Source organism: Prionailurus viverrinus, chromosome D2 (assembly GCF_022837055.1).
Source record: "Prionailurus viverrinus isolate Anna chromosome D2, UM_Priviv_1.0, whole genome shotgun sequence".
NCBI classification, from domain to species: domain Eukaryota; kingdom Metazoa; phylum Chordata; class Mammalia; order Carnivora; family Felidae; genus Prionailurus; species Prionailurus viverrinus.
The window spans coordinates 53345620-53402054 of NC_062571.1; the positions used below are offsets into that span (position 1 = coordinate 53345620).

The following is a 56435-nucleotide window of genomic DNA, read 5'->3' on the forward strand; positions in this document are numbered from 1 at the left end:
AGCACTCTTACATTCCGCTAATAATAATTATAATCGTGGCCAGCTTTCCTGATACTACATGTTCTAGTCTAAGGGATTTGCCCGCACTAGTTAATTAATTCTCACACTACCTTCTAAGGTGGTCGCTATTGTTTCCATTTTGAAGATTTGGAAATCTTGGTTTATAGAGACGTTATGTAACTTGGGCAAGGTCGCGTTAAAGGGTCACACTGTTTACTCGTGCGTCTCTCCCTCCGGACCACGAGTTCCAGAAGGGTACGGACAGACCAGCTTTTTACTTTCCCGCGGGCCACGCCCCAAGGGCGGGGCTCTGGTGACGACACCCCGTCCCATGGTGCCTTGCGCGCCCGCGCTGCTATTGGTTCGGCGTCTCGGCTCCTTTTTCAAATTGAGGCGCCGAGTCGTTGCCTGGTTTCCTAGGCTTCGGGCGGAGACGACATCGCTGTTTCCGAGGCTCCCGCTAGTGCTAGTGCGGGACAGACGCCTCGGGGAGTCAGAGCTCCTGGTGGAGAGCGGGGACGCCGAGCTACTTGCGTGGGTTCCCCGGGCCACGCCAGTACCGGGCGGGGGAGGTGGGCATCTGGCCCGCGCCGGTCGCAGGACCCTCCCGCGCTCCCACGGCGCTCGAGTACGCGACCAGGTCTTGACTTTCCCGCGGTGATCGTCATGGCGTCTCAGCCGAATTCCTCCGCGAAGAAGAAAGAGGAAAAGGGGAAGAACATCCAGGTGGTGGTGAGATGCAGGTAGGGCGAACCCGGCAGGATTCAGAGTGCCGGGCTTTGCTGCTGGGCTCCCTTCTGTGCTGTCCGGAGAGTGGAATTTTGATTGTAGTTTCTGGGCGGTGCAGACCTGCCTGTCTCATAGTTCCTCTAAATGCTGTTCCATAAAATGACACCAGATTGCTGTGAGGAGTAAATTAGTGTCTGTTTCGGAAGAAAGGATATTCGTATTGGAGGTTATAGTTTGATTTGCAATTCAGGAGAATTTGATCGCCGTTCTTCATGGAAAAGTATGTTGTTTTTAAAAAACTAATGACAGCAGAGATTTAGGTGTCACTTTTATATTCCACTTCTTGTAGTTTGTCAGTTTGGAAATAAGACTGTATACCTACTTTGCAGATGGTCCTGATGTTGAGATTACCCGCCTCTCCACCATCTCTCAAAACATAACCTATCACTTGTTCTCTTTATTTTTGATGCACTATTTTCTTCATCCCTACTAAATAAGGAAACACCACTGTATTTGAAATTTAAAGGTTGTTATAGAGTGAGTTTCTGTTTTTAAAAGGAGACAGCTTAAGCCAGTATAGCTTTCTGATTGTACTGCAGCTTGGTCTTCCCTAAACCAAAGAAGACAGTTTTTTCAGGGTGAGCGGGTGGAGGTGTTCAACTCTCCCCAGATTGATTTCCAAATAACTTCCCAATTTTGAAATTAGCCAGTAGAGAGAGAACATGCTTGTTATATAAACTGTTGCTTAGAGATTGATTTATTCAGCTTTTTAGAAGCCGTCCACAGTTTACTGTTGTATGTGTGTGTTTTGTGTGTCTGTTTTTGTTGCTGTTTTTAAAATTCTACCGTCAGCAACTTTTCTGTAAATCCAAAAGTATTCTAAATCTTTTTTTTTAAGGTGATTTTTTAAATGTATGCAACAAACTTTCTTAAGTTATTGCCTTCTCAGCTTTGGTGACTTGAATTGTAGAAGTCAACCGTAATAGCTGGCTTTCTAAACTAGGTGTCAGAGAGGAAATTTGGTGGTAACCTTAAGTCTGGCCAATTACCAGCTGTACTTGAGAGCTTCTCTTAATAGTTACTTGTTTTGAAGATTTGAAAAAAAAAATTAACAGCCCATAATAGAAACGCAAGTTTTTAGATTATGTTGATCGTTTATTAAGGCCCAACAGTAATGCTTTCTCTGCGTGGCTTTATTTTCTTTAATTTTCTTTTTTATTGTTAGTTACAAAATATGTCAGACCTATAAAAGTTATGGAGAATAAAGTAACAAACATCTGTGTATCCATCACCCATATTAGAAACAGACCAGTCATTACAGTTTGAGCCCCATTGTTTCCCTTTCCAGCCCCCTTCCTCAGTTCCAAGAATTAAACATTATTTATTATCCCCATTCATTTCAAGTCTTACCAAAAAGAGGTTTCTTTTACTTTGTCACTAACGAAAAGTGCTTTGGTTGTGACTATTTACAATAATTTTTGTATGAGGATGTTTTTCTTTTCATGCTTTCTTTTTCAAATATCTTTCCTAGTGCGGATATGTCCTTAAGCTTTAGTAAACAATTTACGAGGCCCTTGTCGTTGTTAAACCTTTTCTGTAAAGGGCTCAGATAGTGAATATTTTAGGCTTTGCAAACCACATGTAGTCTCTGGTCACATATTCTTCCCTGATTTTTTGTTTTGTTTTGTTTTTCAGTTTTACATTTTTAATTGGCATAGTTTATTGTAACCTAAGAGGTCAGCGAGATTTCAAGAGGTGGCTTATTACTTTATTACAATGAATATAACCTTTTATGATCTTTACTTGCTTTTTAAAAATTTTTTAATGTTTATTTTTGAGAGAGGGCTCACACGTGCATGTGCTCTTGTGTAAGGGGGGAGGGGTAGAGAGAGGGGACAGAGGATCCCAAGCAGGCTCTGTGCTGACAGCAGAGAGCCCAATGTGGGGGCTTGAACTCACCTGAGCCAAACGAATTCAGACACTTAACCCACTGAGCCACCCAGGCTCCCCAGTGATGTTCTTTACTTGTATTATAACTTTAGGAAGAAAATTTTTTAGTCGACCTATACACAGCTCAAGAGAAAGCTATAATTTCTGGAGTTGAGGAACTGATGGTTCATATATAGAGAAATTTTAATAAGGAAATAGGCTTTGGTATATGTATACACAAAGACACACAACACACATGCAAAACATTCTTTCCCCTTGTATAAGTGTACAGGTTAGCATAAATTCTATTAAGAACATAATAGAGGGGCCCTGGGTGGCTCAGTCAGTTAAGCGTCTGACTCGATTTTGGCTGAGGTCATAATCTCACAGTCGTGGGATTGAGCCCCCAAGGTGGGCTCTGCACTGACAGCGAGGAGCCTGCTTGGCATCCTCTCTCTCCCCATCTCTCTCTGCCTCTCCCCCGCTCACACTCTCGTCTCTCTCAAAATAAACTTAAAAAAAAAAAAAAAAAAAAGACTGTCATATAAAGGTTTTACGATTTAAGTCAGTCTTGCATTTTAATCTAGACAAGTGCTTTAGTGATTTAGATCTGAACCCATATGAATCATTCATATATATAAAAGTATATAATTATGTTTTTTTCTTAAAGTTTATCTTGAGAGAGAGAGAGAGAGAGCGAGAGCATGCACAAGCAGGGGAGGGGCAGAGAGAGAGGGAGAAAGAGAGAATCCCAAGCAGGCTTCACCCTATCAGTGTGGAGCCCGACATGGGACTCATCCCACAAACCATGAGATCATGACCTAAGTCAAAATCAAAAGTCACATACTCAACCAACTGAGCCACCCAGGTGCCCCCCACCTCTATATTTTTAAAATAACATCTATCCACCAAGCTCTACCTCAGGGACTTTGCAATTTCACTCTGCCTAGAAAGCTTTCCCATCAAAATAGCTGTAAGACTCCCTCACTTTCTAGATTCTGCTTAAGTATCATTAAATATCAGAGAAACCTTCCCTGACCATCCGAAAATAGTAATAGCAACTGCCTATTTCCCCCCATCATCACTTCCAATCCCATTTAGTTTGGTTTATTTATTTTCATTTCTAATTTATCAGTATCTATATTATCTATGTATAACACTAAGATAAAAGCTCCCTGAGAATAAGAACTTGAGTGTTTTGGGTTTTTTTAAAACTTGGTTTTGTTCACTTCTCTATCCTCAGTTTTATCATATAGTAAGTAGTTGATAAATATTTATGGAATGAACAAATAAATGTAATATAACTGTAGTGAGGCCAACAAATCGATGGGTTTGTTAGCATCACCAGCAGGAACCTAGCAATTTCTAGTTAGAGAGGTTTGGTTAGGAATATGGTGGCTTGGCAGTACTATTTATCATAGTACAAATAGTCCCTAAAGCTGCTCGGAGTTTTGATAACTTTTAGGAATGTGTGATATGTGTGAATATCTACTGCTCAGTTGTGACATCTCAATGGTATTCATTTGGTTAACTTAATTACACATCCAGGCAAAGAAATTAGTTGAGAGATGCTAGGAATGGTAGACATTGAAAGAGCTTTAACCACATGAGAGCAATTCATTCTAGTTGATACTCTTGGCCTACCAGAAAGTTGGTTTTGACCAAATTTTGTTGAACTGTTAATAATCCTGCATGCCATGGGTTATGTGCATTGTGTAGGTTTCATTACATTTGACAGTTGATAGCATCACTATATATTATCTGGGAGTTGCTGAGTTAAATTTCCCAAGATCACAAATTTGATCTTATGACCATCAAAAAATGCTAGGGATGGGGCATGCCAAAGGGTGTTGAGATATCCTTTTTAAAATAAATAGCAACGTAGTTTGTCTAGTGATGAAGGGAAAGATAATTTCCTATTTGGCATTTCCTTTCATAATATGTGATATTGAATGGGAAAAATGAACTCAGGTTAAGAGTACATCTCTCTCTTTGGTCCAGATGTGTGTTAAGTATATAAATATCTGATGGATGCCTCTGTATGTATTATGGTCTTTTCAGCTCTTCCATTATTCCCCTTAGGGTGACATTTATTAAGCTGTGTAGTTTAACAGATATTAGAATGCCAGCTATGTACCAAGCATTGTGGTAGCCACTGGGAAATGGTAAACTAAACAGGATTTATTTTCCTGTGCAGTGAGTTTGGTACTATTACTCAGCCCCATTTTTCAAATGGGAAATTTGTATACACTGTATACAAATCAAGATCAAGAATCCTTACTCTAAATGAATAAAGAAGATGTAGTATATATATATATATATATATACACACATACATACATACATACAGTGGAGTATTACTCAGCAATCAAAAAGAATGAAATCTTGCCATTTGCAAGTACGTGGATGGAACTAGAGGGTATTATACTAAGTGAAATTAGTCAGAGAAAGGCAAATATATGACGTCATTCATATGAGGACTTTAAGACACAGAACAGGTGACCATAAGGGAAGGGAAGCAAAAATAATATAAAAAGAGGGAGGGGGACAGGGGCACCTGGGTAGCTCCGTCGGTTGAGCATCCCACTTTGGCTCAGGTCATGATCTTGCGGTCCGTGAGTTCGAGCCCAGCATCGGGCTCTGTGCTGACAACTCAAAGCCTGGAGCCTGCTTCAGATTCTGTCTCCCTCTCTGCCCCTCCCCCACTCATGCGCGCGCATGTGCGCGCTCTCTCTCTCTCTCTCTCTCTCTCTCTCTCTCTCTCTCTCTCTGTCAAAATAAATAAGCTTTAAAAAAAAAACAGGGGACAAAACATAAGAGACTCTTAAATGTGGAGAACAAACAGAGGGTTAGTGGAGGGGTTGTGGGACGGGGGATGGGCTCAATGGGTAAAGGGCATTAAGGAATCTACACCTGAAATCATTGTTGCGCTACATGCTAACTAATTTGGATTTAAATTAAAAAAAAAAATGTAAAAAAAAAAAAAAAGAATCCTTACTCTATTGAAAGCCCAAGGAGGAATTTCACTTACGTTTCTTCCTCTGGGCGTCTTTCCTATCACTTATGTATGATTCCCCTACCCCTCCCTGTCCCAATCAAGACACTAAATTTTTGCTTTGTGTTCTGACAGCACCCTTTACATATTCTTTCTAAACATTACCTCTTTTATAACCATTTGTTTTGTTACTATTCCCCCTTGACCTCACAGTGTTGTGAGGACAAACTGAGTTAACACATGTGAACCATTTAGAATAGTGAGTACCAAGGCACCTGGGTGGCTCTGTTGGTTAAGCATCTGACTTAAGCATCTCTGCCCCTCCCCTGCTCATGCTCGCTCTCTCTCTCTCTCTCTCTCAAAAATAAACATTAAAAAAAGACAGAATAGTGAGTACCTGGCACATAGTAACTACTCAATGTATTAGTCATTATTATATTTTTAAAAATTTTTAATGTTTTTATCATTGAGAGACAGAGACAGATCTTGAGCAGGGGAGGGGCAGAGAGAGAGGGAGACACAGAATCTGAAGCAGGCTCCAGGCTTTGAGCTGTCAGCACAGAGCCCGACGTGGGGCTCAAACTCATATACTCCGAGATCATGACCTGAGCCGAAGTCGGATGCTTAACTGACTGAGCCACCCAGGCACCCCAGTCATTATTTTTATCTACTTTTTATCTTATGCCAGTTGTTCACTCTCAGGTTAGTATTTCAAACACAAATGTGGTTAGTAATTTGAACACAAATCTCTCTACTACATTATAACCTAGCTTTCTCAGATTCTAAGAATAGTAGAAATACAATTCTAAAAAATAAGTTTGGCATTTTTTACAAGTTAATTCTGTTAGCATCTACTCCAAAAACTGTCAGGATTATAATGTTTTACATAACTTTGAAAATTAAAAAAAATGATTTTTTATTTCTGGGGGTTAAGACTTAAAATTTTGCCGTCTGCTTTAGCTGTATCATTCAGTAGTACCCCATGTAATCCCTGTTACCAACAGTGTAGTCAAAAAACTTCAATTTGGGGGCGCCTGGGTGGCTCAGTTGGTTAGGCGGCTGACTTCAGCTCAGGTCATGATCTCGAGGTCCGTGAGTTCAAGCCCCGCGTCGGGCTCTGTGCTGACAGCTCAGAGCCTGGAGCCTGTTTCAGATTCTGTGTCTCCCTCTCTCTCTGACCCTCCCCCGTTCATGCTCTGTCTCTCCCTGTCTCAAAAATAAATAAAACGTTAAAAAAAAAAATAAAAAACAAAAAAAAAAACTTCACTTTGTTGTTGTCTAAGGTATTAATGACAATGTCATTTGTAACCAGAAAACTAAGAGTTTTTTCAGTAACTTTGTATATTTCTTTTTATAGACCATTTAATTTGGCAGAGCGGAAAGCTAGCGCCCATTCTGTAGTGGAATGTGATCACGTACGAAAAGAAGTTAGTGTACGAACTGGAGGATTGGCCGACAAGAGCTCAAGGAAAACATATACTTTTGATATGGTACCTACTTCTTTAAATGCTGTAACTCTTGTATTTACAATGTAAAATTATCCTCGTATACTATTTCCTCTAGGTTCTAGTATCAATTCCAAGTTTCAGTTACTCTTTGAGCTGTCAAATGGTTTCTAGTGGGCTGAATGAGTTAATCTATTAAAAACAAAATTCTTAAAGTGAGTAATTTTGACATATTTTTTTCCCTGAAGATTGCTCTGATTGTTTTTTTTTTTTTTTGGGATAGGTTTTTGGAGCGTCTACTAAACAAATTGATGTTTACCGAAGTGTTGTTTGTCCAATTCTGGATGAAGTTATTATGGGTTACAATTGCACTATTTTTGCGTGAGTGAAACACTATTTTTCAAATTGATGAAAAAGTTTAGATGCATGTATTTGTTTTTTGTGTTTTTTTTTTAACACTTGTAAAAATTTTGACAGATACGGCCAAACTGGCACTGGAAAAACCTTTACAATGGAAGGTGAGAGGTCACCTAATGAAGAGTACACTTGGGAGGAGGTATTTACTGTTCATACCAGGTTTCTATCTCTAAAATGGCTGAAATATAACTTAATATAACATGAGTGAAGACCTCTTTCTTGAAATAGAGAAGATCAGCGTACCATGTCAAACATGAATGTAGGATAAACTATATGGTATGGTTCTTGTTTAAGAAACATAGTCTCATTGGGAGAGAAAGAATCAATACATATGGCACAGTTAAGTGACAAGACAGAATAGTTGGAGCAGAATATTGTGGAGGGGCGCCTGGGTGGCTCAGTTGGTTGAGCATCCAACTTCAGCTTAGGTCATCATTTCACAGCTTGTGAGTTCAAGCCCTGCATCAGGCTCTGTGCTGACAGCTCAAAGCCTGGATCCTGCTTTGGATTCTGTGACTCCCTCTCTCTCTGCCCTTCCCCTGCTCATGTTGTGTCTCTCTCTCAAAACTAAATAAACATTAAAGAAAAAAATTTTTTAAATAAAAAAAGAATATTGTGGAAAAGCGGCATGTGAGTAGGGCTTGCAAGGGAAGACTGCAGTGTGGGAATGAGTCTCATCAAGATAGCATAGCAAGGGGCAGCATGGTACTTTAACAGTGATGACCTTGAGTGTTCAAGAAATTAAGATCACTGTATTCTTGGATACTGTAAAAAGCACATATTACATTTCACAAAGATATCCATCAAGTGTGTTTAAGTGAGGTTTTTTTTAATGTTTACTTATTTTTGAGAGAGAGCGAGAGAGCAGGGGAGGGGCAGAGGGAGAGAGGGACAGAGGATCCAAAGCAGGCTCCATGCTGACAGCAGAGAACCCAACATGGGCCTTGAACTCACAAACCGTGAGATCATGACCTAAGCTGAAGTTGGACGCTTAACCGACTAAACCACCCAGGCGCCCTTGTTTAAGTGCGTTTAATGACTAAGTTAAGTTTCCAAATTATTAACATTTAGGTTGATCCTTTTTTCTAGTGGTTACACTGTTGAGGCATTAACTTGGAGCATGGATAATGAAGTTATGAAATTGTAACCATAGGAAATAAGGAATAGGCTTAAAGTACAGTTTCAAAATTTAGAGATTCATAACAGTTTTATAAAAGATGCTTAAATATTTTAAAAACGTGTTTATGTTAGAGTTAGGGAATACACTGTTACACGGGCCACTTTTCTGTTAAGATGGTAGTATTATGTTCTCATGAGAAAAGTTAGAATTACTAAACTTGGTTTTATAAGTAGCTTAGTTTGGTTGGTTTCTATGGCATGAAGTGGCTGATAGGTAGGACAGATTTGTGGAAGGTATGAAGAAGAATAGTTACTGTTGAATAAATTCTTATAAATGACTTTGTTTCTCTAATACTCAGTTCATTTCTTTTTTAAACTTGTTTTAGTGGAATTTAGATTATACAACTAATGAACAATTTATAATAAAATTTGATGAAAGGGATTGACATAAAAAATATAAATAAACAAACTGGTTTTAGCATATTTGTGTTTAAATATATCATGAAGGAGGTCCTTACCATATGTGTTTTAACCGCCATAGTAAATGGATGGCATTCTTCCCTTATTTTAATCCTTATTAATATTATGGTTTCAGGATCCCTTGGCTGGTATAATTCCACGTACTCTGCATCAAATTTTTGAGAAACTTACTGATAATGGTACTGAATTTTCAGTCAAAGTGTCTCTGTTGGAAATCTATAATGAAGAACTTTTTGATCTCCTTAATCCATCTTCTGATGTTTCCGAGAGACTACAGATGTTTGATGATCCCCGTAACAAGGTAACTCAGTCTTTGAGAATGGAATGTATCCAGATTTTAATGTGTGATGCTTTGAGAAGCCAGAATATATATATATTTTACCAATCTGATGGATGCTCTTTTCATTTTTGGTCAGAGGGGGGTGATAATCAAAGGTTTAGAAGAAATTACAGTGCACAACAAGGATGAAGTCTATCAAATTTTGGAGAAGGGGGCAGCAAAAAGGACAACTGCAGCAACTTTGATGAATGCATACTCTAGGTAAGAAAACCATTGTCTTCCCCCCAGTGCTCCGTTTTCTTTTTCATGGGGGAAGTCAAATTGGGGTCAGTCATGGTATGTGAGTCACACAGCTAGATTATATGCTAGATTTCATGCTTTAGTAATTGACTTGAGATTTATAGGGGAACACCAATATTGGAAGAATGTTGAAAGGAGAACAAAGAGAAGTTGATATTAGAGCAGAAGTTTTAAACTTTTTAGATTATTTTTTCTCGAATGAAATCATACATGGGAGCCTTGATTAACTGCTGATAATATGGCTCCTGTAGTTGATGTGGGGGTGGATGCTTAGAGGCTTACCTCCTTAGCCTCATGAAGGTTTTCCCTGAGCACTTTTCTGGGGTCCCAGTGGATACCTAGAACAAAGTTTGAAAGCACCTGCTTTTTTTGTTGTTTGTTTGTTTGTGATTTTTAAATGTTTCTTTATTCTTGAGAGAGAGAGAAAGAGCATGAGCCAGGGGAGGGGCAGAGAAAGAGGGAGACACAGAGTCTGAAGCAGGGTCCAGGCTCTGAGCTGTCAGAACAGAGCCTGACGTGGGGCTTGAACTCACAAACCATGAGCTTATGACCTGAGTTGAAGTTGGATGCTTACCTGGCTGAGCCACCCAAGTGCCCCATGAAAGCACTTGGTTTAGATAAGGATTAGAAGAAAGATAATTTCATTTAATTTTCTCCCAGCTTTATTGCAGTATGATTGATAAAAATTATATATATTTAGATTGTGCAACATGATTTAAACTTTTTTCAGATGACTTCATTTTAATGTAGGAATATATGGTCACTAACGCTGGCTTTCTGGGGGTACAAAGGGGCATATTGATAGCACCCCTTATAGGATAAATCCCAAATTCTAGAAAAGCAGTTTACTGAGTCAGGTGATTTCTTTTTCTGCTGGTCTTTGAAGGAAGCATCAGAGTGTAATTACAGGAGCTATGGATTGGGAGTTAGATATTTGTGTTTAGGTCTAGTTCTGCAGTTAACCAAACATGTGACTTCAGGTAAATAAGTGAACTTATCTGACTATCACTTTCCCTGACCTACAAAATGATTATTAGAACTAGATCTCAGGGCACTTGGCTGGCTTAGTCAGGAGAATGTGCTGTGCTTGATCTTAGAGTCATGAGTTTGAGCCCCACGTTGGGTATAAAGATTACTTAAATAAATAAAACTTAAAAAAAAAACAAACAAACTAGATCTCTTATTTCTTTGCTCCCTTGTAATTAGAAATTTCTACAACTCTTACAAAAATGTATGTATTAGGGGTGCCTGGGTGGAGCAGTTGGTTGAGTTTTTGTCTTTGGCTCAGGTCACGATCTCATGGTTCAAGTTTCAGCCCTCCTCGCACATGCACTGTCTCTCAAGAAAAAAAGAAAAAAAAATGTTTAAGTAATCTCTCTACCACACATGGGGCTCGAACTTATAGCCCCAAGATCAAGAGTCACATGCTCTACTGACTGAGCTAGCCAGGTGTCCCTGATTTTATAATTTTAATTAAGTTTTCCTATAACAACTTTCCATTTAAAAAAATTATATAGAATTTGGAGGAATGAGTTTAAGACTAGGTAATATTTCTTTTCTCTAAATACCTTTCTTTGAAATAAATTCCTATTTTTCATAAATTTGTGTAATTTAGGACTCCTTTTTATGTATGTAGACTGGAGTAAAAATCTCTTTATGAATGTATGTGGTAAAGTGAAGGAAAACAATTCAGTTTTCTAGAATCAGGGTTGACTTCTATGCTTAATTGCATCAATTCCATACTCTTGGATTAGGAATGGGTAAATAATAGTAGAAAAATGTGAAATGTATATTGTAATTCAGATCTATAGCTTGCTTATTTTTTTCCATGTCCTTCCCCTTTTCTGTAATTTTAAATAATAAAATATGATACTTAAAAATTTTCCAAGTAGCATGCAAAGTACAAATAAGAAAATTGAAAATTACCATATTCCCTACCACCCATCAGTGACATAAACAAACATAATGATGTTCACCAAGTGGCGTTGATACAAGAAGGAAAGATGTCTAGGTTGTCTATATAACTTTTGTATCCTTCAGATATAAGCTGAATGTGAGTACATAGCATAAGATAGACACTGGAACAGTTTATGGTCTACTGATGATTATCTTGTAGTGTTTTGGTAATCACTGCTATTTACCATTTCTGCTTCTCAAGAGAGGGTGTTAACTATTTCTGATGGCAGTCTCAAAGCAGAGCAATGTATTTTTACAACCGGCAAGTAATTTAAAGCAAGTAATCTATGGCTTGTGTGGTGGTGTTTGAATTTATGGTAATGACATATTTCAAGACGTTCTTATAAATAGGAAGATTAATTGCAAGCCTTTTCCTCTGACGTCCCAGGCAAATATCTCAATCCTACTCCATATCCAGCTTTTAGAGGTCTGAGGATTCTAGTTCCCGAGTCTATTAGGGTGTTTACAGGTAGTCTCTTATTGGCGTCTCCTCTGCAGACAGCAGGTACAAGAAGGCAAAAACCGAAGCATTGTTTTATCTCCCTCCCCTCCATCTTCCAAAACCTTATTAATGTCTCCTGTCTGATACTATCTTTCTCTATCTTGTGGATTTTGGTCTTTCTTTGCTGTTTTCAGTATTTTATAGAAAGCAAATAATATTTTACATTATAATGATTGGGCAACCTGATCTTGTTTTCTAGTCGTTCCCACTCAGTTTTCTCTGTTACGATACATATGAAAGAAACTACAATTGATGGAGAGGAGCTTGTTAAAATTGGGAAGTTGAACTTGGTAAGCATCTACCTTAATACCACTGCTGTTTCTTTCTTTTCTTTTTTTCTCCAGCTTTGTTGAGGAATAATTGACAAATAAGATTATATATTTAAGTATACAATGTGATGATTTTATATATGTATGCTTTGTGAAATGATTACCATAATCAGGTTATCATATCCTTCATCTCACATACTTTTTTTTTTTTTTTTTTTTTGGTGGTGAGAATGCTTAGGTCTACTCTCAGTAAATTTCAGTATAGTATTATTATTATATTTAAATTGTATTTTAATGTTTATTTATTTTTGAGAGAGAGGGAGTGCAAGTGGGGGAGGGCAGAGAGAGAGGGAAGCACAGAATCCAAAGCAGGCTCCAGGCTCTGAGCTGTCTGCACAGAGCCTAATGTGGGGCTCGAACTCAAGAACTGGGAGATCATGACGTTAGCCAAAGTCGGATGCCTAACTGACTGAGCCACCCAGGTGCCCCAGTATAGTGTTATTAGCTGTAGTCATCGTAGTGTACATCATATCCCCAGAACTTGAATTCATCTTATGACTTAAGGCTTGTACCCTTTGACCAGCATCTCCTTCTCCCCCACTTTCTTGCTCTGGTAACCATCATTCTACTCTCTGTTTCAGTGAACTTTCTTTTTTTTCTCCCGGATTCTACATATAAATACGATCATGCAGTCTTTGTCCTTCCCTGGCTTATTTCACTTTGTATTATGTTCTCTAGGTTAATCCATGTTGTTGCACATGTTGCACATGTTGTTGCACAGTCTTTCTCATGACTGAATAATATATTCCATTGTGTGTGTGTATATATATATGTACACCATATCTTCTCTATTCATTCATCAATGGACGCTGATTATTTTCATATCTTGACTATTGTGAATAATGCATTGAACATGGGAGTGCAGATATCTCTTTGAGATACTGATTTCATTTCCTTTGGATAATATACATAGTAATGGCATTGCTGGATCATATGGTAGTTTTTTTCAACTGTTTCATTTTTGACTACCTCATAGAGCAGCTTGAAATTTTATATTTCTAGATAATATATTTGTAGTCACTAGGTTATTAGTTTTGTAGTGGGTTGCTAATTATAGAAAAAATATTTTGTTGGCTATTTAATATATATAAGAATGAAAGTCTTTGTGTCCAAATCCAATGGAACTGACAACTTACTTTTATTTTTGAAATTCAAGGTTGATCTTGCGGGAAGTGAGAACATTGGCCGTTCTGGAGCAGTTGACAAGAGAGCTCGGGAAGCTGGAAATATCAATCAGTCCCTGTTGACTTTGGGAAGGGTTATTACTGCTCTTGTAGAAAGAACACCTCATGTTCCTTATCGAGAATCTAAATTAACTAGAATCCTCCAGGATTCCCTTGGGGGGCGTACAAGAACATCTATAATTGCAACGATTTCTCCTGCATCCCTCAATCTTGAGGTAAGCCCTTTGAAAGGTATCTGTAAGTGTAGTAAGTGTAATTCTTATTTAGCTATCACATAGGTTAAAAGTTCATTAATTGGCTTCATTCATTCTATGCGAGAGTAAAAAGAATCTGGGTATCACACACGTGCACATAGAGGAGGATGCCACTGAAGAAACTGTCTTCCTCTTTTCTGGCATAGTTTCTTTTTTTTTTAATTTTTTTTTTTATGTTTATTTATTTTTGAGAGATAGAGAGACAGATCACACAGAGGGGAGGGGCAGAGAGAAAGGGAGACACACAATCTGAAGCAGGCTCTAGGCTCTGAACTGTCAGCACAGAGCCCAACACAGGGCTCAAACTCACGAACTGCGAGATCATGACCTAAGCCAAAGTCAGACACTTAACTGACTCAGCCACCCAGGTGCCCCTCCTGGCAGAGTTTTTAATCTTAAAAAAGAAAACAATTGCTTAATGGCGTTTCTCACACAGTCTTCAAAGAAATTGCTATGGTCATTAGCAGTAGATGGGTTACATGGGATATGGAGATTGAATTGAGGACTTAAAAGTGGGTTAAGTGAATGCTAGTGTTGTAGAAGCTACTTAAGAGGGCAGCAAAGATGGGGTTGGATGTGTGGGAATAGGTGGTAAAACCAAGAGAAGCAACAAAGATGGTGAAATCTCTTATTTTATATTGTGGCCACTTCCTTGGAATGGAGTTAGAAAAGCTTATAGAGGTCTCTAACTCCCCTTTCATTTTATTTATTTTTTATTTATTTATCTTAATATTGATTTACTTTTGAGAAAGAGGGCACAGAGAGAGGAGACAGAGGATCTGAAGCAGGCTCTGCGATGATGGCAGAGAGCCCGATGCAGTGCTTGAACCCACAAACTGTGAGATCATGACCTGAGCGGAAGTCAGACACTCAGCTGACTGAGCCACCCAGGTGCCCCTCCCTTTTCATTTAAAAATAAACCTCTTTACTGAGATAAAATTCACATACCATACAATTCACTCATTAAAAGTATATAGTTCAGTGACTTTAATATGTTTGCGGAACCCTGCAGTCATCACCACATTCCAATTTTAGAACATTTTTATTACCCCAGAAAGAATCTTTGTAATCCATTAGTAATCACTTCCCATTTGCTCTCACTCCCAGCCCTACCTCAGTACTAACCTACTTTTTTAATCTATAGATTTGCCTCGTCTGGACATTTCATTCCATTTAGGAATCATGCAATAAGTTTTCTTTTGTGACTGGCTTCTTATACTTAGCATAGTGTTTTCAGTGTTCATCCATGTGGGTAGCATGTATCAATGCTTCATTCCTTTTTGTAGATGAGTAATATTCCATTGTATGGATATAGGACATTTTGTTTATTCATCAGATGATGGAATTCATTGAGTGTGAAAACTAACATAAAAAATGAATAGGTCAGGGGTGCCTGGGTGGCTCTGTCAGTTAAGCATCCAACTTCAGCTCAGGTCATGATCTCACAGTTTGTGAGTTCAAGCCCCGCATTGGGTTCTGTGCTGACAGCTCAAAGCCTGGGACCTGCTTCAGATTCTGTGTCTCCCTCTCTCTCTGTCCCTCTCCTGCTCACACTCTGTCTCTCTCAAAAATAAATAAACATTAGAAAAAAATTAAAAAAAATTATTAGGTCAAATTATTTTAAAGTTGAAGACCCTGAAAATTGGAAAAAAGGGGAAAAAGGATGTTTTGAACAACTTCTTTGTAAAGATTGGGTATAGTGGTTCTAGTGGATAGATGTTTAGATTAGATATACCCATAAATTATTTCTTGTAAGTTATAGTACATTTTAGATAACAGAACTACATTATTCTCATAATATCTTTAGTAGTTGGTACTTTCTTTTCTTCACAGGAAACTCTGAGTACATTGGAATATGCTCATAGAGCAAAGAACATACTAAATAAGCCTGAAGTTAACCAGAAACTCACCAAAAGAGCTCTTATTAAGGTAATTGTGATTTTTGTGGAGTAATGTAATCTTATTTGGCAAATGTGAAAATAAGGACTTGAAATAGATGATTGTTAAAAGATTTGTTAAATTGCCTATGGTAAGGCTTTTCATCTAATGATTTTAATGAACTACCTAATATGTTTTTTCTAATGCTAATATATTGACTTTTCCACCTCTGTCAAGTCAGCAAAATTTGCAATTATGTACATTTATGAAATTTATTTATTTATAGCTTTAGGGTATAATCACCATACATTAATGTGATATAATTACCAGATATTGGGGTATAATTTTCCATAGTACTCCTCCATTGTAAGCCTACAATTCAGTGATTTTTAGTACATTTATAGAGTTGTGCAACATCACTACAATCTAGTTTTAGGAAATTTCTATCACTATAAATCCCCTTTGCCCCTTTGCAAACAGTCAACCACTGATCTACTTTTGTCTATAGATTTGCTCTTTCCAGACATTTTTCTAAATGGAATCATACAATATTTGGTCTTTTGTATCTGGCTTCTTTCACTTGCCATAACATTTGGGCTTTATCTGTGTTGTAGCGTGTGTCAATAGAGTCTTTCTACTGCTGAATAGTATTCCATTAAGTGGATAACAACACATTTTGTTTATCCATTCACCAGCCAGTGGACATTTGGATTATTTCCAGTAAAGCTGCTATGAACGTTAGTGTACAAGTCTTTGTGTTGATGTGTTTGCAGTCCTCTTAAGTAGATACCTAGCAGTTTAATTTCTGTGTTGCACAGTAAATTTATTTTTAACTCTTCCAAGAAACTGTTTTCCAAAGTGGCTGTACCACTTTCAATTTCCCCAGCAGCCAATCTATGAGGGTTGCAGTTTCTCCACATCCTCTCCAACACTTTGTTATAGTCCATCTTCTTAATGTTAGCCATTCTAATAACTGTATAATTGTACCTCAGTGTGGTTTTGATTAGCATTTCCCTAATGAATAATGATAATGAGTATCTTTTCACAACTTTATTATCCATCTGTATATCTTTTTTATGAAAAGTCTATCCATATTCTTTGCCCAATTTTTAGTTGGTGTTCTTCTTATTAAGTGGTAAAGAGAAGTTCATATCTTTTAGATACAAGCCCTTTTTGAGATGATTTTTAAATATTTCCTCCCACTTTGGCTTGTGTTCCTTTTCCTGGTAGTATGTACATATGTATTTGTTTATTATTTTTAAGTTTACTTCTTTATTTTTGAGGGGGAAAGGGGCGGAGAAAGAGAATCCCAAGCAGGCTCTGTGCTGTCACTGCAGAGCCCCACCTAGGGGCTCCAATTCCCAAATGGTGAGATCATGACCAAAATCAAGAGCTGGACACTTAATTGAGCCACCCAAGCGATCCAGTAGTGTTTTTTTTTTTTTTTTTTATTGAAGTTTTTATTCAGATAATTGAGAGAAATAATACAGAAAGAATAAATAATAAACATTTAAAAAGGAACATAAAAAGGCTAATTTCATGTTTTATTTGTATATATATAAATAAAACATGAAATATACATATATATATCCTCCCCAAACTGAATGAGAAAAGAGTTAGATGCTAAATTGACACCTACAACATTCTTCTTGTGTAGGAATATACGGAAGAGATAGAGCGTCTGAAACGAGATCTTGCTGCAGCCCGTGAGAAAAATGGGGTATACATTTCTGAAGAAAATTTTAGGTAAGGCCTTGGCTATAGAAATTAATTTCCAAGTGTAATAATTTTCTGGTAACAATGTGTTTGAAGTAAAATTCACTTATGGGACATTAACTAAAATCTTTAAATCTAGTGCCTCCTGTAAATGCTTCTTTTTCTATTGACATTAACAAGTAGTTATCAAATAAGTTTAAACATTTTTTTATATAACTTTAATTTTTAAATAATTATAGATTCACATGAAGTGGTAAGAAAAATACAGAGAGGTCCCATATATTTTTCACTGCGTTTCCCCCATTCAGTACCTCTTGCTTAACTTTAGTAAAATGTCAAAACTGGGAAATTGACATTGGTGCAAAGTACGTGTTTAATTCAATGCCATTTTGCTCATTTGTGGATTCATGTAGTTCTACAATTAAGATACGGCGTATCCCACCATTACAAAGATCTCCCTCTTGCTGCCTCTTTGTAGTCATACCCATCCTTTTTCCCCAGTAGTCCCTAACCTCTGGCAACCACTAATCTGTTCAGTTTTTAAAGCCCTGGAATAGTTCAAAGGAAATCTACTGAAACTTTATTTAGAAACAATAACAACAACAGGTTAAACAAGGAGCAGAAGGCAAGTGGGATGCTAAGAATTTTAAGTTGAAAATTCCTGATAGCTTGTACCTTGAAGGTGTTAAGGAGGGTGATTTTCACAGGGCATTGTTTTTTTTAAAGCTTTTTTTAATGTTTATTTATTTTAGAGAGAGAGAGAGAGAAACAAGCAGGGGAGGGGAGAGAGAGAGGGAGACACAGAATCTGAAGCAGGCTCCAGGCTGTGAGCTGTCAGCTCAGAGCCCGACGTGGGGCTTGAGTTTGTGAACCACAAGATCATGACTTGAGCAGAAGTTGGACGATTAACCAACTGAGCCACCCAGGTGCCTCTCACAGGGCATTTTTCAAAAATTAATGATAAAAGGTATTTAGGGCTAATTGATAATAATGCAAAGCATCTTGGTATAATCTTTTACACAACTTTTTTTTTTCAGGTAATACATGTATGGTTACATTATGTGATCATTGTGATAGCATATAAATCATTTAATTAAACTCATTTTCTTCCATAGTATTCTTAGTTGTCATAATGCACTATGCCTTCTTGATTGGCTCATTCATTACGAATACTCAAATTTGCATTGTATGGATATCACAGGCTATTAAACGGTATTCTTTTATTCTTTCTATGTTACCTTAGTTTTGTGTAGTTCTTTTTTTATTTTTAATTTTTAATTAAAAAACATTTTTTTAATGTTTATTTGTTGAGAGAGAGAGAGCGCACGTGCACGAGCCATGGAGGAGCAAAGAGAGAGGGAGACACAGAATCCAAAGCAGGCTCTATGCTTTGAGCTGTCAGCACAGACCCTGATGCAGAGCTCATATTCATGAGCCATGAGATCATGACCTGAGCCGAAGTCGGATGCTTAACTGACTGAGCCACCCAGATGCCCCATATTTGGTTCTTTCATATCCTATACCTACTTGGCAAAACATTTTTCCAAAAATCTTTTGCAAATTTACACTTAGTTCTTAAATTTGGTATTTTTTATTCTTTTTTTTTCCTGTTTATCTGGTTTTCAGGTATACTTCTCTATTGTATGTACCATAGTATTTTATTTTTCAATTGTTTACTTTATGTGTGTCTCTATTTCTACCACTTTATATTTTTTACATATTAGTTCTTATTCAGTAATCACTTTTTATATTTTAAAGTTGGCATCACAGTGCTTTTGGTAAGAAAGCCCAGCTTAAACTGTCTTAAAACAGCAAGGGGTAGAATGAGCTTCAAGGTTATTTAATCCAGTAGCTCAAGGATCCTTTCTGTCTGTCCTCACTCCTGTCCTAAGTGGTGGCTTTCTCCTAAGCCTGGCTCTTCATCAAGGATGATGGTCAGCAGAGCGGCTGCTGCTCTCATTTATGTCTTGTGTGGGTGAGAGGCTACCTGGCCTATAACCATCAAAACTGGAGGAACATCACTTATTGATTAGATTAGTTCTGAGTTGTATCCATATCTGAACCAACAGCTGTCAAAGGAGTTGAATTTCCCCGATTGTCTTGAGCCAGTCAGGCTTAGTCCTTGGATCTGGGAATGGAGTCACATTCCCTCCACACAGCTTGGGTGCTGCACAGTCAAGAGAGGGTCCTTTCCCAAAGGAAACGTGGATGCTAGAGATGGGTGCTTAGTCGGCAACCAGTGAATAAGTGGTTTTGTCATGATTTGCTCATGTAGGATCTTCCGCTGTTAGTGGTCAAACACTGGACATTATAGACTGTCTAATTTGCTTACCTTCTGTTGACCATCACTTTGATGTATTTTAGATTAAGAAATAACTTTAGTTATAAAATTATAAATAATAAATAAATTTTTAGTTTGTCAGTCCCATGATTAAAAAGATAGTATTTGCTCTCAATAAACATGAGGCATAATCTGAAACAATGTTCCTTCTGAAAATGCTTTTGGAATTACTACACTGTAAGTCAGAGGAGGATTATGAAAGCTGAAGCCAACATTTAAAATAGGATAATGCTTTATTTAATGGATCTTTTAACACTATGTCAAAACTATATCATCCATGAAATAATGTTGCATTACCTCATGTACATTCAGTATAAGGAAAGCATTTCACATATCTCATTCACATTAAAGAGCTATTTCCAATAAAGAACTAACATAGTTAATGGAAAGACTGTCAGAATTAACTCTCCTCTTATATGTCAGTTCTAGCTTTTTCTTTAATCACCAATATCGTTAGCTAATAATGTGAGGAAATTCACATTCACAAAAGTATCTTTGTCACTTAAGCACAGTGTGGAATAGAAAATTGTTGGTAGTTATGAAGGAACGAGGCTACAAAAGATAGCATTCACTTCCGAAACTTGCTAATGCTGAAGAAATCAGAGACCCATTAAAGTGAACCAGAATCATCTGATTCAAAATGTCAGTAGTGCTGAGGCGGGGGAACTGTGTTCTAGAGGATAACCCTTCCATCTCATGAAGATTTATGTGGTGGTGTGATGGTGGTGGGTGTTGGGGTGTATACTGGGGTTTGTGTGCAAGAGGCAAAAGGTATAATTGTTCTGTATATATACTTTAATTCACTTCTCCAGTTTTTGCCCCTTATCTCATCCCTTCCTCCGGTGACACCTGATGCCTTCAAGCCCCAAGCCTTTCTTGGATTCTGTGGGTCCTATTTATACGCCATATTCCTGATAGCAGCCACTTATGTTGTATCCCCCTGCCCCCACCTGTACTTTATGTGAGTTATAGTCCTTTGTCAGCTTTGTAGCATCTCAAATTTTATATATACACATGCTTTTTTCCCTCATAGGTAGGGATTCTCATTTTCAAAATGGAGATCACAAGAAGAACAGCCCTTTTATGAAACAAGGACAAGGAATCCATTTGTGTTTTGTAATTCATATTTATTGCTTATTGACACTTAGGCATCGTTATCATAATGATAAATGGTAGAGATGATGTAGAACTGCCACAATTGTGTTAAAATACATTTTAAAGGGATTAAGAAAAAATATTAATTACTAAACTTATATTAAACTTTATTTTAGAGCCATGAGTGGAAAACTAACTGTTCAAGAAGAACAGATTGTAGAATTGATTGAAAAAATTGGTGCCGTTGAGGAGGAGCTAAGTAGGGTAAGCATTTAAAACGGTATTGAATGTTACATGGGAAGCACATATTAAAATTTCAGAATGTGAAGGACCTGATATTTTTACTTTTTTCTTTCTTTTTTTAAGATTTTTTTTTGAAAGAGTGCATGTGTGCACAAGTAGGGGAGGGACAGAGGGGGAGGGAGAAAGAGAGGATCTCAAGCAGGCTCCATGCCCAGCACAGAGCCCAATGGGGGCTCAATCCCATGACCCTGGGATCGTGACCTGAGCCAAGATCAAGAGTCAAGAGTCAGATGTTCACCTGACTGAGCTACCCAGGTGCCCCAAGATTTTTTATTTTTACTTTTTTAGTGTTTACTTATTTATTTTTGAGTGAGAGAGTGCACGTGAGCGGAGGAGGGGCAGAGAGAGGGAGACAGAGAATCCCAAGTGGACTTCGTCCTGCTGAGGGGCTCAAACCCATGAACCATGAGACCATGACCTGAGCCAAAATCAAGAGGCAGATGCTTAACTGACTGAGACACCCCTCCCCCCCCCCCCGCCCCTGCCAAGGTTTTTTGTCTTTAAGTAATCTCTTCACCCAATGTGGGGCTTGAACTTAACAACCCTGAAACCCCAAGATCAAGAGTCACATGCTTTACTGACACAGCCAGCCAGATGCCCACTCCCCTTTTTTTCTTTACATTCTTTTAATTTGTACTGTCTTTGAAATCCTTTGTGTGCTTCATCTGTATATCTCAGTTGAGACAAGCCACATTTTTTCTTTCTTTTTTTTCTTTAACTAGTTAATTATTTTGAGAGAGAGAGAGAGAGAGAGAGAGAGAGAGAGGAGATGTGTGTGCAGTGGAGGGGCAGAGAGAAGGAGAGAGAGAATCCCAAACAGGCTCCACACTAAGTGATGTGGGCTCGATCCCATGACTGTGAGATTCATGACCTGAGCCAAAATCAGGAGTTGGATGCCTGACCAACAGCTACCCAGGTGCCCTCCTTCTTTTTTTTTTTTTTAAGTAGGCTACATGCCCAGTGTTGGGCTTGACCTCATGACCCTGAGATCAAGAGTCACATACCCTACCTGCTGAGCCAGCCAGGTACCCCCTCGTCTTTATTCTTTAAGATATTTTTTTTTCTTGCTGACTCTTTGTCAGTTGTATCGTCATTTTACTGTCATCAATGATGAAGAAGCTGTTTGCCACTTATGTTAATGCAGCATTATAAGAAATTAACTGAATTGTGAGGTTTTATTATAAGAGGTAAATAGTGAAGACGGAGACATTTTCATTACTGTGTTTATCAGATGAGGGATGCAGATACTAGAAGAAACTAGATGTTGAATAACTAAGGTGGACAGACCTGACCATTCTGTGCCACCCCTCACACTGTCAGTGCTGGAAGGAACCTGAAGAACTAACACCACTACACTAGACCTATTATTTCATCTCATGGTTTTTAATGACTTTACAGGCAGAAACAAGATATAAAATGTGTTAACCTACCTGTTAGCTTGTTACAACTTGTCACAACTTTGCATGGAAATAATTTGTTTAGTTCTTCTTACATTATATTACGAACTAGCCAGGTATCTCACCAGTTGAGCATTGTGTAATTCTTTTTTTTTTTAAATTTTTTTTTTTTTTTCCAACGTTTTTATTTATTTTTGGGACAGAGAGAGACAGAGCATGAACGGGGGAGGGGCAGAGAGAGAGGGAGACACAGAATCGGAAACAGGCTCCAGGCTCCGAGCCATCAGCCCAGAGCCTGACGCGGGGCTCGAACTCACGGACCGTGAGATCGTGACCTGGCTGAAGTCGGACGCTTAACCGACTGCGCCACCCAGGCGCCCCAAGCATTGTGTAATTCTTAAAAAAATGTTTAATATGTTCTTTTTTTTTTTTTTTAATGTTTATTTATTTTTGAGACAGAGAGAGACAGAGCATGAATGGGGGAGGGTCAGAGAGAGAGAGGGAGACACAGAATCTGAAACAAAAAAAATGTTTAATATGTTCTATTTAGGTTACAGAGTTGTTTATGGATAATAAAAATGAACTTGACCAGTGTAAATCTGACCTGCAAAATAAGACACAGGAACTTGAAACCACTCAAAAACATTTACAAGAAACGAAATTACAACTTGTTGAAGAAGAGTATATTACATCAGCTTTGGAAAGTACTGAGGAGAAACTTCATGATGCTGCCAGCAGGGTTTGTCCTTTGTTTTGATTTATACTTGTGTTCAAGAAATTAGAGAATGGGTAGAAGTGACTTTGTTTGCTTAAGCATTAATTATGAAGTTCTGTTTATTCACTCCAAGTGACATTTCTGTCAATTTAAAGAACACTGTTTTATTATTTCATCTGAATTTTCCTCACTAGAGTTGCTGACTTAACAAAAAACATTCCTGAAGTTTTGCAAATAGAGAATGATTTTAATATACTTTGAAGACATTTAGAATAATGAGGTGATACTTTTCCCTTTGGTCATGATTGAAACTAATCAGTCATAAAGAATTTAGCACCTTCTAATGATGGGAGATATTGAAAGTATTTAATTTTTTATTAGGTGCACGTTAGAGGAAATAGTAACACATAATAGAAGAAAAATTGTGAGGGAGCATAATTACTGTATTAGGTTGGCAAAATCCCTTTTCCTTGCCTAGGTTGCTAGGTGAGGGGAAATTCTTGGGCAACTGGATAAATTAGTGTGAATTGAAAATGTATTCTGATACAAATGTCTAAAACTTACTGAGTTCTTTTTTTTTTTAAAGTTTATTTATTTTGAGAGAGAGAGAGTACCAGCTGGGGAAGGGCAGAGAGAAAGAGAGAGAGAGAGAAAGAGAGAAAGAATCCCAAGCAGGCTCTTTGCTGTCAGTGTGGAGCCCGACACAGGTCTCGTTCCCACTAACCATGGGATCATGACCTGAGCTGAAATCAAGAGTTGGATGCTTAACTGACTGAGCCACCCACACGCCTCAAAATTTACTAGTTCTTGTCAGGAGAAATCCGTATGTAGCACAGATATTTTCATTAGTCTGCTTTTGTGATACCCATCTTAATCAACATTTATTTTTAAAAATCATATGTAGTTGCTTACCACAGTTGAAGAAACTACGAAAGATGTATCTGGTCTCCATTCAAAACTGGATCGTAAGAAGGCAATTGATCAGCACAATGCAGAAGCTCAGGATGTTTTTGGCAAAAACCTGAATGGTCTGTTTAACAGGATGGAAGAATTAATTAAGGATAGCAGCTCAAAACAAAAGGTCATGCTAGAAGTTCACAAGACTTTGTTTGGTAAGTTTAAGCATTTTTTTTTAAATGTTTTAAAAAAATGTTTATTTACTTTTGAGTAAATAAACTGAGTAAAACTGATCATTCACTATCATAAGAAACTGGGGCGACCATGTCAGTAGTCCCTCCAGTGCACACACTGGCTGCTCAAACTAGGGAACAGTGCTTTTCCCGCCTTTGAATTAAAACAAGTCTTAGTTGTTGTTTTTGTCTATTTTTTATAAAGTAAGTTTTAACCATACCCATTGTTGCTATCTTCATTTAGGAAAAAACTCCTAAGTATTAGTTTATTTTATATGAAAATATTATCTTCGCTATAGAAAATTCATGAGATACAGAAATGTAAAAATTTGTAAAAATCACTTAGATTCTAGTCACTCTAAGCCAACCACTCTAAGTTTGGCTTATTGATTTGTAGTTTCTCTTTCATAACCTCTTCCACTTACTGTAGTACTATGATTACCTATAGCTAGAGATCAGAATAATTCTTGGCTTACTGTGAACTATAGTGATGGCTCTGCTACACTGACAAGCATATCGAGTGCTTGCCGAGTACTGTAGAACATATATAATTTCTATTTGATTAGATTTCCTAGCTTAGGTAGTGAACCATTTATTTTAAGCTTATTTGCTATTACAAATTTCCACAGCAAGTATATAAGTTTAGAAACCTCTTTGAAGTGGTTCTAACTGTATAAATATATTTATGTCAAAGTTTGTATCTTTTTTCTTTTTGGTATAGGTAACCTGCTGTCTTCCAGTGTCTCTGCATTAGACACAATTACTACAACAGCACTGGGATCGCTCACATCTGTTCCAGAAAATGTGTCTACACGTGTCTCTCAGATTTCTAATATGATATTAAAAGAACAATCATTAGCAGCAGAAAGTAAAACTGTACTTCAAACATTGATTGTTAGTAAATCTCTTAAATTATTTTTGAAGGGTTGCTTTGCAAAGTCTTCAAAAACAATGTTAACTGCTCTTTCATTTTAAGCTTTATCAGAAATGGCGATAAACATAGCACTTTAAGAGTAGGTTTATATTTTTAAAGACAATATAAAGACCATTTTTTTTTTTTCTCCCAGGAAGATTAATTTCCAAATGCATATAACCAACCTTTAAGACTTTTTTCACTTATATCTTGTAACATTAAGAGCAGGAGTTAATATGCCCAATAACTAGAGAGGGCAGGTTTAGCACCCGATGAATTCAAGGGACCCATAGGTTGTTAGTTGGCTCAGAAATTGGTAAGTCATCCTTTCCTCAAGGGTTCTGCAGTGGTCGTGCTGATGTTACAACTGACCCAACCAGAGGGGATAGAAGATGGTTAATTTAAAACTACACTAATACAGAAAAGTGCAAGAAAAACAACCCCTAGAATTCTAGGAACATATATGACAATTTATGGGATCAGATCTGTGTGATCAAGCCCTTCTGGGCCTTAACTGTAAGACTCTTTTTTGTAGTTCTATAGAAGCCACTCATCTAATTACACTTAGTATTACCTCTTTCATAGCTGATTTGAATAATACTCTTTATTTTGTAATTGTATGATTTACGTATGAAGTTCTTGGCCATATCACTTGCTTGGTTTTCTTCTTGGTGCAGGCTCTCTGCCTCCCTTTTAGAGTCTAACCTTATTATTATTATTATTATTATTATTATTATCATCATCATTTTAAATCAGAGGAAATGCTTTAATCAACATCTTCCAAATTTAAGCAGTACTAAAAAGATTAAAGAAACATAAACGAAATTAAAATATGATATTCAAAAGGAAACCAGAATTAATCTACTCTTGACATTCTCCTTTTATTTCAGATGTGGGATGGAGAATGCAATTAATCTGCATTTCCAATTGCTGCCAATTAGTGAATTTCCTAGGTGTTTAAGCTACTAAATAAATCACCTAAGACTTATTATATAATTTACAATGTAGTGATGATAGCTTTCTCTTCATTATTAATTTATTAAATGGAGTCTAACCATATTTGTTGAACATTTTCCAAGTAAATAACTACAAATGTTAGCTGACACTCTGCCTAGATTCAGTGCTTATATGACACTATTTGATATATTTCTTCACTCACCCAATTTGACAAAGTTAATAGATGCTCAGTTGGTACTAACTTTTGGGAAATTGATTCATGAACTAAATGCTAAGACTGTGTATTGATGTCTTCCTACCACGTTATATATGACTTTGTAAGCATTGCTTGAGTCAACAGAGATGAGGGCTGCTCCTGCAGAATGAGTTGGAATGAGTGTCATAGCTTTTCTTTCCAAAAAAATACCAGTAGCCTTTTTTTTTTTTTTAAGTATTCACTAATTATTTCTATTATAGCTCCTCACCCTGCCCAAGTGAAGGGAACTTAGGTTCCTTTTTGTAAAAGGGGATTTTTTTTCCTTTTTGTAAAAATCCTCAGTCTATGGTATATTCTCAACTTTCCATATACCTTGACAAGAATAAGAACTTTAATGAGTTCTTCAGATATGATAGCATGTAAGTCACCAAGTCTTCAAAGTTAATTAAATACCTCCAGCTGAAAGCCTGCCTTTGAAGGCTACTTGGTCTCTGCTTTTTTGACTAGTAACCTAAGCTTATTTGAAATTTATTTTGTTAAAATGTATTTGCTTTTTAACAAAAAAAAATTCTTTATTTGCAATGCTGAAATCCTTAGAAAAGGATGATCATTTTCCCCTCTTCTGAATTCTTTGGACCTCTATTGCGTTAGACTTAAGAATCTATTGTATGCTACATGACTATTTTCTTAATTACTATAGGTAGGAATAAGTAACTTATGATGAATATAAACTCTAGAAACAAATAGGCTCCGTAGGCTATAAAGATTAGACAATGGAAAGTTAGAATTTTATTCTGCATGTGTTAACAAAGTATTTAAGATACTATATCATTAACCATTCAGGTTTATGAAAGTGAAAATATTTTTTTAAAAGACTTGTTTATTTTTAAAACCAGGATGTACTTAAGACTGACCTTCTAAGTTCACTGGAAACAACTTTATCCCCCACTGTGGTGTCTATACTGAAAATCAACAGTCAACTGAAGCATATTTTCAAGACTTCATTGACAGTGGCTAGTAAGGTAGCAAATGTTATGTTCTTAATTTCTCAAAATCAAATTGTTGTTTAAGAAAGAAATTCCATGTGTCTGTGGCCACACTTGTCTACAATGCAAAAGCCATGGGTTGTGAGTTGGAATCTGGAGGAGAGAAGAGATAGGATGCTCGCTGCCATTGATGTGATCAGCAGAATCATGGCTAAAAAAAATGAGAGAGAATGATCTTCAGGATAAGTATTTGTTTACATAGTAGCATGTATAGCATGCTATCATGGGTGGGTAAAGAAGACATGCATATTCATGTATACATGCCTATGCCTAAATATGCATAAATATCGCTGAAAGTGTTTAGCAGTCATCTCTTGGAGGTAAGAGTGGCATTGAGGTTCCAGGGGCTAGAGAGGAAAGACTTCTCTCTGCATACTGTTTTCTACCTTTTCTATTTCGAATGTGTTCCAAAAAAGACAAACTAAAACAAAAAAATTTTTAATTAAAAGAAACTAACTTTTTCCTTCAAAGATAGAAGATCAGAAAAAGGAAATGGATGGCTTTCTCAGTATGCTGTGTAACAGTCTACATGAACTACAAGAAAATACGATTTCATCCTTGGCTGAATCACAGAAGCTATGTGAAAACTTAACTGAAGACCTGAAGACAATAAAAAAAATCCATTCACAGGTATCTCATTTAGGTGATTTGGGGAGCATAAAAAGGAAGTTTTATAATCTTTAACTTGATAATCCTTGTTATGTAATCTGAATGCTGTAAAACTAATTTAAGAAATCTGAAAATACCATAGTTGCTCTTCCTTATAACAATAGTTAATACAAAATAATTAAGAATACTTTTCTTGATCAGTTAGTATTTCAGGATTTGCTACATTTAGAACCCTATACTAAAGCACAGTAAAACAAGATAATCCCTTTATCACACCAAAATGAAAGATGAAACTATAGAAACATACATTTGGGGGTACAATTAGAAGGAAATGGTTACAATATTTGCAGTGAACATGTATCTGTAGCAAACCTGATAAATTGTTTTTTTCTATGGTAACATGGATGGTTATTCTTTTTCATAAATTATGCTGTGCTGTATCTTGCTATTTCTGTCTCATTGATGTCAGACATTTGAATTGTAAATTAATACAGTTCTTACTTCTTATTGATTAATTATAAATATAATTCATGACTTAACCTTCTTCCATGTAAACTGTTCTTCAGTGCATGAGGTTTTAAACCAAAAGCAAACCTCCAAACCAAGGAAGTCATAATCTCTGAAGATGAGATACATGGAAAACAACTCCTGATATTCCTGAGGCCTGAGTAATGAGTGTGTAACGTTTTACTAAATGAGGCCAGTTATTACAAGACAGAACTCTTTGGTCAATAAAACTATTGATATGACTTAGTGAGTAGTAATGGTTTCCTTTTCTTTGGAAAGTGAGGGAGAGGAAATTCATATCCATGTCACCCAAAAGGAGAAAAGAAACACATCCAAGATTTTTAGGCAAGAGTTAAAGCAACTTCAAAGTAAGATTATTCGTTTCCCTGATTGATAAACATGAAACTTTTTGGAGAAAGGATTAACGTCAGAAATTAGTGAAAGTAATAGTTAACATTTATTGAGCCACTCACTATGTGTTTATTCAGTACAGATACAGGTTCTGTTATTAGCCTAGTTTTCTAATGAGGAAACCGAGGGCTTGAAAGCATGAAAAGTATTTAGGTCCTCTGATAGTGGTAGTGGTGATTGTAGTACCTGAAAGGCATCTACCTTTTTTTTTTTTCTTTTTTATGTTTATTTATTTTGACAGAACGTGAGTGGGTAGGGACGGAGAGAGAGTGGGAGAGAGAATCCCAAGCAGGCTCCACACTGTCAGAGCAGAACCCAACACCGGGCTCAAACGCATGAACTGTGAGATCATGACCTGAGCCAAAATCGAGTCAGCTGCTTAACCAGCTGAGCCACCCCTGAAAGGCATCCACTTTTGAGTGGCTCTTCTGTGTGTTTCTAGAACACAGTCTTGCAATTTGAAATTGTAGCAGTTTCTCATTATGTCTGCATCAACTTGTCTAACTTTTTAGGCTTATGTTCTAAGGTACATCAGCTTTTTATATATTAGCTGTTTTGAAATGTTTAAAATTAATATGCAATGGTTTAAACAGAAACAAAATACCTATGATCCAAAAAGTATTTTAGCATGAATGGTTTGACTTCTCTGGCTTTAAGGAAGTTAAATTTACTAAGTGAACTATTTCTCAGGTATTCTAGAACTTGAGGTTAGCACTAACAACAATTATGTAAAACTCTGAACACCTATTTACATGCAGATAATTCTGATATATCTGCATTTTCCTCTACTTTGAGACTAATACAAATACTGACAGACTTCATTCATAATCAGTATTGGGTATGTGCTGTCAGCTGATGTGTTATTTAGAGATGTTGGCCAACTAATGGACCGAACAGTGAATAAGATTGCTGGGCGCATGTTCAGCTCTTTCTGGGTCTTTAGTGTAGCTTCTTCATATTGTATATTTAAGTCCCTGTCATGTTGTGTGCCTTATAAGAGCTCGCTTTTAAAGATGTCAGGTATGAGAAAAGGTAAAATTACACTTTATGAATATGATCCAGCCAGATTCTGTAAAATATTTCAGCTTCAGTAATTAACACTATTTTTGGACTGCTTGACCCATTAGATGATCAGCATTACTTTTCACTTCTACTAGTGTTATCAGTTTAGAAGCAACTGGGTACTGTATATCTGTCAAAGTGCTTCTCATAACATAATGTGACATCTTGGTGTGTTTGCTTAGTTCTGAGGTACACTGAAGGTAACTTGCTACGAATTAATAGTTAAAATAGCAAAGTTTGCTAATTATTTACTTTTTGAAAAATCCCTTTAATATTATCCTTTTAATATCACTTCTGCTGTTTTCCTCTATGGGTGAGAGATGGAATTAAAGATCTCTTGTCAGGAATTTGTATAATTCTCATCTATGGGAAAAATACTTCCATGTAGTATGGAAGAAAAGTTCAGGTGTCGTAACTTCAACCTCTTCCTCTCCCACACCTTTCTTACAGGAACTTGACCAGCTAATCAGTCTTTGGGCAGAGAGATTCTGTGCCTTGGAGGAAAAGTGTGAAAACATCCAGAAACCACTCAGTAGTGTCCAAGAAAATACAGAACAGTAAGCAGTTTTTAATTCTCTTTATCTCTTCTCTGCCTAAAATTATTTCAGTATAGAAGGCTTGAAACAGTACAGATCTTATCAACCCAGTTTCTCATTTCTAACATTTTATTGTTTGCTTTCTCATTCGCATTCCCTCTCTCACTTCCCCACCTCCCTTTGATATTGTATATAGAGAGATCTTTTCTGAACTAGCTATGCATAGTTTGCAGCCATGATGCTCACTGTCTCCTAAATACTTCAGTCTGTATTCCTAAAAATAAGGACATTCTCTTACATAACCGTAACACAATTTTTTTAAGCAGAAAATTAATATCAGTAATTCCTATTACCTAATATACAGACCTAATTCAAATTCTGCCAATTGTCTCACTGATGTTCTTTGTAGGAAAAGAAAAAGATTTTCCTTCTGCTCCAGGATTTAATCTAGGATCACACATTGCATTTGATTGTCATATTTCCTTTAGTCTGAGTAGTTCCTTAGTCTTTGTCTATAACCTTTTTTCAACAGGGTAGAATACTTGTCTAGTACGGTGTGCCTCAGTTGAGATTGGCCTTCAGGACTAGTTGTAGGTGTCAAGAACAACACAGTTGTGATTTCCTCGTAGCTGTTTTCAAGATAGTTTTCCTTATCTTTAGTCTTTGGAAGTTTGATTATATATTTCTTTGAGTTTATCCTGTCTGGATTTTCTCAGCTTCTTAAATCTGTATACCCTTATGCCTTTCACCAATTGTGGAAATTTTTATCCTTTATTTGAACGTTTTCAGCTCCATATTCTTTCTCCTCTGCTTCTAGGAGTTTGGTGACACACATGTTAGATCTTTTATTATGGTCTCATAGGTCTCTGAGGCTATAGATATTTTCTTTGTTGTTCAGATTGAGTAAATTTTATGAACTGTCTTCATGTTCCTCTGTCATCTTTAACCTATTGTTGAACCCATTCAGTGAAGTGTTTTATTTCAGTTATTAGAGTTTTCAGTTTTAAAATTTTCATTTGCTTCTTTTTTAATTTCTTCTTTTCTTTGCCTAGATTTTAATTCTTTTTTTTTCTCCAAAAGTGTTTTAGTTGCTCATTGAAACATTTTTGTAAGGCTGCTGTAAAATCCTTAACAGATTATTCCAACATCTGAATTATCTCATATCTCAGTGTTGGCACCTGTTGTCTTTTCTCATTCAAGTTGTGATTTTCCAGAATGGTTTTGATTGTATCTTGAACATTTTTGGTTTATGTTAGGAGATTCAGAATCCTATTTAAGCCATCTTTTTTAGCAGGTATTTACTCTGTTTAGGTTTAGTGTGAAGGTCCTGGCCCATTTTTGTGAGCTCTGGTTCCAATGACAATTTTATTTTTGGAGTTCTTGCAGTGTTACTCTGATATGCTTCATTTGGTGCTACCCATACGAGAAAAATTTGTTCTGCTTTTTTTTAAAAAAATTTTTTTTTTCAACGTTTATTTATTTTTTTGGGACAGAGAGAGACAGAGCATGAACGGGGGAGGGGCAGAGAGAGAGGGAGACACAGAATTGGAAACAGGCTCCAGGCTCTGAGCCATCAGCCCAGAGCCTGACGCGGGGCTCGAACTCACAGACCGCGAGATCGTGACCTGGCTGAAGTCGGACGCTTAACCGACTGCGCCACCCAGGCGCCCCAAATTTGTTCTGCTTTTGATGGATGAAGTGTTCTATACAGGTCAGTTAGGTCAAGTTGATTGATAGTATTTTTTGAGTCATCTGTATCCTTACTGAGTTTCTGCCTATTCTATCAATTACTAAGAGAGGGTGTTGAAATCTGACTACAATTTTAGATTTGTCTATTTCTCATCAGTTTTATCAGTTTTTGCTGCACATATGTGATGTTCTGTTGTTAGTTGCATACACATTTAAGGTTGATATGTCTTGGAGAATTGACCACTTTATCATTATATAATATCCCCTTTTATCCCTGATCATCTTCCTTGTTCTGAAGTCTACTTTGTCTGAAACATATTAGTACTTAGCTTTCCTTTTATTGCTATTTGCATATAATGTATCTCTAATCCCTTTACTTTTGGGCTAAGTCTTTAGATTTAAAGTGGATTTCTTGGAGATAACGCATAATTGGGTATTGCTTTTTCATCACATTTAACAATGTATCACCTTTAACTGGTGTGTTTAGGCCATTCTCATTTGAAGTATTGATATAGTTGAATTAAAATCTGCCATATTGCTGGTTTCTTTTTGTTGCGTCATTTGTGCTTTGTTTCCTTTTATTCCTTTCCAAATTTAAGTTGAGGATTTTTACATTTTCATTGTATCTCTTCCATTGACTTATCATTTATACTTTTAAAATTACCTTTTTAATTAGTTTTTCTAAGATGAATAATACACATTTTTAAGTAATGTTAATCCATCTTCATGTAATTTACTGTTTCAGGTGTAATCAAAGGACCTTATAGGATACATTCCCAATTTCTCCTCATCTCATATTCATTGTTTTCATATATTTTGCTTCTGTATATGCTATATACACCCTGTACACTGTTATGCTGATTGCTTTATCTTTTTTTTTTTTTTTTTTTAAGTAGGCTATACACACAGCATGGAGCCCAGTGCAGGGCTTGAACTTACTACCCTGAGATCAAGACCCGAGCTGAGATCAAGAGTTGGTGCTTAACCAACTGAGCCACCTAGGCGTTCCCCAGTTCCCTATTTTCTTTTTTAATGTGGCAACATTATGCTACTTATGTGGCTCACATTATATTCTGTTGAACAGTGCTGCTCTAGAATTCTAGCTATCACCTATTTTACTACCTAACTCCTGTCATGTGTCTTCCAGTTCTGTTGATGATCCTATTCCTTATATCATGTCCCATTCTGAATTCTTCTTTCTAGATTCTAGATCTAGAAAGTTTCCCTACTTTTAATTCCTAGTCTCTAAACTTCAGGACTTCTGGCTTCTTCCATAGCTCTGAAGGGAATACTAGAGTAGGATTGAAATGGGAAGGAAACTATGATATACTCTTTAAGGCCTATGCAAGCCATTTTTCCTGTCTTCCTGACATTTATTCAAAATGTTTTTCAAAGTGTGGTCCAGGAACCATGTAAAAGAATCAGCCAGGAGTAGGGCCCAGGAATCTAGGTGAGGTTTATGTATCCTGAAGTTTGAGACCCACTCAGTGCCTTTGGTATTTATCATGGATTATGGTCACTTATGAATAAATTTCATCTTCCTACCAGGTTGTGATTGCTTGAAGGACTAGATTTGTGTTGATGGTGTCCAGCCTCTTACTTGAATTTCGTTTCCTTTTTCAATCATTTCCATTTAACCTATAGTTGAACTTTGGTTTTCAAAAGTTACTCCCTCATTTGGTTTCCTCACATGGTGTACCACCTAGTGGTAATAGAGGGTAACTTTCATTCACCAAAGTTTAACTCTGTAGTCCTGTAAGAGGACTTTAGTTTTACACCAAGGTTATGTTGCAGTGTACTTGTGTGTGCCAGGTGTATAGTTTGTCACATCCCCATATAATCTTCTTAATTATTAAAAGTCTTATCGTTGACTTTGTTTTGTAACATTTATAATTTTTATGATGTACTTAATGTCATAGGCAAGGCAAAACTGCTTAAGAACAGAGTGCTAGACTGATTGTGGACACTTTAGGGATTAGACTAGAGTCTGCAGGTGATGCCCTTAGGTAACATAATCTATTAGGAGGAATGAAACACATAGATTTTATTTTTAGTATAGTCATCACTCTAAGAGGTACAAAGTAAAACATTATATCTGGAGGAGAGCTGGGAAGGGTTTTATGAGAAAAGAGACATTTCCAAAGGTCACTTAATGGCAGATACATCAATCTGCTATGAAAAGACATCAGCTAAAGCATCCATTTTCAATATAGAAAATTAAGAACATGGGCTCTGGAGCCAGACCGCCTGGGTTCAGATATGCCATTTTTGAACTGTGTGATCTTGGGTAAGTAATATATCTTTTGAGTCTTAATTTTCCATTTTTAACAATGTCATTCTCTTTTTCTATAGGAAATCTAAGGATATAATCAGCAAAACAACCTCATATAATACACAATTTTGTGTTGATTGTGATGGCTTATCACAGGAACTCAGACATTTTAACCAAGAAGGTACAAAACTGGTTGAAGAGTCTGTGAAACACTGTGATAAACTTAATAGCAGCCTGGAACTAGTATCTCAAGAGACTGAACAGAGATGTGAGGCTCTGAACAAAAGCACACTTTCTTTTTCTGAACAGTGGGTATCTTGCTTAAATATAAGGGAAGAAGAACTTCAGAACTTACTGGAGGTAATAACTTTGTAATTGGAACTTACTTTGGAGAGAATAGTGATAATCAGGAAATTAAACACTCTTGGATAAAATTGGATTGAAAACAGATATTTTATTTTTATTTTTTTAAGGTTTATTTTGAGAGAGGGTGTGCACGGGGGAGGGACAGAGAGGGAGAGAGATAGAGAACCCGAAACAGTCCCTGCACCAGTAGTGCATAGCCCGATGTGGGGCTCAAGCCCACAAACTGTGAGATAATGACCTGAGTCAAAACCAAGAGTTGGGTATTTAACCAACTGAGCCACCCAGGCTCCCCCAGATGATATTTTAAAATAATGAATGGTTAGGGTGCCCGCGTGGCTCATAAGTTAAGAATCTGACTTCGGCTCAGGTCATGATCTCATGGTTTGTGAGTTCAAGCCCCACACTGGGCTCTCTGCTGTCAGCACAGAGCCGGCTTCGAATCTTCTCTCCCCGCCCCCTCTCTCTGCCCTTCCCCCCACTCCTCAAAAAATAAATAAAAACATTAAAAAAAATTAAAATAATGAATTAAAATTTTAAGCATAAATAGTTGGTATGCTTATACAAGATCTAGTATCATGTCCCCCAGAGCTTGAAATTATTTAACATGTATCTGATCTGTCTTGTATCTATCCTTGGTTTTTGACTTATTGGTTCCTTCAGTTAAGGGCACTCTATTTGGATATGTAATTCAAACCTGTTATTGCTTTAAGATACTGTTTTGATTGTCCAGAGGATACTAGATAGGTTTGTGTGTTTGCTTGATCCTAATACTTACATGAGCCCTTTGTGGCTTGGTTTTTCTTTCTGTGTCATAAAAGGATTTTACTAATATTCTCAGAAACTGGGTAAAAGGATGTAAGTATTTTAAGCTTTATAAGCTATTTTTACCAAGAGGAATCAGGGCTAATGGAGAAATAGGTGAGTTCAGATTTGAAACCAGAAATATACCAGATAAGCCTAGAGATCCTGTCATACTAGAAAATAAGAGAGCTATTCAAGATTAGTGGGGTTGTATCAAAAAGACATAGGAGTCTACCTGATGACACTTCTTTGTTTAAAGATGGTACAATTTGTGTATCAAAAAGAATAATTGCTATAATAGATTAAAATACATTAAATATATTAAGGCTTATGAATTCATACAAATTTCTTGGGTCTCCTTTGGATCATGCTAGGGAAGCAGTGCATTATTTTGAAAACTGGTAAATAAAGGGAAAGAGTTGAGCATCCATCTCTCTTTCCCAAAAGAATTCTATCTTGGTTTAGCAGGGTAGTGGATGAAGAAAAGGGTTTCATAGAAGAATCCCAGCTAATAAAATGCAGAAGAAATGACAGAATTGGAAAATCACCATTTTGTAATTCTAGTGAGATAACCCTTGTGGACATTAATGACTGCTTATACCTTTTGATGCAAACTGATGGAGAGGAGAACTTTATTTTTTTAATGTTTATTTTTGAGAGAGAGAGAGACAGAGCACAAGTCAGGAAGAGGCAGAGGGTGAGGGAGAGACAGAATCTAAAGCAGGCTCCAGGCTCTGAGCTTTCAGCACGGAGCCTGATGCAGAGCTTGAACCCACAAACTGCGAGATCATGACCTGAGCCGAAGTCGGACACTTAACCGACTGAGCCACCCAGGAGCCCCAGGAGAACTTTATAATTAATAGGGTGACCACATTCAAACTCACGGATAAATCTTTTTTTTTAACCAATTAATCTTTCTTTTTATGTTTATTTATTTATTTTTGAGAGAGAGAGAGAGAGAGATAGAGAGAACACAAGTAGGGGAGGGGCAGAAACAGAGGGAGACACAGAATCTGAAGCAGGCCCTAGACTCCAAGCTGTCAGCACAGAGCCCAGTGCAGGACTCAAACCCACGAACCATGAGATCTTGACCTGAGCCAAAGTCGGATGCTTAGCCAGCTGAGCCATCAAGGCACCCCTCGGTTAATCTTTTCTTAGAATTTATTTTTTTATTTTATTTTATTAAAAATTTTTTAAATTTTTATTTATTTATTTTTAATATTTTATTTATTTTTGAGACAGAGAGAGACAGAGCATGAGCAGGGGAGGGGCAGAGAGAGAGGGAGACACAGAATCTGAAGCAGGTTCTAGGCTCTGAGCTGTCAGCACATAGTCCGATGTGGGGCTTGAACTCGCAAACCACGAGATCATGACCTGAGCCAAAGTCAGACGCTCAACCGACTGAGCCACCCAGGCACCCCCCCCCCAAATTTTTTTTTTTACATTTACTTATTTTTGATAGAGACAGAACACAAGTGGGGGAGGGGCAGAGAGAGAAGGAGACACAGAATCCGAAGCAGGCTCCAGGGTCCGAGCTGTCAGCACAGAGCTCAGTGCAGGGCTCGAACTCACAAACTGCGAGATCATGACCTGAGCCGAAGTCGGACACTTAACCAACTGAGCCACCCAGGTGCCCCTAGAATTTATTTTTTTTAAGGTAACTCTACTCCCACTGTGGGGCTTGAATTCATGACCCCGAGATCAAGAGCCACATGTTCTACTACCTAAGCCAGCCAGGTACCTCAACTGATTAATCTTTCACATGAGAGACACAACTAGGCATTATGTGCTTTCAGCACCACCAACAAAATATTCTTGCCAAACAATTAAACCTGATTTACATCAAACCTTTGGATCTCACTACTTTGTAGAAAATACAGAGTATAGATAAACATATGAAAATACAGTGTAGAGATGGCAATTGACCAGATCCAGAATTTGAGATAGTAGAGCAAAGACCTAGTTTTTTGAAGAAGAAAAACTTTTCAAAGGGAAAAGTATGAAGAAAGATCTCCTATATCACAAGAGAATTAAGACTAAAAGATCTTAAGTCCTAGTTTGCCTGGAATAGTCCTTGTTGACATCAGTTGTTTGGATGTAATTATAACTAAGAGTAGCCCTTTTCACTCTGAAGAGCATCTCATGGGTGATAAATTAGATGTCACCTACTTAAAGGCATATCAACCAAATCTAATGATAAATTCTGATTCAAACAAATGAATTGTGCAAATCGTTTCAGACAATTTGTGAAATTTGCACGCTGACTAGACATTTGATATAAAAAAATCAATGTTAAATTTTTTAGATATGAGAATGGTCTTAAAAAACTCTGAACTCTTAGAGATGTATGCTGAAGTAAATGGATGAAATGATACAGGATTTGCTTTAGAATAATTCTATGGGAAGATGAAGAGGAAGTGGTTAATCTTGTTTGAGCTATACCCCATGTATGGATAAACACTGAGATTGGGTAGTCAATACAAGGGGGTTAATTATACTATTTTCTCTACTTTTGCATGTGTTTTTAAAACTTTACTGTGGAAAATTTCAAAGTAAGAGGAAATAATATATTGAATAAAATATTTGACAACTTCGATTTTAATAATGAAAGCTCATTTGTATCATTTACAGGTTGTAAACCAAGGTTGTGAGGCTTCAAGTTCAGAGATTACTGAAAAATTAAATGAACATAAAGCAGCTAATGAGAACCAGCGTAATATGTTTTTTGATCAGATAACTACTGATGAAGAAAAATTAATAGCACAAAGTCTAGAATTTAATGAAACCATAAAAATTGGTTTGACTAAGCTTAATTGCTTTCTACAACAGGATCTGAAATTGGATATCCCAACAGGTAATTTCAAAGGGAAATAGGATGGTTCAAAGTTTTAAAGTTGAAGTCAACCTTGTACTGTGCCAGATGTTCATAAGAAGCAGGTCCTGCTGTTGCCTGATAGGATTTTACCATCTCGCTGTAGTCAACTCAAATGGAAAAACTGGGACACTAAAATAGCTTTAATCAAGATTAGGTGTCACGATACAAGTGACATGTACTTGTAGAAATTTGGGCATCCCAATTCAATAAAATTTTACAAACATTTAGGGAACTGGCTTTGTTAAGAGAAGACATTTTAAAAGCAAATGAAAACCAGCAACCATCTATCTAGCACTGTTTTGTATCAGGGCATTTTAATACCAAAAATTGAGGAATGTAATTAAATAAATTTAGTTTAGTGGAAAAACCATACCACGTTGTGCATTTTCTTATGTGTAGCTCTTATTTTGTCATGGACTTTTGGCATTTAGGAATCACCATTTTGAGAGGTCAGATGGCAAAGATCAGTGTAGGCTATCATGATTTAGGGAAGAAAGTATAACAGACTATTTAATAGTATGAGAATTGAGTCATTATTTGCATTGCATTGAGGGTTGTGGACTCTGTCAATTTATTAAAAATCATTGAGTAGGTTTTATGGTATGAAATTATACTTCAAAGCTATATGCATAACATACTTTGAAGTATTATATACATGTATACATACACATACACACACACACCCACACGGCCATCCCATGTAGGGTAGTGGCTATATCTTTGGAAGACAAGACTCATTTGGAAGTATACATTTTAGCATTAAAAAAATCTTCTTCAAATCCCACACTTCAATTCTTTTCCCGTTTATATAATCCGCTAAAGGTACGACACCACAGAGGAAAAATTACTTATACCCATCAACCCTGGTGAGAACTGAACCACGTGAACAGCTCCTTGATCAGTTGAAAAGGAAGCAACCTGAGCTGTTAATGATGCTAAACTGTTCAGAAAACAACAAGGAAGAGATCAGTCAGGTAAAATTTAAAGCATTCCTAATATTAGATCTCTCGCATAAACTCCTTTTGTCATCAACTTCATGTGAAGAATTTTATTCTTTGCCCTTAAATCCTACCCTGTCTCATTAATGGTAGTCGTCTGACCCTTCAGTCTGTTTCTTTTAATCTGGGCATTTTAAAATTATTAAAGTCAGGGGCGCCTGGGTGGCGCAGTCGGTTAAGCGTCCGACTTCAGCCAGGTCACGATCTCGCGGTCCGTGAGTTCGAGCCCCGCGTCAGGCTCTGGGCTGATGGCTCGGAGCCTGGAGCCTGTTTCCGATTCTGTGTCTCCCTCTCTCTCTGCCCCTCCCCCGTTCATGCTCTGTCTCTCTCTGTCCCAAAAATAAATAAAAACGTTGGAAAAAAAAAATTTAAAAAAAAAAAATTATTAAAGTCATAATAATAATAACAACCAATATTTGTGCTTATTATGTGACAGCCTGTTCTAAGCACTTTACATAAATATATATACTCAGTTAATTCTCTAAGTAGTCCATTGAAGTAGATGCTAGTACTATCCACATTTTATAGGTGAGGGAACTTAAGAAATATCTTGTCCTATGTCAGTGTGGAGTTGGAATTAGAACCTAGAAGAGCTCCACAATCTGTGCTCTTAACTCTAGTAATTATTGTTATTAATTTTTTTTTTGAGAGAGAGCATGCTCGTGAGTGAGCAGGGGAGGGACAGAGGGAGAAGGAGAGAGAGAATCTTAAGCAGGCTCCGTGCTCAAGGGGTGCCTGGGTGGGTCAAGTTGGTTAAGCATCTGATTCTTGGTGTCAGCTGAGGTCATGATCTCAGGGCCCATGGGTTGGAGCCCTGCATCGGGCTCTGTGCTGAGGGTGCAGATCCTGCTTGAGATTCTCTCTCTCTTTCCCCCCTGTCTCTGCCTTCTCCTACTTGTACAGTCTCTCTCAAATAAATAAATAGCTTAAAAAAAAAAAAAAAAAAGAGTTGGACGCTTAACCCACTGAGCCACCTAGGCACCCCTTAACTATAGTAATTATAGACAAGTTGGGAAGTCATAAAGTAACATAAAAACTAACAATTAAACTGTAATCCCATTATTCTGAGATTACTACTTTTAACACTATTATAAGTACTTCTCTGTGAGAAATTTGGGATTATTTTCATTATTTTTTAGACTTTCTATGAATTTTGTTGAGGTTTAACTTTTATGCAATGGATGTTGTGTTATTTTCAAAGAAGAAAACTGCATTTAGTTTTGTGAAGATTCTTAAGTCCTTGGACTTAATCATTAATCTACCTTCTTATTTTAGGACTTGGATGAAGAAAAGTCAGTTCTAGGGCACTCAATAGAAGAACCTCCAAGTCAAGAGCCATCTATAGATGCTAGTGTGGATTGTTCATCAAGTGGTGGGATTCCTTTTTTCCAGGTACCTGATTATATCCTGTCAGATAATCCTTCACATCTGATATAAGTCAGTGGCTACACAGTGTGAAGGAAAGTGCTACTCTTGGTGGGTGAAACTGAAAAATATTTTGTCATTCCTTTGGGATAGCTTGTTAACTTTTCTGATTTAAATTATTTACACAAATCTGATAATTGGTCAGGGTTTTTCTATGGGATAAATGAAGGCAAAGTTTGACTTCATTCCATCCCCAGATAGTACTCTTTAGCTATTGTATTTATCCCCTTTCCACTTCCTACATTCTCAGATGGATATGAAGAGCAGTCATTTCTCTCTTGCCTCCACCTTTGACATGGACGTCCTGGAGCCTATCTCTGCCCATACTCAGACTCTGAAGGCCAAGAGGTTTAAGAGACTGAGAGACTAAAGGCCTCTCACGTTATTTTAGTTCTCCTACCTGAGGCTTTTCTCTTGTTAAGGATTCCCGCATGTTTTCTGAGTCCCTCACCTGCCTTGATCTTGCTCACTTAAGTCCTGTAACCTTTCCTAACCCCTTTTCAACCCTGTTGGGAGCATGGCACTATAAACTGCCCCGTACCTTTCCCTTTGTTTTGAAGACATGAGCCTAGACGCAGTCTGTAAAGGAGGGATTTTCCCACATAAGACATTGATGTCTACATTTTACAGTTGAAATGCTGCTTGTGATAAATGTATCTGCTTGTATCTAATAGACTTGCAGGGGTCTTCCCACCAAGGTCTAAAAATTCTCCATCCCCCATGTAAGCTGGTTAAAACTTCTAGCTTAGATTCTGTTCAGTTCCTCTATGTCTGCCTCAAGGTAATTTTATCCCCAAATCCTTCCTACCTTTTGCTTTATTGTTAGAGAACTCTAAATATATTTCTTTCCATTTTTCAGCCCTCTCTTCTGTCTTATAAAGTTAAGGAAAGAAGGAAACTTAAGAAAAGAGAACCTTAGTGACTACTTAATCTCTGGTTGGAAATCCTTTCATTACTACCGTTCATGGCATTTTGAAGGCGAGGCTCAGTGGTTCAGCTGTGGTAGGGAAGTCCCTACAGTACCAGAAAAGATTTGGGGTTGGATTTTAGACCTTCAGCTGAAGTCTGAAAATTATGTTTTCCCTGATAGCAGTCTCATGTGGGGAAATTTTCTGGGTTTGAAATTCTAAAGTTGATGTATGATTTGTCTCAGCATGGATGACTGGGTCTGCAATGGATGTCATTGGTCTCTTAAAGCTCTCTATGGGCAAGCATGAGAATTCCAATGAAATACAATTCCCAAGTGAGAAATATGAAATGTTTAAAAGAAAAGGTAAAATACAGCTTAAAAAAAACACCTCAAGGTAGCCATATATCAGATTCTCTGCTTAAAATAGAATTGCCTGTTGTTGCATGATATCAAATCTTCATTTTCCTAGAGCAGGATTTATCAGTAGCAGCTCTGTTGACATTTTGAGCTGGATAATCCTTTGTCGTGGTGGACTGTCTTGTTATTACAGGACGTTTCACAGCATCCCTGGCTTCTCCGCACTAGAAGCCAGTAGCACCTTACGGTTTTAACAACCAGAAATGTCTCCAGATATTACTAAATGTACTCTGGGGAGTCAAATTGCTCCCCGATGAGAACCACTGCCCTATAGTAAAATCTATAATTTTGTCTTGGAAAATCATGCAGAAAATTAATATTTCTTTCACCTCACTCCTTCCATTGATGATAAGATGAAGAAGGCATTCGCTTCTACTTGACAAATTGTTGGCTCCAATTTGTGCTGAGTCTTTTCCACACTTAATTTCTAGCCTATAACCCAGAGAACTTTGAAAACAGAGTGTAACTAATATGTATTATGTCATGTAATAACACATATCTGTAATATGTAAAGTAAAATGCTACTTTATTGACTTAATTTCTTCCCTTAATATTCACAGCATAAAAAATCACATGGAAAAGACAAAGAAAACAGGGGCATTAATTCAGTGGAGAGGTCTAAAGTGGAAGAAACTACAGAGCATTCTGTTACAAGGAGCAGATTACCTCTACGAGCCCAGATAAATCTTTAGTTAACTTGAGGATTGCTAATTTTATTTTTAAGAAAAATGAAAAATAGAACCTATAACTCCAGAACTTGAGCCTTATGTATAGATGAAAAACAAATGGAAAATATCAAGGCAATACTGTAAATTTAGTTGACTTTAATATGTCTGCCCATTTTTCTGTCATTCTTGTAGTTCACTGTACATTAAGTTGGGTTTTATTTGAGACTTGCATTCAGTAAATGTGTATTTTTAGCTTTTGATATAAAATAGCTCTTTCTGGTATATCACTAGGCAGCACATATATAAAAGTTGCGTGTTCTTCTAGGCTTGAATTTATGTAGGTGAATACCGCCAACTTGGTCTTGGGAAGGACCATCTCCGTTCTTTTCTTGATACGATTGAATTATGTCTGTATCTGCTTGCTTCCTTCCCTAGACTTTTCCAGTCTGCATTCTCAGCTCATTTTCTCGTTTTTCATTTGCTACCAAACCATCTGTAGAGCTACAAAATGGTATCTATTCTTATTATGAGATAGCCTGAATTTTATCTAGAAGTCTTTAACACTTTTCTGTGGTTCTGCCTAAAATTACTATCAACAATAAACATAACTCTAGAAGCATTCCTTCCTTCAATATTTTTAGTCTGTTTCCCCCTAGATGAAGAAGCACTCCTTTCTTTATGTGGCCTTAACACATTAGCCCCCACAGAGTTTGTAAGAAGCCAGCTTCTCCAGAATATAGATTACTTTTATGGGAGAACTACCAAGAGCTCTGATTAATGGCTATGTGGCCTGTATCTTGGGCACAGGTCCCAGTGATTTAAAAGGGCTTTTTGAAGCTATTAATTATGATGATAATTTCTATCCTCTTGTTTACCTTCATCTGAAACTTTGTTCTTTGTATATAATAAAATATGTATATGTATATTTTTCTTTACTGAAATCTTAACCCTTAGATGGGTCCTGACAGTTTTGATCTAGCAGCCAAATTTCTGGAAGTTGACATTTTTCAACATGAAGAATCAGCACACTAGAAGAAGGAATATACGCAAAGAAAACATTTGGTGACCACATCAACTTAAGTGCATAACTTTAGAGAGATTTGATTGCGATAGCTAAGTAAAGCCAAGCCCTATTAGAGATTAGAAAACGTGCTACTTCAAGGAACTAAATTTACCTTCAGAAGTGTTAATTATCTTAATAAAAATAATGATACAATTTCTCTGCAAAATCAGATGTCAACATAACCTATGGATAATATCTAAGAAAATAATCTGCCCTCAGTAAATCCATCAATAAATTTGGTTTCTACATTAACTTGCTTGCCCTATTATTTATTTCCTTACTTATTTCTTTCACCTCACTCCTTCCATTGATGATAAGATGAAGAAGGCATTCATTTCTACTTGACAAATTGTTGGCTCCAATTTGTGCTGAGTCTTTTCCACACTTAATTTCTTGCCTATAACCCAGAGAACTTTGAAAATAGAGTGTAGCTAATATGTATTATATTTACAGAGTTCAGCAAGTTCTAAAATTCCTAAAATACACTTCCACACAGGCACCACCAAGGAAGAAGGGCCTTGGTAAACATTCCAGGCTTTCAGTTGTACTCTAAGGGATTAATGAGAAACAGAGTGGCCCTCACAGGGCCTGAAGTCCAGCTTTAAGTCATCCGTTCTCTGACATTTTAAAGTTACCTAGGAATGCTAATGCAACTGACAAGCAAAAATAAATCACTAGAGAATTTTTTTATGTTTTATTTTACATTAGAGAGAGCGCAAGTAGGGGAGGGGCAAAGAGACGGAGACAGAATCTGAAGCAGGCTCCAGGCTTTGAGCTGTCAGCACAGAGCCCGACGTGGGGCTCGAAACCAAGAACTGTGAGATCATGACCTGAGCTGAAGTTGGATGCTTAACCAACTGAGCCACCCAACATATGACTCAGCTTTAAAAATTTTTTTAAAAATTAAAAATTTTTTTTACTGTAAGTAGGCTCCACACCCAACGTAGGGCTCTAACTCACAACCCCTGAGATCAAGAGTAACATGCTCCACTGACTGAGCTAGCCAAGTGCACCCAGATCACCAGAGAATTTTAACATCCCAAGCCTTAAATCAGCTTTACAGTTTTTCATATACAATATCAAGCACTCAAAAAAACAAAACAAAACAAAACAAAACCTATCAGCAAAAACAGAATAGGCAGCTTCAAGGACTCATTCCTCCTGAGGCAAAACCATTCAGAAACAACTTTATCAGAACTAGGTTTATAGCAACAAAGCAAATGCTGAATCAAGAAAAGGCAAACCTAAAACTAGGAAATCTTTGTTATTTTACTTGCTCTTGCTCCATTCCCCTTCCCAGCTCCCTGGTGAAGACAGACGGCAAACACACATTCTCCGAGTGGGGATGCCGTTCACTGGTCCTGAAGGAGTAGAGGACCTCTTGTTCTCAAAAGACTGTTCTGCCTGGGGCAATCTGGAGGACTGAAGCAAGGCACTTGCCTTTGTTTCATCTAATTCACAACTCAGGGTGGAAAAGTGGCAGGTACTTCTCAAAAATATAAGGCCAATGAGGGGCGCCTGGGTGGCTTGGTCGGTTGAGCGTCGGACTTCAGCTCAGGTCATGATCTCACGGTCCGTGGGTTCAAGCCCCGTGTCGGGCTCTGTGCTGACAGCTCAGAGCCTGGAGCCTGTTTCAGATTCTGTGTCTCCCTCTCTCTCTGCCCCTCCCCTGTTCATGCTCCGTCTCTGTCTCAAAAATAAATAAACGTTAAAAAAAATATATATATATATATAAGGCCAATGAATGCCCTGCTGCTACCTGGGGCAAAAAATGACAGCTGAGGTAAATAAAAGAGCGTAAAGCCTGAGAGGGAAAAAAAGGAGAGTTTCTTAGGGAAATTAGGCCTTCAAAGCCTACGTATACTGGGGAGTTGAGAAAGCCACTCATGTCCAGGCCAACTTACATGCTTAGAGAAGACCCTAAGCTTTCACTGCTGGCTGATCTCCAGGCTCAGCACAAGCAGATAGTGAAAACTAAGGCAGATTTTAAATGGCCTAGCTAAGCACTGAAGGAGTGTTCCAACACAGTCAATCTGTAAAGACTCGAAGGATTTTTTTTCTTTTCCTTAATTTTTTGTCTTCTTGTTTTATTTATTTCTTGGTTACTGGTATTCAAGGAAATCTGTCAGCTTACTATGCAAGCAAAAAGAGACCTCGGAGACTACAGAAGTCAAAGAATCGACACCCGAAAATAGTTTAGGTAAGTAACAAACGGTTACAGCCACGGCAGGCAACAAACAAAAACCCTGAGGCAAGAAGAATCCCATTTCCAGAGAAGCACATTATAATACCAAAAAATTTTTAACAGAAAGCTAAGAAGTATGCAAAGAAACAAAGTATGGCCCATTTACAGAAGGAATACAGACCATCCCTTATGAAACACAAACATTGGACTTTAAATGAACTGTCTCAAATACACTCATAGAGTTAAAGGAATTCAGGAGGACAATGTCTCAACAAATGGAGAATATTAGTAAAGAAACTAAAAAAAAGAGCCACACAAATTTTTAGTAGAAAAGTACTAAAACTGGAATGAAAATACACATACACAAAACACTGGAGGATTCCAATAGCAGATGTGAGGAGGCAGTAGGATGAACCAGTGAACTCGAACCCAGGTTAATTGAAATTTGTCTAATCCAAAATGCAGAAAGAAAAAAGAATGAAGGAAAAACTAAATAAAGCTTAAGAGACCTGTGGAGTGCAATGAATCATACCAACATTTGCAAAAAGGGAGTACCAGAAGGAGAGGAGGGGAATGGGCAGAAATACTTGAAATAATGGCTGAAAACTTCCCAAATTCGTTGCAACACTTGAATCTGTACATCCAGGAAGCTTAACAAATTCAAACAGGAGAAACTCAAAGAGATTCACAACGAGAGACATTATTTATTCAAACTATCTAAAGCTGAATACAGAATCTTGAAAGTATCAAAGTGTATGTCATCTTCAAGGAAATGCAAATCAAAACCACAGAGAGATAACCACTTTACATCCAAAAGGATAGCTATAGTAAAAACAAAAAATAACAAGTATTGGTGAAGATGTTCAACGGGAACCTTCATATATTGCTTGTGGGAATGTAAAATGGTTCAGTCATTGTAGAAAAATAATTTGATGGTATCTAAAAAAGTTAAACATAAAATTACTGTATGACCCATAATTCCCTTTCTAGGTACCTATCCAAGAGAAAATCAAAAAATCATCCACTTAAAATACTTGTACATATATGTTCATATCACCACTATCACAATAGTCAAATGTTATAAACAACCTATGTGTGCCATCAACATATGAATGGATAAACCAAATGTGGTATATACATACAATGGATTACTACTTGGCCATAGAAATGAATGAAAGACTGGTACATGAGACTGTGTGAATAAACCTTGAAAATAGAGTGAAAGAAGTCAGATGCAGAAGTTCATATATTGTGTGATTATGATTCCTTTTCTACAAAATATCCAGAACAGGTAAGTTCATAGAAACATACTGGTGATTGCCAAGGCTGATTGAGAGGGGAAATGGGAGTGACTAATAAGTATGTAGATTTCTTTTGGGATATTGGAAATATACTGGAACTAGATAGATGTGATGGTTGTGTAATATTGTGAACATATTAAATGCTACTGAGTTATGTACTTTATTTAAAATTTTTTATTTTTCGGGGCACCTGGGTGGCTCGGTCGGTTAAGCGTCCGACTTCGGCTCAGGTCATGATCTCACGGTCTGTGAGTTCGAGCCCTGTGTCGGGCTCTGTGCTGACAGCTCAGAGCCTAGAGCCTGTTTCAGATTCTGTGTCTCCCTCTCTCTCTGCCCCTCCCCTGTTCATGCTCTGTCTCTCTCTGTCTCAAAAATAAATAAACGTTAAAAAAAAATTAAAAAAAATAAAATAAAATAAAATTTTTTATTTTTCAATAAGACATAATTGGCATATAATAGTTCAATATAATTATTCAATATTTGTATATATTGAGAAATGATAACAGTAAGTCTTAAAATGATTCATTGTATATGATTTTGGCCTAAAAGTCCATTCAAAATAGAAGAGATAATTGAATCATAGTGGCATTAATATTGTAGGTAGAATTAATTAGCAGATGGGAAAAAAATTCTTAAATGTTACAATCTATTTTAATTTTGTTTTAATTTTTTTGTTATACAATACGTATTTTTTTAAGTAATTTTATTTATTGTTTTTAAAAAGTTTTTTTAATTTATTATTTTTTTAATGTTATCATTTATTTTTGAGAGAGAGAATATGAGCAGGGGAGGGGCAGAGAGAGAGGGAGACACAGAATCTGAAGCAGGCTCCAGGCTCCGAGCTGTCAGCACACAGCCCGACGCGGGGCTTGAACTCACAGACTGTGAGATCATGACCTGAGCTGAAGTCAGATGCTCAACCGACTAAGCCACCAAGGCGCCCCTTATTGTTTAATTTACATACAAGTTAGTTAGCATATGGTGCAACAATGATTTCAGGAGTAGATTCCTTAATGCCCCTTACTCATTTAGACTATCCCTCCTCCCACAAGCCCTCCTGTTCTCTATGTTTAAGAGAACTCTCTGTTCTGTATACTTAAGAGTCTTTTATGTTTTGTCCCCCTCCCTGTTTTTATATTATTTTTGCTTCCCTTCCCTTATGCTCAACTGTTTTGTATCTTACAAGTCCTCATATGAGTGAAGTCATATGATATTTGTCTTTTGCTGACTAATTTCGCTTAACATAATACCCTCCAGTTCCATCCACATAGTTGCAAATGGCAAGATTTCATTCTTTTTGATTGCCGAGTTTAAGTTTTTTAATGTTTATTTTTGAGGAACAGACAGAAGATGAGTGGGGGAGGGGCAGAGACAGAGGAAGACACAGAACCTGAAGCAGGTTCCAGGCTCAGCTGTCAGCACAGAGCCCAATGCAGGGCTTGAACTTGTGAACCACAAAATCATGACCTGAGCCAAAGTCGGAAGCTTAACTGAATAAGCCACCCAGGTGCCTCTGTTTGTGATTTTTTTAAAGTTTATTTTGAGAGAGAGAGAGAGAGAGAGAGAGAGAAAGTGAGAGCGCGTGTGCACAAGTGAGGAAGGGAGGGGCAGAGAGAGGAGAGAGAGAAAGAATCCCAAGCAGGCTCTGCATTGCCAGTGAGAAGCCCAGTGCGGGGCTTGAACTCATGAACCGTGACATCATGACCTGAGCTGAAACCAAGAGTCAGATGCTTAACCAACTGAGCCACACAGGTGCCCCTAAAGGGGGTTTTTAAAAGTGGATGATGGGTTAGAAGAAAATAGCTACACTAGACATAACAAGACAAAAGCACAGAAACAAAAGAAACAGTATGGTGAAAAGATCTAACATACATGTAATTAGAGCCTCCAAAGGAAGAAGAGAGAATGACTCAGGCTCTGTAAATCTCAAGCAGGGTGAATATAAAGTCACACCTAGGTACACCATAGTCAAACAGCTAAAAGCCAACAATAAAGAAAAAGTCTTATAAGTAACTAGAAAAAAAAAGACATTACTAGGAAAAACAATTAGGCTGACAGCTGACTTTACAGTAGAAAGAAAGGAAGCAGACAATGGAATGATAGCTTCAAAGTAATGAATAAGGTAAAGTCAGTGGGAATGGGAGAGTAAGGTCCTCTGAAAACAGTCCTCCATAAAAGCAAGGAGACAGAAAATCTGTCAAGAGAAAATTTTTTTAGAATTCTTGTAATAAACCAAAGGCTTGGAATAATCCAAGGAGCATTTATTTTTTATTTTTTTAAAGGCTAGGGGCGCCTGGGTGGCGCAGTCGGTTAAGCGTCCGACTTCAGCCAGGTCACGATCTCGCGGTCTGGGAGTTCGAGCCCCGAGTCAGGCTCTGGGCTGATGGCTCAGAGCCTGGAGCCTGTTTCCGATTCTGTGTCTCCCTCTCTCTCTGCCCCTCCCCTGTTCATGCTCTGTCTCTCTCTGTCCCAAAAATAAATAAACGTTGAAAAAAAAAATTCTTTAAAGGCTATATTTTGGTTAGAATGATGAGCTTTGTGGGTTTTTAACTTGACCTATTCTCATCACTCTCCCCAGCTTCTTACTAGCCTTGAAAACCAACAGTCCCACGATCATAGTGAAAACCAATAGCCTAGCAGCCACTGGCTGGCGTAGAATAGGTTTGGAGCTTCCTGAAAACACCATTCTCAAATAACTGTCATTATTTGACCTATCTGGCAATTCTCTGGAGACCCCCACTATTCACAGGACTTGTCTTTATTTGACTTGACTCTGACCTTGCTCAGTGAATATAGCCTTCTTCCTGGGGGCATTTGTTGAAAATAAGCAGCAACCATAGTTAACATTGCACCTGTCTGTAGTGATCTTCCACCTTAAGAAAGTGGGGAGCCTGATGTGGGGCTCACATCCATTACCCTGGGATCATGACCTGAACCTAAATCAAGAGTCGGATACTCCACCAACTGAGCCATGCAGATGCCCTTGACAATCTGTCTTTTAATTAGCTTATTTAGAACGCTTACATTTAATTTTATTATTGGTCTTAAATATATAATCTTGCTGGTTGTTTTGTTTGTTTCCTCTGTTCTTTGTTCCTTTCTCCTCTTTTTCTGCCTCTTTTAGAATTAATTAAATGTTGTCATGAATCTATTTTATTGCCATTAAACTTCTGTTTAGTTGTTGTCCAAAGGTTTGCAATATACATCTTGAACTAATCAGTTTACTTTCAAAAACATTATACTGATGCAAGTATAGTTTAAGAACCAAACAACAGCATACTTTTAATTATTTCTCATCTTTTCTGGTTGTTTCCATTTTATTTTTTTATTTTATTTTATTTTTTTTTCAACGTTTATTTATTTTGGGACAGAGAGAGACAGAGCATGAACGGGGGAGGGGCAGAGAGAGAGGGAGACACAGAATCGGAAACAGGCTCCAGGCTCCGAGCCATCAGCCCAGAGCCTGACGCGGGGCTCGAACTCCCAGACCGCGAGATCGTGACCTGGCTGAAGTCGGATGCTTAACCGACTGCGCCACCCAGGCGCCCCTCCATTTTATTTTTATATTTGCAATAGAACTGCAACGCATTACTACTATATTTTTTTTAAATGAGTGTCATTTATCTTTTAGATAAAAAATAAGAGAAAGAATGTCTTCCTATTTATTTTCATTTTAGCCATTTCCAGAGATCACTTGTTTTTGTAAATCCATTTATTTGTTTACAATGCCATATATATTTCTCTTGCTTAAAGAAATTCCTTGAACATTTCTTATAGTACAGGACTGCTGGTGATGAATTCTGTCAGTTTTTGGTTTCTAAATAATTCTCTGTTTTGTCATTTTTGAAAGATATTTCATTGGGTATAGATTTCTGGGTTGATAGTTATTTTCTTTCAGCGCTTTAAAGATGTCACTCTTATCTTCTGGCTGCAGTTTCTAACAAGAGGGCTGGTAGGTAACTCCTATTTTTGCTTTTCTGCATTTAATGTCTTCTTTCTCTGGATGCCTTCAAAATTTTCTCTAGAATTTTGGCTTTCAGTACTTGTAATGGGGGGAGGGCAGGGAGCTAAGTTGCTGGAGGGCTTTTCTCAATATTTCTGCTCTATTCTCCACTTTCAGCCTTCCCTGTGTGCCTGAGCCATGGAAGAGTCTCTAAGCATATTTTTGCCTTTCTGCCTTGGGAAGGATGCTATGCCTTGATTCCTGGGGTTTGTTGGCTGGGGTGGAGGTTGAGGAGGGTTTTCTGTTGGGCAGGTCCAGCCTTACTTCTAAGCAGGCCCTGTGTCCCATGTCTTAGGGGAGTTGGGCTTTCTCAGTGATCCCGTCCCTCTCTGGGGTCGCCAAACTCTGACCATATCTTTGGCCCTTTCTTTGCAGGGAAGAGTGTCGTGCCCCACCCCTAGGAGTGGAGGTTTTCTGTTTGTGTGTTTGTTTTCACCTTTATCTCAATCACAGTGGTCTTTACCTGTTCCCTAGGAGCCAGGATGGTGCTGCCCTTCTCCCTGTGGCTTTTGTCTATAAGGAAGAAGGGTCTGGGCTCCATGCCTCTCATGTAGTGAAGGCTCCTCCCTTCCCAGGCCTGCATCATGGATGTAGGCTGTCTCTGGTCTTCTGCCCAGCCTCCAGACTCTCTTGAGCACCTGGTAAAGTCTGTGAAGAGCCTGCTAGTGGGTGCAAATTCCCACTGTGTCTGCACTTCCTAGAGATTCTATACTTTCTTGTTGGCTCATATTAAGCCTTTGGCAATTTGTTTAAAATTTTAGCTGACTTCTTCTTACATGTTTACATGGTACCTGGTGTCTCCTCCTCACAGGCTTTACCACAGGTCAGCTACTGCTCATCCTTGTCTCTCCTTAGGAAGTCCTGTCTTTCCTGAGAGAACTCAGCTGCCCTGAGACCTTAGCTCTCTGATGTGCTCAAGAAAAGTTGTGTAGTTTATCTCATTTTTTCTTTGACAGATTTCTATGTCTTAGGTGGGAGCAGAATCTGTGTAATCTCGCATTAACATTGTCCAACGTGTCAGACAAATAGTGGACTGAGTTCAAGAGAGATTTCCTTTTCAAAAAAAATTTTTTTTTAACGTTTATTTGTTTTTGAGACAGAGAGAGACAGAGCACGAATGGGGGAGGGGCAGAGAGAGGGAGACACAGAATCCGAAACAGGCTCCAGGCTCTGAGCTGTCAGCACAGAGCCCGACGCGGGCTCGAACTCATGGACCGAGAGATCATGACCTGGGCCGAAGTCGGCCGCTTAACCGACTGAGCCACCCAGGCGCCCCAAAAAGCTTTCGTTTTGAAGGAAATTTAAAACCTTGTTGCCATACCTAGGCTTGACATATTGTCTGATGAAATAAGTGACTTTTGGTCAGCAGGAGTATCAGTAGCAGATGTCCCTTGGGACATTTTCTCCCAAAGAGGAAGAGAAAGAAGAGAAAAACATGAAAACACTTCATAGACATTCTATTAAAAATATTATTTTAAATGTCTTTTGTTGGGGCGCGTGGGTGGCTCAGTCGGTTAAGCATCCAACTTCAGCTCAGGTCACGATCTCACAGTTCATGGGTTCGAGCCCCACGTCGGGCTCTGTGCTGACAGCTCAGAGGCTGGAACCTACTTCAGATTTTGTCTCCCTCTCTCTCTGCCCCTCCCCTGTTCACACTCTGTCTCCTCTCAAGAATAAACATTAAAGAAAATTTTTAAATGTCTTTTGTTATTTTCTCACTGAATTATATATCACTTGGTTGGATAACTCAAAACTAGGATAGTGAAAACAAAATCAAGCTACCCTTTTAGAATCACTCTGATTTTTCTTTTTATCAATGGGAATAGAATCGATAAGCCTAATAATCTTTTCCTGAATTTTTGGTAACGACAAATAATAGGCCTATTTCTTATCCTTTATGTAAGAAGTGCCTATGACTTATTTTAAAATAAAACATTGGGGGGCGCCTGGGTGGCTCAGTCGGTTGAGCGTCCGACTTCGGCTCAGGTCATGATCTCACGGTCCGTGAGTTCCAGCCCCGAGTTGGGCTCTGTGCTGACAGCTCAGAGCATGGAGCCTGCTTCCGATTCTGTCTCCCTCTCTCTCTGCCCCTCCCCCGTTCATGCTCTGTCTCTCTCTGTCTCAAAAATAAATAAACTTAAAAAAAAATTAAAAATAAAATAAAACATTGGATAATTAAACTATAATTGAAATATTTGAAATATATGGAGCTTGAAATAACAGTGCAATTATTGGGGCGCCTGGGTGGCTCAGCTGGTTAAGCATCTGATTCTTGATTTTGGCTCAGGTCATGATCTCAGAGTTCGTGAGATTGAGCTCCACATGAGACTCAGTGCTGACAGCCCAGAGCCTGCTTGGGATTCTCTCTCCTCTCTCTTTGTCCCCCACTCAAATAAATAAACTTAAAAAAAAAAAATAGTACTCGTATACATTACCATTGCTTATCACAGAAAATTCTTGTTTAAGAATCATATCTGAGGGGGGGCACCTGGGTGGCTCAGTCAGTTAAGTGTCTGAATTCAGCTCAGATCATGATCTCATGGTTCATCAGTTTGAGCCCCACATTGGGCTCCGAACTGATGGTGCAGAGCCTGCTTAGGATTCTCTCTCCCTCTCTCTCTGCCTCTTCAGCACTTGCTCTGTCTCTCTTTCTCTCTCAAAATAAGTAAATCAACTTAAAAAAAAAAGAAGAAAGAATCGTATCTGAGGGGTGCCTAGGTGGCTCAGTCCGTTAAGCCTCCAGCTCTTGATTTCACCTCAGGTCATGATCTCATGTGAGATGGAGCTCCACGTCGGGCTCTGTGCTGACAGGGCAGAGCCTGCTTGGAGTTCTCTTTCCCTCCCTCTCTGCCCCTCCCCTGCTTGTTCCCTCTCTCTAACAAAATAAATAATCATTAAAAAAAAAGAATCATATCTGAGATTAAATCCTTGCTTTGTTTATTAGCTCTGTGCCTTTGTACAAATTGTTTACCTTCTCTAAGCCTACTTCTCATCTATAAAATGGAGCTATTATCTATCTGCTGGACTATCAAAATGTAGCAAAAGCGTTCTAGACTTTCAGCCTTGGAGGTATAATAAGGTAGAAAACAATGAGAGGATACTCATTTTGTGGCTGCCCTTCTATCACCTCCACGTGTGACACTCTTCTGCTTCTTTTCCACAATCATTGCTCCCAAGACCATGAAAGAGAAGCGTGCCAAACTATGGCTCAGTGCCACGAGCCACCATGCATAGAAGATGCTGCTTTTCATTCTGACTCCTGTCACATTTCACAGCTACTGCCACCACAGAAACTCCATAGCAATTGCTATGCTTGCTGCTCTTATCCTCATTCCCTCTGACAATTCTTTTTTTCCTTGTTTTCTATTTTTTTAATTTTTTAAAGTTTTTAATTTTAATTCCAGTATAGTTAACATACAGTGCTATATTAGTTTCAGGTGTACAATATAGTGATTCAACAATTCTATTCATTACTCTGTGCTCATCATAAGTGTACTCTTTAATCCTCATTCCCCCCCCCCCCCCCCCCCCCCAGTAACCATCAGTTTGTTCTCTATAATTAAAAGTCTGTTTCTTGGGGCGCTTTGGGTGGCTCAATCCGTTGAGCCTCCGACTCACGATTTCTACTTAGGTCATGATCTCATGGTCATGGGATAGAGCCCCACATCGGGCTTGGCCCTGGACGTGGAGCCTGCTTAGGATTCTCTCTCTTCCTTTCCCTCTGCCCCTCCCCAGTTCATGCTTTCTCTCTCTCTCTCTCTCAAAAAAAAAGTCTATTTCTTGGTTTATCTCTCTCTTTTTATTCCCCTTTGCTCATTTGTTTGGTTTCTTTTTTTTTTATTAAAAATTTTTTTTAAATGTTGTATTTGTTTTTGAGATAGACCTTGAGCAGGGGAGGGGCAGAGAGAGGGGGACAGAGAATCCAAAGCAGGCTCTGTGCTGACAGCAGAGAGCTCAATGTGGAGCTCAAACTCATAAACCATGAGATCATGACCTAAGCCAGAGTCAGATGCCCAACCAACTGAGCCACTCAGATGCCCCGACTTCTGCCCATTTTTAAATTGGATTACTTAGTTTTTGGGTGGTGAGTTTTATAACTTCTTTACATATTTTGGATACTAAATCTTTACCAGATACATCATTTTACAAATATCTTCACTCAGGGGCACCTGGGTGGCTCAGTTGGTTACGCACCTGACTCTTGGTATTGGCTCAGGTCATGATCTTATGGTTTGTGACATCAAGCCCCATGTTGGGCTCTGTACTGGCAGCATGGAGCTTGCTTGTGATTCTCTCTCTCCTTTTCTCTCCTCCTCCCCCTGCTCTCACACACCTGTGTGCACTCTCAAAATAAATAAATAAACATTTAAAAAACATATCTTCAGCCATTCCATAAGTTGCTTTTTAGTTTTGTTATTTCCTTTGCTGTGCAGAAGCTTTTGTAGTCCCAAAAGTTTATTTTTGCTTTTGTCTGATTGCTGTGGCTAGGACTTCCATTACTACATTGGATAAAAGTGGTGAGAGTGAACATCTTTGTCTTGTTCCTAATCTTAGGGGAAATGCTCTCAGTTTTTCCCCATTGAGGATGATGTTAGCTGTGGGTTTTTCATATAAGGCTTTTATTATGTTGAGGTATGTTTCCTCTAAGCGTACTTTGTTGAGAATTTTTGTCATGAATGGATGTTGTTCTTTGTCAAATGCTTTTTCTACATCTATTGAAATGATCATATG

At 37.8% G+C, this 56435-nt stretch overlaps 1 protein-coding gene across 1 annotated transcript; it reads left to right on the plus strand.

The window, feature by feature from the left end:
- The first annotated feature begins 406 nt into the window (after nt 1-406).
- KIF11 (kinesin family member 11) lies at nt 407-44467 on the plus strand. The gene is made up of 22 exons (XM_047825996.1): nt 407-743; nt 7011-7143; nt 7382-7479; nt 7576-7654; nt 9230-9415; nt 9531-9655; nt 12352-12442; nt 13638-13880; nt 15753-15848; nt 17455-17543; nt 21126-21213; nt 23200-23388; nt 24269-24476; nt 25216-25388; nt 27457-27582; nt 28078-28236; nt 30646-30752; nt 34773-35052; nt 38491-38713; nt 39557-39708; nt 41008-41124; nt 43045-44467. Exons 1-22 carry the CDS (start codon nt 667-669, stop codon nt 43174-43176), a joined length of 3171 nt encoding a protein of 1056 aa, XP_047681952.1. The 5' UTR covers nt 407-666; the 3' UTR covers nt 43177-44467.
- The last annotated feature ends 11968 nt before the right edge of the window (nt 44468-56435 follow it).

Excerpts from the sequence above, each read along its gene's own strand:
- KIF11 (XM_047825996.1), top strand. The coding sequence starts at position 667 with ATGGCGTCTCAGCCGAATTCCTCCGCGAAGAAGAAAGAGGAAAAGGGG. Across the intron at positions 7,655-9,229 it reads AAGAGTACACTTGGGAGGAG|GATCCCTTGGCTGGTATAAT; the intron begins GTATTTACTGTT and ends TTATGGTTTCAG. Across the intron at positions 12,443-13,637 it reads AAATTGGGAAGTTGAACTTG|GTTGATCTTGCGGGAAGTGA; the intron begins GTAAGCATCTAC and ends TTGAAATTCAAG.